Consider the following 72,089-nt stretch of genomic DNA (forward strand, 5'->3'; position numbering starts at 1 on the left):
ATCCCCACATTACGAAATCGACTTCACGATTCTTAAGTTGGCTCGCTTCTCTTCCACTCTTATTGAAACGACGTCACATGCAACCAACACATGGGTTATTTACTTAGCTAGAAAATACTTGCAACAATCCACCCCCCTTAAGCTTCATCGTCCGCGATGAAGCCTGGAAAACAACAACTTTGATTTCCTCGTTGAACTCCCACGTGGTGCCAGCTAACGAACTATGTACCCAATGAACAACCCATTGAGCCACAAGCTGATTTTGTATCCAAGCTGTTGCATACTCCAATTGAAGATTAAGATTGGCTTCACGATCTCGGAGAAGAATGTCTATTGCCCCAACATTTGAATTCCCTTGAAAATACAACATATATATGCACCGGGGTAATCTTTCTCTAATCTCATATTCACCCAAGGCTTAGAAAACCAAATGAGCAGCCACTCCAATGAAGGATAATGATTTTGCACAACTGACCCGAGATATACCCCATCTATAAAATACTCTAAAATAGATGGGAAAGGTTTCTTAAATAAATAAAATGAAATTTTATTTTCTCTTTTTTCTTTCATTTACAATACAAATAAATTGAATTTGATACCCTTCCATTTCTTGGTATTTTCGTTCCTATTCAATTTATTAATTCGGCTCATACGAAATCCAAATAAATCTAAGAATCCCAACACTTCCTCAAGCCTTTTGAATTGCAGTCCATAACCAATTTCATTGGATCAAACATTGAAAGAACTATTGCAGCTTGGCCATGACTACCAAGACACTTCGAAAAATAACCCAAGGCCCTTGTCGTCCAAAAACACAGGGACTTACTTAACGTGCCCGCAGCCAATGCAACCATGTCTATGGTATAATTTTCACACTTTCCTTGAAGCTTCCATCCAGCCATTGTTCCTTGTTGCTATCATCATGTGTCTGGGTTGAAGCAATGATAATAAGGTCCACCATCTTCAACTAAAGCTTACTTGGGGTGATTTTATCGGAATATGTAGCACTTCCAAGGCCATCAACAGTCGGTACCATAAGCTTCATCTTCACCATGGGCTTAGGAAAATGAATTAACTGCCCCCACACTACTCCACTTCCAGTCTTTTTATACACTCAAATCTGTTGTACTCCAAGGCACAACTGCAAACTTCAACATTGTGCAGCGAACTTGGAGAGATCGCTGAGCTCCTTCCTTCTTGTAAACGAACACTATCGCTGTTAGCCACTGAAAATAGACACTCTTGTTGACTGAACAGCAAGGCAAAGAGAAAGAAGTCCTCATTTTCTTTTATGTTTTCCCAATGGTCATAAACCATGAAACCTTCAACTAGATTCATCCTATTTCGTGAAGCACAACGAAAAGCATCACCAAATGAAAACCTCTTTAAACCCATCAACGCTCCAAACACATTACATGCGAAATCTGACATGGGAAACACTCCATCAAATAGATCATGTCGCTGCTCACCACTCCTCTGATCAGGTTGCATTTCCACCAATGTAGACTCATTTTCCACTAAATTCCCGAATGTCCTCTAGCATCGGAGATGCTAAATCCCCCACGCCCCAAAAAACCGTTACTATGATCATCAAACCCCTCATATAGCTCATCATCACGTTGAGCCACGAGCTTCATCTTCACATTGGGTTTAGGAAACTGGACTAATAGCTTTTTTAATGATAGAAAGATGAGGAAGCTTGAATTTACCTTTTGGGCATTTCCTCAAGCACGTGATTGAAGGAAGCTTCTCTGATTTTGCGATCCAAATTCCTCCGATTCTTTCCCAGACTTCTCCACTTTGGGATAGTCCTTTGATTCTAGCGATGAACTCAAAAAGTAAAGCTCTGAATCAATGCCATTTACTGTCATTCTTGTCCCATTCCACGATGTCATCTTATCGAACCCCCCCTCGGCAATTTTGGGAAGCTCCAACACTGTCACCAAATTTCTTATTGGATAATCCAAAATTTCCATCGCTTCTTTTTGATTCCCCAAGCTTCCGTCGGTCTGTACCACTTGAGATTCATGGCTGTCGGAGTCCAGATCCATCGTTGCTATTGCTTGGTGGACGTCCCAGCCTTCGTCTCGTGATTTAAGGTTGTCAGATCCGGGGCGATCGACTTGCGCCAGTTCGAGCTCCTATGTTTTCTGCACTGGAGACCAATTACACTCCAATTACTCAAAATCAGTGTTGCAATAGCTGCTGGAGTTCGCATCCGTTGTCTCCATCGATCGACCTTGGCTCGAGATGCTTAGATCTAGAATTGCTTTCTTCAGTGCGTCGAATTTAGCATCCATGCGACGCCAGTGAGCCTCACATTGAGCCTCCAATTTTTGCCATAGGATCCTTATTTGTTGATCATCCTCTTCTTCAACACGTGATGATTCCTTATCTGCGGCTGCAACTTCTCCCCCAGGCTTTGAGGAGATGATATTTCGAAGTAGTTGCATATTCTTCTCCCATCGAGCATCGGATTGTTGTGATTCCAGCTTCCATCGATTCTCTGTGATTCCGGCATCGAACTGCTGTGATTCAAGCCGTCTTTCCCCTCCGAGGATCGACGACTCTGATACCAATTGTTGCATCTTTTTTCTATTATCAGAGTAATAATCACAAGACGAACTCCAATCGATCACCACCTCCATGATTTGATGCAACTTAACCCAAAATCAAATATACAAATCGATAGAACAAATGAATAGGAACTGCATTGATGATGAGAGTTACACAAATGGAAACTTCAAATGTAAATGGAAACAAAAGATATAATGATAAGATGAACACGATACATTCAACGGAGAATCACCGGCTTACCGGATTCTCACGATGACCACAGCTCGCAAGCTTACACAATTTTCGTGAATGAAATGAACAAAGCTGCTACTTCTATTTATATTCTCAGCTCAACCGTTCCCTCTCTCTGTTCCTTCCCTTCTCTCTCTTAAGTTGTTGCAACAGCTACGCACAGCTGTCCCTATGACGTGGCCTCATATCCTTGCTATCCCCACATTACGAAATCGACTTCACGATTCTTAAGCTGGCCCGCTTCTCTTCCACTCTTATTGAAACGACGTCACATGCAACCAACACATGGGTTATTTACTTAGCTAGAAAATACTTGCGACACCTTCTTCTGGTTTCACAAAATCCCAAATCAAAAACCCTAAAACACAAGACAGCCCCAAATTGATAGAAAACCCTAAATTGATAATGGTGAAGCAGCGCCTCCATCTCTGCGAGACATCTCCGGGCATCAAATTCCCGGATTATCTCTCTCATCCTCGGCTTCTTTACAGTATCGCTGCCAGCGCGGGGACCCGGCGATTCCCGACGCCGTCTCTTGACTCAGCGACAACGTCGCTCCTCCATCCGGCTCCTTCTCGGCTATTTAACAGCGGTGCGGTATCGCCGTCTGCCGCCAGTCAGTTCCGCCGACGCCGCACGGCTAAGGCCCCGCCGCTTCCCGACTCGGAGGAACAGTCACTGCTGTCCCGTGACCTATGGCAACTTCCGGGCTCCGTCGATGCTCGCTCGTCGTCGGGCAGCCCTTCAGTTGTCGGCCTAAAGCTAAGTCCTCTGCCGTAGCCTATTCCTCTTTTATTTACTTCGATTCTTAATGATTGTGAGTTAGTTTCTGCTCTTACGTGAGTTTCATAGCTGAGGAAAAAAGTGAAAGTTTGTTGGGTGAGGAAAGGCTTAAGCTTCTTGTTCTTGTGCTTACTGTGGTGTGCATTAGAAGTAAAAGTAAGGCTTTAAATTTTCTTATCCTATGCATGATGTTCGACACGAGGCAGAGGTCGTGGAAGTGTTTTACTGTTTCTTCCATTTATTTTATCAAGATTTTGAAGTGGGGCTCTAACATGCTTGAGGTTTTAGTTACTACATGATGACATGAAACTAGTCGGGGAAGAGGATGGAGGTGTATTACCTCTTGAAGTAGCTACTGATTCTTTTCCTCTGCTCCTAGAACTCACCGCTTTCCCACTTGTTTTTCTGGTTCCTTGTTGATAAGTTAGGGAAAGGGTGAGCTTGGGTTTGAGCATAAAGAATTTGTGGAATGGAAGAAAAATAGCATTACCTATGGGTAGTAGGAACTGCCTGCAAGAACTCTGCAGAACTCTACTCCAAGCGATCTCACTCTCAACTTGCTTTTGTGGCTGAATTTTCAAAGTGTGTGGGGGGAAAGTTCATAGGTGGCGTGGAGGGGGTTTTTATAGGCAAAGAGTGTACTCGTGAGGCTTTAATTGGAGCTGTTGTATTGTTTTGTTCTCTTCCTGCAGCAAATCTCCCTTTTCTTTGATTTTGCAGCAACTTTAACTGGAATTTGGTGGCGATCTTTGAGATAAGGACTAATGCATTTATGTTATTTGTTGGTTTCTTTTCTTTTCTTCAGATGTACATGGTGGAGAGGGAAGAAGTGCTGGTGCTGTTTTGGGGAGGATATTGCAGGCATTGACTTGCCCCTTTTTTGGTAAGTCCTTGGTCTACATAACTGCCATCATTCCTTAAGTGTAGGCTGCTGGCTGTCATAGTACTTCTAGGTGTTTAAAGTCTCTCTCTTTTCCTTTGTTCTAACATAGCTGCTGTTGAGAGAGGGGGTATTAGGGAGCTGACTTGCCATTCTCTAACTCCCTCTTTAATAAAGTCTTGTTGTTTCATTCCTTCAAAAGGGATGTCCCTTAAATTCCTCTTGTTTTTTAGACATTTAATGTTTTGTTTGCATATTGCAGTGATGGGAAAACTGGGTTGTTAGTCAGGTGATAAGGCTCGTTTCATGCATTGGTTTAGGGTGATATTACATATTTTTTGGGGAGATAATGCACAAATTTGAGATTAAATGTGCAGGTATCTGCTGGGTCAAGTAGATGCTGCAAACTGACCGAGCAGATGCAGAATGAGTAGAAAAGGAGTAAAAATGTCGAAAATCCGCTAGGTCAAGGAGAATTATTAGGAGAGCAGGTAGTGCAAGGAAAAGGACAAAAGAGAGAGAATTCAAAGACACCCTTATTTTAAGGGTACAAACATCAAATCATGAAGAGCATAACCTAGGGATTTGAGCTTGAAGCCTCCTTGTATAAAGGGACTAACATGAATGAAGAAGGTAACGCTTAAGGCTATCCTAGTTTAGGTAGGAAGCTCTTATAGGCGCTTAATGCCATTGCTATCTTAGTTTAGTGTAGATAGTTAACTGCTTTCTTAACTTAGTTCAATGGTATCGACGGGGAATTCACGACTCCGGTGTTGGATCCTTGCTTTTTTTACCGCTTTTGAGACGCTGTAATTAGATCTCGAGTTTCATTGGAGGAATTGACAACTCCGCCGTTGGATCTCGACTTATTTCCAATTTTATAAAGCTTTTGTGTTTATTTTCATGTTGATGATGTTATTTACTCATGTTTCTTGGATGTTTTTCGCAATTGGTGACTTAGATGTTTAGATTCATGATGTTTACATGATTTCTAGTAGTTTAGATGTTGAGATTTAGTTATTCACGTGCTTGATTTCTGGGATCTGTTAGTTTAGGTGATGCATGCAAGGTAAATCTGTGTTCATTTCGCTTTCTGCTAGACTGAGGAGAGTAGATCTGATATCCTAGCTTGAATTTCGTGTTCACGTCTTGATTTCAAAGCATGCCCGGTTTCTCTTCGTCAATGGCGTCCAATGCTCTGTTTTAGCTTAGATACACGAAGAAGATGAAGTAAGAGGTTGTTAGACTTCAGATATGCTTTTTTGCTTTTGCTTTTGCTTTATGCTTTTCACAGCTTTTGCATCTTTGTCTGCTTATTTTGGGTAAGTTTCAGCATGTTCCTTTAGTTACAGGTGTTCTAGGTCCTAGTCTCTGTGGTTCGACCCCGCTCTTGCCGCTATACTTTGTAATATTAGTTGCATTAGTGGGAAAATTATAAATCTTGTTGAAAGGAGGGACACGTGCACACGACACACGTGCAAAACCCCTCTCTTCAGCAGACCTTTCGAGACATGGGCCTGTTGCCCTGGGCCAGACGGGCCGATCAGACACAGGTCGCGGTTTGGGCTTGAAAAAAAAAGAGAGGCCCGAAGTGTAGCAAAAGGGCTTTTAGTTTCTTAGCCTTCTTGGCTCATTCATAAATATTTTGTAATAGCATAGTATCTCATACTCTTTTCTTTCCATTCATAAATTCACCCGTGAGATGATCATGTAGATTAATGTATTATTTGGGATGATTTACATTCTTTCCCAAGGTTCCTTATATTTCATAAACATATATTAGATTGTTTTAATTTGATTATCACTTTAACTTTTGTTTTGCGAACTAACAACATTAAGTATCAACAAAAGGGTAACAAGTTCCATTTAATTCAACGAAGCATAAGAGTGACACCTCTCTAGTTCGACGTTAAACATAACGAAAGAGGGGGAAAAAGGGCGGGTATTACAATTTCTTAGTTTATGCAAATATTATTGATATTGTTTATTTAATCAGAAGCCACTTTGACTCATCAATATGTGAGAGTTTTTCGCAACTCAATCATGGTATCTTGGGTGGTAGTAATTGAATAACATGAAAATACCAGAATATTATTTCATAGAATTCGCGTGTCCATTATGGTATGATTTTATTCCTAACAGGTGTTTGAAAACTGAATTTATTATTCAAAAAACTGCGTAGTTGGAATTTTATTCCATAAATAATAAATAAAGTCACAAACTAGAAAACTCTTTGGAGAATTAATTTAATTCAAGTCACATAACAGACAAAGAATTAAATTAATGGATTAAGATAATCTTAAACGCGGGAAATATTATAAAATAAAATGGAACCCAAGTTCTTCACAATTTGGTAATTTAGATGGGAGTTCAATATTATCCTTCAGTGGAACAAAATAATATTCCATCGGATAATATATTAAATTATGGGTTAAATGATTTAATTAGAATTTTATCTCATGGGTGAACCCAACATCTAATTCATTCCATGGATTCCCATTCTAGCCCAAACCAAGTCCAACTTAAAAATTGTGAGAAGAGCTGAGAAAATCTAGAACACACAATTCACAACTCTCAAACCCTAACCCACAACTCTCAAAATCTAGAAAATCTAGAACACACAATTCACAACTCTCAAACCCTACCCTAGCCGCCGTTAACTCGGCCACTCTCTCTCCCTAAAGCTCGATTTTGGAGCCACACCTAAAGGGAGATCTAGGTTGGTTTTGTATTGTCTTGTTCATTCTAATCCATAGAATTGAATCGAGATAAATTGTTTTGTGTATTGTTCTTCCTAGATCTCATCACACTATTATTCATTCTTCAAGATCCGCCCACACAGATGAATAATCAAGGACGTGGGAATAGAATGGAAGATTTGTGGTCAAGAAATCAAGGATTACCGGGGGATGCAGCTAGCAACGTCAATCCTTCAATGGATAAAGAAGTAACAATCAAATCTACATCAAATAACATGTTTATGTGTGTTTGAATGTGTTTTTCTATTGATCTAGAATATTTGCATGAAATTGGAATTGAATACGTAGTCACCTAAATAGATCCGTAAGGATCTATTTGTTTTATGTGCCTTCCGTTGCGGTAACCCCAACACCTTAGTGGGACGGAAGTAATATATTTTATGGATGGAAGAATAAGAAAATAGTTCATACTTTTCAGGGACAGAGTCTGGTCCCTATTAGAAGTCTCATTTTTGACCGACATGAGTTTTAAAAAGAATGACTTTGTAAATGAAAGCGGCAGAGAAAGTCAGTAGAATATGCGCCCTACTTTTATATATTAATTTTATATTAAAATATGAGTGAATTAAGTTAGTGGAATGAGAGGTATATCAACTAAAAAAACGTAAAAGTGGAATGAGACTTCTAATGAGGACATAACGAGGACCACAAGGAGTAAATCGAAATATATATTCAAATAAAGTCAAACGGTGGGCCACCATACATACATCCATTTATGTCATTTGCATCATGTCATTGTTGTTTTTCTTTTCTCCCTCGACAAAGCGCTCCCACACGATAATAGCTGATGTCTAATTTTAGCACTCGTGTTTCAACAACTAAATAGCAAGCGAGTTCAATAATTAACTCCTAATGTTACCATTACTGCAAGATAACAACTTTGTTTGTAAGAATTAAGGTGCTAGTCTACAAAGATTTGTAGGTAAAGTTTGTTTAACTCAAGCTTATGATATTTAGATGAGTGTCTGAGCTAATTATTTATTTCCATAAACAAAGTTGATAGGTTTATTTGAATCACGTGTTTTTTTTAATCACTTTTGCACTGTAGTGGAATATATTTACATGTGTAGATGCGAGTTTTAGTGAGAAAATGATGGAAATCCGCGAAGAATACAAGTAGGAGCGTCCGGAGTAGAGAAGATGAAAAAAGGTTTCTGCAAACTGATGAGGATGATCAATTGGTTCTAGATGCCCATGCCACGAAGTTGGCTAATTTAAGAATATGAGCTAAATAAGTCGAGCTTTTTGGAGTTAATCTAGTTTAGTTTTAGCTTTTATTTTAATTCCTTAGTTAGTTTTAGTCTAGCATAACTTAATTCTCTCTCCTTACTTTGTTTTTACTTTCGAACTATATGTCTCCTAGTTCTAAAACTCTCATATTATGTTCTTAGTTAAATTTCTACTTTAGCTTATGAATGTGGTCGTCTTTCTACTTCGTTGTTATGAATTTATGATGTTTTTGCTTTTGAATTTGAAGCGCATTTAAGGTTAAGTTGTTAGGTATGTTGTTGGTGTAGCATTTATTCTTCTTAGTCCAAGTGTTCTCAAGTCTCGTTAGTTGTCCTTCATTTATATCTCGTTACCCTTCTTAAGAAACACAATTGTTCTTCATTTCTTATTCACCAAGTTCATCTTCATCTTTGTTTAATACTACATCCGTCTCACAATAAAAGTCACATTTTTTTCATTTGGGTTCATCCCAATAAGAGTTACATTTGACTTTTATCATAAATGATAAATAAGACATACATTCCACTAACTCACTTCACTTACATCTAATATAAAACCAATATAAAAAAGTGGACATCATATTTTACTAACCTTTTCAACCCACTATTCTTTACATTTCTTAAAACTCGTGCCCACACCAAATGTGACTTCTATTGTGGGACGGAGAGAGTATTAGTGTATTGTAATCGGCTTGTTTCGTGCACATTCTTACTTGTAAAAGAATTAATTTAATGGATACGTACTGACATCTTAGATCCGGGAAATATTATAAATCAAAATGGAACTAAGATTATTCGTTATTTTCGGATTAGACGGAAAGACAATATTATTTATACAGTGGTACAAAATAATATTCCATTGAATATATATTAAATTATGGATGTAATTAATTTAATTAAGACATATTCAATGGGTTAGCTCAAGTTCAACCTCCATGGAACTCTAACCTAGCCCATATTCAACTCTATAAATAGGGATGGAATGAAGATAGAAATATAACCTCCACATTAAAGAGAAACCCTAGAGTGTAGAGAGTAGAGAGGCAGCAACACTTTTGTGTGAGACAGAAATTTTCGGTTCTCTCCTAATTCATGGAAGAAATGGAATTCTTTTGTATTCTTCTTCACTAGATATAGGTTCTTGTCCTCATTACCATCAATTCACATACGTTTAATTTGAGATTTGCCTATGCAAATGGATGCACATAAGTTTGGCAATATGTAGAAGATTCAAAGTAGAGTTACGATACGTGGAGAAGGTGCAAATCAAAAGGCACATATTCTTATCTAATTTAATTTGCCTTCGTGTGTAAATATATGTGATATATTCATAGATCTATGTATTTTACACATAAAACGATTTTATGCTCATAATCACCTAAATAGATCCGTAGGGATCCGTTTGCTTTTTGCATATTTCTGTTGTGCAACATTAACACGATTCACATCACATTTTCCTTAAATACTCCTCCAATCCTAGAACGGTACCACATGCACGACACATATAAGTATGTAGCGCGCTCTTCAAGAAGTAACTTTTCCCTCTTCCGCAAGCTAGAAATCCCTTCATTTGTTTATTGTAGATCCACAGATTGGCAAACTTGGGCAATATGGAACAATTAGATCCGCCTTCACAACTGCACTACCCTTCTTCCACTTCTCTACTTCATGCGCTCTCACTCATCCTTACCAATATCACACCAAATCCATGCCACCAATGCATCTACACATACAAATAAACCCATTAAACACATAGAAAGTGATCGAAAATACGTACCAAAAATCAACCTATCGAAGCCTCAGAGAAGTTCAGTACATATATTTCATATTCAGAATCGATTCCATGCCAGAGTTACAATCTTCAGTCCTAATTTTGGCACTGACAACGATACTTCTGATTCGTACTCATGTTGCGATAGTATTAATTCCACCTCTCGTGGAACTAACAAAGAAATCAATACCATGTGTCATTCCAGAGTTCGAGCTATTAAGTAGAGAGATAGATCGAACCAAGAAGAAAGGTTCAATGATATGCCCTAGTCTTTCAAGTTGCGCACGAGATGTCTTAAGATTCAGTTACAAAAGTTATAGTATATACTTAACTTGCATGTTAGAGGGCCGAAACAAGACAATTTATTAAGTTGAATCGTGAAGAAGTATTTTGGTTGCGACAAGGAATACTATTCATGATTTGAGGACAGATCAATCTGAAGAAACGAGGAACGATGCATACATAGTTGGAATTAATTAGATTAATTTCTTTCCCTTCTATAAATTAGGGTTTCCTAAATTCCTTAATTATTTTGGTATTTGTTTGATTTCCTAGTTTGTAGAGATATTAGTGTTGGCAACAACATGAGGAGGGTCAAGAAGTCTTTGGTAGATCGAAAACCTACCTAAAGATTTTAGTGCTACCTGAAACCCATGGGCTGATCAGAATAGCCCGCTAAATTTAGAGGGTTTGGGTTAAAAATTTACAACCCGATAAAATCACAATTTGAATAGCTCACAACTGGAATAGGGTTGGCCTAGTGGGTTAGACCTAAGTTTAACTTTTAATTATTCTTCCAATATATTTGACAACTAATTCGATACTTTAGTGATGATTTGTACTCTCTCCGTTTTCTAAATATAGGAACTTTAGAAACGATATGAATTCTAATACAAAATTGATAAGGTAAGAGAGATGAAGAGAAAATGTAGTGAAATTAGTAATAGTGGATTGTGCCATTTTCTAAAATGAAAAGTTTCTATTTACTAGGAAACAAACCCAAAAAAAGAATTTATATATTTTAAAAATGGAGAGAGGGAGTAAAATATAACTAATTATAAAAAAAACAACCATCCATTTTGTATTTAATATACATATTTATTATATTTTTTAATATAATAATAGATTAATGAATTAGTATTCAAACTTATTATAAAAATATTTGAATTTTAAAATACTTATACTTTAAATTTCTTTAAATATATTTATGTTTTATTTTATTTGTACAAATCATAAATTAGTACTCTATGTGTCTCAAAGTATATGTCAAACTTTCCTTTTTAATTTATTTCACAAAAAATATTGAATTTCATTTTTTTTAAAGTTCTCTCTACATTAATATGAAAATATATTTTCTCTCTCCACTTAACTCACAAAACTTCTCTTTAAATCTCGTGCCTTCATCCAAATATGACATCTATTATGGGACAGATGAAGTATTTAGTCATGTTTGAATCCAATCATATACTCAAAACTATCATTATTAAATGTTTTACAATTTATAATGTGCCTAATTTTCATCATTACGTATCAGCCTGGTGAGCTAGCCCGGCACACGAACATATAAGATCAGGATTGAAATTTTCCAACTTGATTAGCCCGTACATGATTAACTCGCATTCCAAGTAGGGCTGACTCAAAACTGTTGGATTGCCCGATTTACATCCCTCTATCCTTGGATATATGCAATAAGTTCGGGTAAGTTGTAACTATTATCGGCTTAATTCTTACTCCCTCCATCCACCAATAAACGTTCCGTTTTGCCATTTCCTCTGTCCACCAATAAAAGTCTCATTTACTTTTTAACATTTTTGATAATGGATCTCACTTCCACTTACTTTTTGCCACTCATATTTTATTGTAAAATTAATATAGGATAACAGTAAGAATCACCTTCTACTAACCTTTTCCACCCAATTATTATTAATATTTTTTAAATCCGTGTCATGTAAAATGTTGACTTATTCGTGGACGGAGAGAGCAGGGGCGGATTTACATGGATGGTTGGTGGGGCATTTGTCCCTCAAAAGTTTATACCAATGGTAATTTTTTACAAATTTAAAATTTTATTTTATATTCTCCTTTAAATGCCCTTTTCAGTACTTATTTATAAATATATTTTTGCTCCTCCACGTCAAATCCTGGCTTCTGGGAGAGAGTATCTCTATAATCTTTAGTCTCTCATTTAAACTGTTTTCATCTTGAATCCAAACAGTATGAGGTTAGACTACGTGTAGCAATGACAGATACAAAGGAACGACATAATCAAGTTTAACCAATACATCTCTCATATCAATAGCTTCTTCATCTCTCTCCATCTCCAACAAGAAATTTCGATTACGTTAAAAACTCCATTCATCATTAACTCTCGCTTAAAAATCTAATCTTGGAAAAAGGGCTTCAACGTATATGGGCGGCGAAGGAGAAGGGCCGCCGCCGCTGAACCAACCGAAAGACGACCACTGGGCTCACTTCGACAACTCCGTGAATGCAGTTTCTTTCGGCTTCATCGCCACCGCCATTCTCGTCTCCATGTTTCTTCTCATAGCCATTTTCGAGAAATTCCTCCGAACCACCTCGCCGGAGCTCTCGCCGTCGCGCCGCCGCCGCCGGAGCTCCGTTGTTGAAGCCCAGAATCATGTTGCTGCTTTCAAAGCTAAGCTCGGCTACTACCCATCTCACAAAGTGAGTTAACTATTAATTAATTTTTCCTTCAAATTATTTACATAGTACTTTTATTGCTTGCACAGTTAATTACTCCTTCCATCCATAGTTTAAAGAGTCTATTAGAAATGGTCCACTCATTCCTTAAAAGGCTTTATAAGGGGAGAGTTTTCCATACTTATATAGATGAGCTAGGATCATCACCAAGTCGATGTAAGACAAGATTTAAGAGTTTTAACACGCCCCCTCACGTGTGGGCCGAAATGACACACCGAACTTCCATCATGTGGGTAGGCAAGAGAAGAGATAAAATTCATCATCAACTTGGGCCCGCTCTGATACCATATTAGAAATGAGCCACTCACCCCTTATAAGGCCTTTCAACGGGTGAGTGACCCATTTCTAATAGAGTGGCCCATTTCTAATAGAGTCATTTTGACTCGCACGAGTTTAAAGAAATTATTTGATTTTGTAAAGAAAAGTAAAAGAAGAAGTTAATGAAATGTGGGACCAATTTTTCATACTCTCTCTGTCTCAATGATGACCCTTTCATTGGGCGGCACGAGCATTTATGCAACTTTATTTTGCATGTTAAGCGAAGAAATAAAATAAGAGAGATGGAATATAATAGAGATAAAAAAATTTCCATTTGTAGTAATGAATCACCATGGTTAGGATAAATAAAAAATGAAAGTAGATCATCTTCAGAGGGACGGAGGGAGCATTAGTTTTGTAATGAATTGTGAGTGTAAAAAGTTTGTGAAATGTGGATCACAATATTAAAAGTGGAAAAAAGTAAATACTCCATCCGTCCTAACTTAAGAGTCCTAATTAGTTAGGGCATGAGTTTTAAGAAATGTAAGAAAAGTGAGTTGAATAAGTTAGTGAAATATGAGTCTCACTTATATATATTACTTTTAATAAAATGTGAGTGGAATAAGTTGATGGAATGTGGGGTTTACTTACCATTTATGGTAAAAGTGAAATATGACTCTTAAGTTGGGACGGACGGAAATGACAAAATAGAACTCTTAAGTTGGGACGGAGGGGGTAGTTCTTTAATTCGGGAACAACCCAAAATAACAAAATAATTTTTTAAATGGTGAACCGATGGGGATACTATTAAATAAAGTATTTAGGAACTTTTATTCTTTTAACTATAAACAACTTTAATGTTGTTGTTGAGAATTCATCTTAATCTGAACCTATAAATATCCCCAATCTTACTAAGAAGCTACACGAGTACCAACATTGTTGAAAGATTAAATCCTGCAGCATAAAGATGGGGCATATGCAGACAAGTAATTAAACAATGGAACTTTGTGTTTTAATTGTTGTTTTTCATGTCATAAAGCTCACATTTTCTTAGAATCAAAATTAATTTCATGTGCTTGACCATGTGATTCTAGTACAATGAGGAGTCCTCTTTGAATATGTTAGCTTATAAAATGGCCCCATCTGCAAGTTTGGTGGTTTATTGGTCCCTACCGCTTTTATAGTTCTTGAACGGGGATAAGCCTCGCGTTGTCGTATGTGACCTCTCTATTCTATTCCTCGATCACGTACTCATGATCGCCCCTTCCTTGTTCCGGGGACAGGCTACCATGGCTTTAAATTCAATTGTTTCTTTCTATGGAGACTTTGTTTAATCTTATTTGGACTTTGTTTGTAATTGGAGAATGATACAGACACTGAGACAGTCTTAGTTGTATGTGGTTGCTAATTGCTGGTTGTTGAGATTAGGATAACACTTTGCTTTTGTTTATGTTGTTGGCTTATCCTAAAATATCAAGGGCATCAGCAGTGGGGCGCCCTAAGGTGCGCCCTATGGTGCGCCACGTCATCAGTTTTATCCTCCTACCTCCCCACCTGCAGTGGGGCGCCCTAAGAGGCGCCCTATGGCGCGCCACATCATCATTTTTTTAATATTTACAAATTTCATACGAATTTAAAAAAACTAATAAATTAAAATACGAATTTCAAAAACTTCATTTCATTTAATAAAAATTAATACATTACAATGCGAATTAAAAAAACGCAAACTCAGCGACGGCGGTTACGAGCCCACACTTCTTCAATCATGTAGCTCATGAGCTGAACATGATCCTGTTGGTTGCGCATTGAGGCCTGTCTAGATAGAACATCATTGAAGCCTAACGGTAACCCTCTATCGGGTGTCTCGGTCGACGTGCCGGACGAGCTAGATGCACGGTCATCTTCATTCCAGTCGGTGATGCTTCCGCCTTCATTCTCGACTATCATGTTGTGCATGATTATGCACGCATATATGACATCGGCGATGACTTCCTTGTACCAGGAACGAGCCGGCCCTTTCACAATTGCCCACCGTGATTGGAGCACACCAGAAATGAGATTTAAATAGAAAATAAAAAACGCGTGCCATCGTCCGCGACCATCATCCGCGTAGCCCACAGTGGGGCGGACAATGGCGCGGCCGATGGCCTATCGTCCGCGGCCATCGTCCACGTAGGCCGCAATGGGGCAGACGATGGCGCGGACGATGGACATCGTCCGCGCTATACTCCGCGCCCTTAGTATAGGGCGCGACGATCGTCCGCGGCCTATGTCACGCACCCGCAATGGGGCGGACGATGGCGGGCGCGGACGATGCGCGCCATCGGGCGTGCCATCGTCCGCCCCATTGCGAATGGCCTTATAGTTGTCTTAGTATTATAGAACATCTTGGACTAATTGATTCTTCAATTTGTTGTGATTTTCTTCCTCACACATCATTTTGTACTTGTAATCTTGTTGTTAGGAATAAAGGTTGAATAATGATGCATGAATGCATGGCTGCGGCGGTTATTTCAGTAAGTTTGGTTAATGACCGTTGCTAAAGAGCTCAAGGCGTCAAGATTCAAGGTATGGAATCAGTTAGCTTGGGCAAGCAGTTGTGATGAACTCTATGAAGTATAAAGGAATCAGTTTCTCTCAAGGTGAATAATTCATTCATTCAACTACAACACTCATTTTGGAAGTCGAGTTTCTTCTTTGTAATCTGATAGTGATCAAGCGATTCTTGTGAGTAGGTCGTGTTGTATCTCAGTTCTGGGATTATGATAGAGTGTGAGTGTTGTATAATCCTTCATAAATAAACTCTATTCATTCCCCCCCGTGGACGTTGGCTTGCAAAGGCCGAACCACGTAATTCCCTTGTTCTTCTTTGCTTTCGTTTACATTCCAATTGCTCGTGTCATTCACATCGAGATCTTTGTTGAAGTGTCTCGGTTGGAAGTTGGAATTCGGATTATAGATTCACAAATTGGCGCCGTCTGTGGGAACGGGCAATCGGCGAAGAAGGAAAGCTTGGGAGGTTTTCTTGGGAAGATCACCGAATCTTGATAGCTGATTTGGGCTGCTGCGCATCTGATATTCAACAGAATGTCTACAGCCAAGTTTGATCTTGAGAAGTTCACGGGAACTAATGATTTTGGGCTATGGAGGCTCAAAATGAAAGTTGTGCTCATGCAGCAGGGTTTATGGGAGATATTGAAGAAGGAGACGATCACTGAGGTAGAAAAGGTTGATCCCAAATTTCAAGAACAGCAAGATAAGGCTTATTCAACCTTGATCTTGAGCCTAAACGATCGAGTGTTGAGAGAAATCTCAAGGGAAGAAACTGCATCTGGTGTTTGGAAGAAACTGGAGTCATTGTATATGATGAAATCCCTCTCCAACAGACTTCTCTTGAAGCAGCGGCTATTTACTTTCAAATTCACTGAGTCAAGAACCATCAGTGAGCAACTCGAGGAACTTGCTATGTATGTGGATGACTTGGAGAACATCGATGAGAATATCAAAGATGAGGACAAAGCACTCATGCTCCTCAACTCCCTGCCTAAAAGCTTCGAGCAATTTAAGGATGCTATCCTTCTTGGAAGAGAGTCCAAGGTGACATATGAGGAGGTGCACTCTGCCTTGAAAATGAAGGAATTTCAGAAGGTTTCATCAAGGCCCAATGATCCGGCATCAGAGGGTCTGAATATCAAGGAAGACTTCAAGAAATCTGGCAAGAAGAAGTTTGTGAAGAAGAACAAACCTTGGAAACAGAAGCCTATGGAGGAAAAGGAGACAAGGTCTTGCCATTACTGCAAAAAGCCAGGCCATATCAAGAAGAATTGTTTTGTCTTGCAGAGAAAACAACAAGGGCAACAAGCTGCACACAATACAACAGATATGGTAGAGGAAGTTCAAACCGCAGAAGCACTAAATATTGCAGATGAAGACATCAGAAACGTGTGGATCATGGATAGTGGGTGTAGCTTCCACATGAGTTCTCACATTGAGTGGTTTGAGGATCTGCAAGAATCTGAGGGAGTTGTGCTTCTAGGGAATGATCAGGAATGCAAGATAGCTGGTGTTGGAAGCATCAAACTGAGAATGGCAGATGGTTCGACAAGAATTCTATCAAAAGTAAGATTCATCCCACACATCAAGAGAAATTTGATATCTCTTGGAGTACTTGAGCAGAAGGGGTACTCGTTTGTATCCTCTGGTGGAGTAATGAAAGTCATCAAAGACTCAAAGGTTGCCATCACTGCTTTGAGGAAAAGAAATCTATACTATATGCAAGCTCAGGTGGTAAGTGGAGGTGCAAATGCAGTCACCAACACAGATCTTGATCTATGGCATCTTCGGCTTGGGCATGTCTCAGAGGCTGGTCTGAAAATTCTTGCAAAGAAGGGTGTAATAAGCACTGAAGTCTCTACTGGATTGAAGCATTGTGAGGAATGTGTTATGGGCAAGAGCAAGAAGCTGTCTTATGGTGTTGGGAAACACACATCAAAGCTGCCTCTGGATTACTCACATAGTGACATATGGGGTCCCTCCCCAGTTCCAACAATTGGAGGATGCAGGTATTTCTTGACCTTCATTGATGATTTTTCTAGAAAGATATGGATTTACTTCATGAAAGAAAAGTCAGAAACTTTTGATAAGTTCAGAGAGTGGTGCACTGAGGTAGAAGTGGAAAAGAAAACATCACTAAGATGCCTTAGGACAGATAATGGACTTGAGTTTCTATTGCATGAGTTTGATGATTTCTGTAAAATGAAGGGAGTTAAGAGGCATAGAACGGTGCCCAACAATCCTCAGCAAAATGGTGTGGCTGAGAGAGCTAACCGAACTATCCTAGAAAGAGTAAGATGCATGTTAGCAAGCTCTGGGATGCAGAAAAGGTTTTGGGGAGAGGCTACTGCAACTGCTGTAAATTTGCTCAATAAATGTCCATCTTCAGCCATCAACATGGACACTCCTGATTTTAGATGGTTTGGCTCTCATGGAGATTATGCAAGGCTAAAACCATTCGGGTGTAAACCCTACTCTCACATCAGGAGAAGCAAGCTTGAAGCTAGAGCAATAAAATGTGCTATGCTAGGCTATCAAAGGGGAGTGAAAGGATATAGGCTGTGGTCGATGGAGCCTGGGAATAACAGAGTTATAATCAGCAGAGATGTGACTTTTAGAGAAAGAGAGATGCCCTATATTGAGTTGAGTTCACAAAATGAGTCTGCTAAAGATAGCACATCAGTGGAGGTGGAGCTTCTTGATAAGAATGGATCAGATTCTGATGTAGAGTCTGATGGAAATGAAGAGTCTCAAATGGGACCAGATACTCAACCAAATCAACAAGGAGATGACCTCAGAAACTACCAACTTGCTAGAGACAGACAGAGAAGAGTAGTTGCTCCACCAGTCAGATACAGCAACTCCAGCTTGGTCTAATATGCTCTCTGTGTGGCTGAGGGAATTGATTGCTCAGAGCCACAAAATTACAAAGAGGCATTGAAGAGTAGTGAGAGAACTAAATGGGTGAAGGCAATGAAAGAAGGGATCGATTCACTCATTAAGAATAGCACATGGATTCTGGTTGAGAGAACTAAGCTCCAGAAATTGATTGGTTGCAAGTGGATTTTCAAGAGAAAGATTGAAGTTGCTCTTGGGAATAAAGTGAGGCATAAGGCTTGGCTTGTTGCTAAGGGATATACTCAGAAAGAGGGCATAGACTACAACGAAGTATTCTCCCCTGTGGTGAAGCACAGCTCCATTAGGATTTTGATGGCCATTGTATGTCAAAATGATTGGGAACTACAGCAAATGGATGTAAAAACGGCATTTCTTCATGGTGAGTTGGAGGAAAGTATTTACATGGAACAGCCAGAGGGTTTTATAGAGCCGAGAAATGAGAATAAAGTTTGTCTTTTGAAAAGGAGCCTCTACGGATTGAAGCAAAGCAGCCGGCAATGGAATAAGAAATTTGATGAGCACATGCTGCTTATTGGCTTCAGTAGATCAAATTATGACAGCTGCGTTTACATGAAGAAGAAGGATGGAAGAGCAGTAGCATATCTCCTTCTCTATGTGGATGACATGCTCATTGCATGTTCAGATATGCATGAGATTGACAATATAAAGTCAGACTTAAGCGCATGTTTTGAGATGAAGGATTTGGGCAATGCAAGTAGGATATTGGGAATGGATATCATCAGGGATAGGAGGAAGGGAACATTGTGGCTAACACAACAAGAGTATATCAATAAAGTCTTGAAGAAGTTCCAAATGGATGACTCAAGAACAGTCATGACTCCTCTTGGCCCACATTTCAAGCTAAGCTAGGAGCAGAAGCCTAAAACTGAAGAAGAGGTGAAAGAAATGAGTAACCTGCCTTTTGCCAACATAGTGGGGAGCGCGATGTACACTATGGTGTGCACAAGACCTGATATAGCTCATGCCATAAGCTGTGTGAGCAGATATATGGCAGATCCGGGTAAGATCCATTGGCAAGCTCTAAAGTGGATCTTGAGATATCTTAAAGGATCTGGGAGTGTTGGGATTTTATACAGGAAGAGGTATGACTTAACAAAGGATGCTGCTATGGGATTTTGTGACTCTGATTTCGCCACAAACTATGACAAAAGGAAGTCACAGACATGTTATGTATTCACCTTGTATGGCTCTGCAGTTTCATGGAAATCTGGATTGCAATCTGTGGTAGCTTTGTCAACAACGGAGGCTGAATATATTGCACTTGCGGAGGCAGTCAAGGAAAGCTTCTGGATGAAAGGAATCTTAAATGATTTTGGACTGCAGCAGAAAGCTATCAAGATACATTGTGATAGCAGCAGTGCAATTAGCTTTTCGAAGCATCAAGTGTTTCATGAACGGAGTAAACACATAGATGTGAGATTGCACTTTGTCAGAGATGAAGTGAGAAAAGGAGAGGTGAAGATTCAGAAGATAGGGACAGAGGATAACCCCGCGGACATGTTGACTAAGGTTCTGCCGGTGTCCAAATTTTCTCATTGCTTGGATTTGATGTCTGTGGTTCAGAGATAAATGGGATAGAGGATTGGTAATCATTGTTCAACCTAGGTGGAGATTTGTTAGGAATAAAGGTTGAATAATGATGCATGAATGCATGGCTGCGGCAGTTATTTCAGTAAGTTTGGTTATTGACCGTAGCTAAAGAGCTCAAGGCTTCAAGATTCAAGGTATGGAATCAGTTAGCTTGGGCAAGCAGTTGTGATGAGCTCTATGAAGTATAAAGGAGTCAGTTTCTCTCAAGCTGAATAATTCATTCATTCAACTACAACACTCATTTTGGAAGTCGAGTTTCTTCTTTGTAATCTGATTGTGATCAAGCGATTCTTGTAAGTAGGTCGTGTTGTATCTCAGTTCTGGGATTGTGATAGAGTGTGAGTGTTATATAATCCTTCATAAATAAACTCTATTCATTCCCTCCCGTGGACGTAGGCTTGCAAAGGCCGAACCACGTAATTCCCTTGTTCTTCTTTGCTTTCGTTTACATTCCAGTTGCTCGTGTCATTCACATCGAGATCTTTGTTGAAGTGTCTAGGTTGGAAGTTGGAATTCGGATCATAGATTCACACTTGTTATATATTTGCGTGTATTGATATAATTTCTTGGGAATTTCGAACTAAATGGCAATATTGATCATGTAAATGCATAGATAGTTTGAACCTTGAGGTCTATTTGATTGTGTTGGTGACAACCTTAATGTTTTAGTAAATGGTGTACAATTATTTCCTTAGGCCACGGAGGTTTCGGTGGTGATGCCGGGTGAGAAAGTGCCGACCTTCATCGCTCATCCAACTCCGGCTCCTTGCCCTCCGGAGCGTGGCCCGTGGCCTCTGCATAATCCCGATGTGCCCTTCCCGGATTAGGTAAAATGTCAAGACTTGTTGAGAGGCCTAATTTCTTTAATTTTTTTTTGCCTATGGTGTCACTGAGGGAAAGGACTTTTGTTTGTGTCTGTTTTTTTTAGATGTTTTTGCATGCATATGGTAAATAAATAGAAGCATTTAGAAATTAAAAGATGTAATATATGAACTTTTATGAACCATATTATTATTCGTCTTTGTAGATCATTTTTGGCACTTCTTTTCAACTGTTTTTCATGCCAAACAACTTACTTAGCAGTATAAGATACTTTTCTTTCGTTAGTCATATAAATGAATATTTGGAGTCGAACTTCATTCCTTTAGATCTATTTTCACTGTAAAAGTAGATGATGTTTGGTACTACCTCCGTCCCTGCCGTCTTAAAAATACATTCGTCCTTTAAAAATAAAAACTATTTTCATTTTGATTTCTCCCTTAAAAATAAAAATTTTCTAAATTTTCTATTTTAGGAAGTAGACCCCATAATTAATTAATACTACTAATTTCAATACTTTTTCTCTTCCTCTTTCTTATTTTATCTATTTTTTCTCGTCTCTCTTACTTTATTAGTTATGCATTAAAATCCATGTTGTTTCAAAAATTTCTTTTTTAAGGACGGAATTAGTATTTTGTTTTAAGAGGATCACATTTCATTAGCCGTGTTTAGATTTCAGTTCTGATATTTGCTAAAATTGAACCAAATTGAATTTATATTTTTGATGTGATGACCTGGTCTTCTGAAAGCTTTTATAATTATAGAAAAGGGATCACGATGTGGAGTGTGACGAACTTTTTGGATAAGCAAAATAGTTATAACAAAATAATACTACATCGGTTTCATGTTTTTTTCATTTTTTTTCGATTCGTTTCAAACTACTTAACTATTTCCATTTGAAATATGAATAAGAGTATTTAATGGAGTAGGTTATAGTCAATTAAGTGATCCAGTATTAAGTGATTTCTTATTAAACTTAAAATACTAATTTATTTACACTAAAAATCAATCTCAAATTTAATACCTAAAATGAAAAGTGCTAGTAACTTGGGACGAAAAGAGTAATTTCAACTAGGAACATATGATGTCCTGATAAATACGTTTGAAAGTTCAATATAATTTGATAATCAAGAAAAATAAATATCTAATCTATTAGTACAAACCAATAGTAGTCGTGCGGGTCTCAACCGATGTGATCCAGGAGAACTCTGTCAAGTCTTCAAGTACCATCAAGTTCATCGTCACTATAACCATTAAAAACAAAAAACTAATACTTTCTTGCACCCGTAAAATATTATTTCATATTACTATTTTGAGATGTCCATAGTTTAAAATTCTACTCCCTCCGTCCCTCAAGAATATACATTTATTTCCTTTTTAGTCCGTCCCACAAGAATATGCACTTTCTAATTTTGAAAAGTTTTTTCTCTCTAATGAGGTAGGACTCATTCTCCACTAACAATACTTTATTTACTTTTTCTTTATACCGCTCTCTTACTTCACCAATTTTACATTAAAACCCGTGTCAACCCCAAAGTGCATATTCTTTGGGGACGGAGGGAGTATTTGATTTTTTTTTTCATTTTAGGTAAGGGGCATCATTCACCTAATTCATTACACTCATATTGTATTATAAAACCAATATATAAAACTGGAGTCTCCTTTCTACTAACTTATTCCCAATTTTCTTTACAAAGTTAAGCAATTTTTTAAAATCGTGCCGAGTTAAAATGAGACTATGAATGACAGACATACAATTTTTTAAAATCGTACCGAGTCAAAATGAGACTATGAATGACAGACGTAAGAAGTATATGTAACCGAGACGCACATCTAATCCTTGAAAAACAAATAAAACAAAAAATATGTTATGATGAGATTCTCAAAAGACAAAACTCCACCATAGCGTTTTCTTAAACTAGTGTTAACACTCGCGCTATGCACGGGACAAACGATTTTCAAATAATGAAGAAAAATTATAAGATAAATAGATTAAAAAACAGGATAATAAGAATATAATGACGTTTATAATTAAGAATATGTGTTAATTATAATAAATATAAACAATAACAAAAAGAAAAATGCATTCCTCCCAACTCACTCTAAATCAAACATTTCATATTCGGTAAACGATACCTATGATCTAATCGGAGAAAAATAAAATAAATGAACTATATATTAAATGAGAAGAATAGCATTGCAACATTAATATATACTAATAGATAACCAAAAAAACAGTAAATTATAAGTTCATAAAATGGGAAATGTTAGGGCCGGCAAATCATGCGGATTGGGTCGTTATCGGGTCAACCTGATAATGACCCAACCCAATAAGGCCTAACCTGAACCCGACATGTTAAGGAAACTGTAAATCCGAACACGAACCCGACCTGCTACCTTCAAATCCGAACACGACCTGCACCCGACACGAACCCGTTATCGACACGATATAATATGGCTTGACACGACACGATAACAACCCGGACCTGATATTACACGATTAAAACCTAATATTACACGATTAAACCTTAATTTTTAACCTAATTTACACAATTAAAATTCGTTTTATACTATTTAAACCTAATTTATAAGAAATTAAAAAATTAAAGTAATATATATTTTTAAATAATAATAAAAATAATAATATTACTTCTTAATGGGTTACCCGTATCCGACCCGCATCCGACCCGAACCCAACCCGAAATTATCGGATTCTTAATGGGTCAACCCGATAAGGACACGGATCCAATAAGACTTGACCCCAACCCAATAATTTCGTGCGGATTCGTGTCAGATTATCATGGCGTGTCAAAAATTGTCAGCCCTGGGAAATGTGGGAAATGTGTGAGATCTGAGAGCAAAGTATCTGTATTAATACTGAATCAAATATATACATATAAAAACATGTTTCAAGTAACTATAAATAAATAAAAATACAAATGCTAATTAAAAAGATATTTTTTTAAAGTTTTAAAATGAAAAGAAAACAAAAAATATTTTTTAATAATGAATAGCTCATGTATAAAAAAAATAGTTCGTTAAAACAAAATAAAGAGTTCAAAAATTTGGAACACCAAAAAATTGTTTTCATAAATGAAAATATAATAAATAAAAGTAACAACAAACTAAATAGTACTTGTTCATAAGTTCTGAAAAACTGCTTTGTAAATGCCATTTACAGTGGAATCACCACTTATCTCATATTCATCTTTACAGACTAAAAACTTCAAACCTTCACGACCTGTGGCTCTATATACAACAACGTTGAGTTGTCCATGACAAAAGAGAGGTTTTCGAATCAGAGTTCGATATGCTATCAATTATAATTTTGAAGAATAACTCAGAGTTGTCCAAGTAAGATGGTTATATTTTGAATAATAACACTATCAATATAATTATGGGACGCTTAACGGATCCGCCAACATCAATTGCACAAAGAAAAGTTAAAATTAGAAGAGTCAAACTAAAATACTGATGCATCCAAGCCCCCTAGCTCAAGTGGTTGGGGAGGGTGGCAAGGATACCGCACCATCCAGGAGGTCTTGAGTTCGAATCCTGGATGGCGCAACTTGGGATTAATTTCCCCTGTGGGCATTTACAAGGCTGGTTGTCTTGGGGCTTGGCAAGCTGATGGGCCTGGAACCCGTCTCGGGTGGCGGCTGTTCACGGGGGTAGACCTGTCTCGGTGGCGCCGTCCTAGATGGCGGTTGTTCACGGGCGTAGACCCGCCGGAGGTGCCCGGCTGGTTGGCGGCCTGTCTACGAACCACAAGGGGCTGGTTGGTGGCCTGTCTACGAACCACTTGCTATCATATACTAAGTGTTATATACTATTTAAAGACACAGATGTTTTTTTTTGTTTGATTTTATTAAACTAGACTGAAAAATAAATAAACAAATAAAAAGAAAGCATATAAACAATAATACAAAGCAGGCATATGAATGTAGAATATTAGGATCCAAAACACAATCTACTTTCTTGAATTACGGTCTCTAGAGTTATTAAGTCGGTCACTTAACTGGATTAAACCCTCTCCCGAGGTGAGAAATCCGTAGATTAGGTGTTGAAATCAAAGTCCCCTTTAAATCTCTAACATCTAACTCCTAAAAGATCGTTAAGACCAATGACCTCACGTGAAACCTCAACTCTCCCAAGTTCTATTGAATTAAAGTGTGAATTATCCATTTTCCAAGTCAACTATTTCGTCTCCCGAGTACTCTAATCAACTCTAACATGTATTCAAGAGGTAGCTAATCAATTGAATATAGAAAGCGCAAGGATAAATCAAATAACTACAAGAGCTAACAAGGAAAATCAATCGAATATCTTCACCAAAAATTCCACAATTGATGTTTAACTCATAGACAACTAAAAACCACAAATAAAGTACGAGACATGAAAGAAATTGATAAAACCCAAGGTTGAATCTTCAGTCTTCTCTTGCTTGGATCTGCAGAACTCCGCTCCAATGGAAGATGGATGAATTTAAGGATAGAATATGGAATGGAAGAAGTGTAAAGAGGGAGAAGGATTGGAGGCTCTGAGATCAAGATTATGAATTAGGTTCAGAGGTATTTATAGGCTGGAAAAATGTTTATTTTTGATAAATTTCGTGCCCTACAAGAAATAGGAGAGATTTGGCTTCACAATATAATAATTTCTTTTCTTCCGTGAATTTCCGCATAAATTCCCGTCAGCTTTGACTGCACTGCGCAACGTTCGTAGAATTATCATAACTTTCTCCACAGAACTACGATTGAGACATGCAAGATATCCACGCGAAGCTCTTTCGAAGACGAAGAGAATTGCATGTAGTAAGCACTGACTGGACTTCATAATCGCTGGCAGAATGGGCTCGAACAGAGGCTGCTGCACTTTGGCCTTTTTTTCACCTTTTTCTATCTTTTTCTATCATTTATCAACATACACGTCAAAAATACCAAATGTATAACATATGCAATTTAAGAACATAATTTGCATGATTGACATTTAAAACAAGTCAAATCTAGTCCTTAAAAACATGCAAAATCTGTGTTTGTCAAATACATACAAAAAATATTAAAAAAATAATATTTTAAATTTTTTTAGACTTGGGAAGAAATTAAAAAATTTGCACAACTATTATATAAATGAGGAAATACATTAGAAAAGACTATCATTTATCATTTATAATTATAATGGCCAACGAAAATTTATAATAATAATGAGTTACGGAAAACTGAACATATAGCCCAAATATTTAAAAGATAAATGAAACAGTCCAATTAAATTATTAAGAAAAGCCCACAAAGAAAAGAAAAAAAAAGAAGTTCAATAATTTAAATTCTCTGAAATGACCTAATTAAAGTAGCCTACTAAGATTTGAAAAGCTCCAAATACCACAACATTTGAGGCCCAAGAAAAGTCCAAAACAAAACAATGCACAAACCGATTTTATTTTAAAACTGAATCACCTAACATTAGACTAATTACAATTAATCAGCATAATTAATAAACATTATAATAACCTCATATAATTAATCAGCATAAACCAAATATTTCAGTCTCTATTTCCCATTTCATCTGCCGCCTCAGCTGAAAGAACTCTAGCGTGAATCGGGCCGCCTCAACCATCTCCCGCTGCCAAAAAGTCGCCGTCGACGGCAACTATGACTCCGCTGCACCACAAATCAGCGAAGACTTCATCTACTCATCGGTCCCTTTTATTCCATGTCAAATTCGTGGCTATTCAAACACCGCAACATCAATGAAAACCTAAATCGCTATCCATCTCGCCGCAACAACGACAAACACGGAGAAAATGAAGTAGTCGACGAAGTATTAATTGTCAATGCAATCCAAATCGGGTGTGACTTCACCTATTTCACGAAATCAGTACAGAACCACTGACCCAGAGACGAAACCTGAGATCCCTCTCCATCTCACCGCCTCCACCGACGAAAATGGAGAAAAAGCCACCATCTACGACGGAGGAAATTATCTCCATCACCAAAGAAAAGGTAAAAGTTGTTACCTAAACCCTAAATTTATTTTCCACATTGCATGTTTAAATCTTCAACTAATTGGATTCTAATTAATTTTACAAAGGAACATATCTTAAAAAATTGGGGACGGAATAAGTGTTTGCCTAATATATTTGGGACAGTTACTTTCATTTGCCATTATACTTTGCTAAACTGCTTCAAAGTCTTGGCATTAATTGTGAAAGCTTCCAAATTCGTAGTAACCCAATCCAGGAAGGTAATAAACTCTCCTATATTAGCATGTTCATAAGCTTATTACGTTTTACAGTTTAAAGAAATGTCACTCTAAGGCAGATAATCATATTGCATATAACGATTTAAAAGGCAATATTTGTCAAAAATTGTTGAACTCAATTCTCTGCAAAAAAAAATGCATACATACATGGAGTATTTTAGAAAGATGAACTAACAAAATAAGTCTGGGTGGTGGCAGGAAAAAAAATCGAAGAAGCATTCTAAAGTAAAGAACTTGTACTCCACAAATGAAGCTGGATAATACAGCTAAATTAAAAAACTCTTAACATGTAAAGCATACTCAGTGAGATATATACCTCATTTGCATCAACAATATCAACAATTGTCCTTCCTAATAGCTGAAAAGCCTCTCAAGTCTTGATATTTCCTCAAAAGCATATACAGTATTTAAATGCTAAGTTTATGAATGTCGTTTCAATTTTTTTGTAGGTAATCATCGTAATGGATTTAAAGTAAAAGTGAAAGAAAGAGGAGAAAGAATGCATAGAGATTGAAAAATCAGGTCAGTGAATAATTAAATTATGAAAAATAAATTCATATAGAATAGAGATGCCGGAAATACAGTCACTAACAATTTTTTAGATTATTCACGTGTCGTTGAACACTTAATCCAAACATTCAAAATCTTATCGACTAGCTAGCTATTAACTAGCATAGATGAATGAAATACTAAAATCAAAGAGGATCATGCAAGAGCACATACTACAAATCAACAAGAATTTATTGTGAATAGACCAACAAGCTGGAAAAATAACTTTAGACCACCACATATCCCTAAATCGCTTAAAGGACTAAAAAGGTGAAAAGCATGCATGGTAACCACTAAAAACAAGGAATGTGAGCGCCATGGATGAACATAAAAAAAAAAGATAATTAAACCCATAATACTAAAAAATGGAACACCCTTTAACAGATCTACTCAAACTAACCAACTAGCATGGAGAATGGAACAAGAATGAACTCTAACATCCATTTAACGTGAAATAACTCTAGATCTAACGATTCAAACAACAAACAATTACGAAAAGCATCTAACAAAACGACATATCTTGAAACAAACATAAACTTCCCACCAAATAGCAACAAAATAACGGAAATTCAAAGCACCAGAAACATCTAACACTTACACTACTTGGGAAATGCAAATAACCATACGAAACTGAAACTGAAACTGAAACTGAAAGATTGTATCTTTGCTCCTAAGAGTAGTGGAACATGCTAACAAAGATGGAACACTGATGGTGAACCGGCAATGGAAAGAACTCTCCCTCAGAGCTAGGAGGCAGAGAGCATTTTGAGAGTGAAATGAGAACCAAGAGTGTTGACCGTGTATCTTCAATGTTGATTCCCCTTTTATAGGACGGCTCTAAGAAGAAGAGGCCCAAATTCATCCCGACGGAAAAGGTGCAATTCCCAATCAAGATTCTATCCTTTATTATCGAGCTGAAAATACTGCATTTTGCCTCCCTTTCTACAAATACACTACTTCCTCCGTTCCGTAGAAGTAGGCTAATCGGGGATGACATATGTTTTAATGCGTAATTGATAATGTAAGAGAAAGAAAATGAGAAAAATGGTTGAAATAATGTCCCATATATGATAAAGTTAAAAAGGAGAAAAAGCTTTCCATCAATGAATATGGGAGCACTTCTTTGGAACGGACTAAAAAAAATTCGATCTATGATACGGTGTGAGTATTTTTTACTAATACGTAACACAAAAACAATGAAGTGGGCTAGTGGAAAAGTATTAATACTCTAATGCATGAAGTTCAATTCCCACTTTTGTCATTTTATTTTTTTATGTTGATTCATAATATATCTCCTTTATATACTAAAATAGATACTTAATATTCTCTTCATTTCTAAAAAATATAAACATTTAATTCGGCATGAGTTTTAATGTATAATAGGTAAAGTGAGAAAGAGATAAAAGGTATTGTAAGTAGTTTTAGTGGAGAGTGAGTCTCACATCATTAATAGTGTAATGGTATAAGTTGTAAATTAAATACTAAGAGTAATGTGTTGTTTAACTATTCCAAAATTACAAAGTCCATACCCCTCCGTCCTACAATAAGAGTCATATTTCACTTTTACCATAAATGATAAGTAGATCTCACATTTCACTTAACTCACTTCACTTACATTCTATTATAAAACCAATATAAAAAAGGGAACCTCATATTCCACTAACTTTCCATCTCACTATTATTTACATTTCTTAAAACTCGTGCCCACCCCAAATGAGACTCTTATTGTGGGACAGAGTGAGTACTTTTCAGGCATGGGATAATAAGAAAATAAGTAGTAAAAAATACACAGACTAATATTTTATTTAAATTTAAATATTTTAATATTATTAATTTAAAATTTTAGTATCAGGTTATATAGATTTCTAAATCCGTCACCGATCAGTACTATTTTATTTATATCTCTCTAATTTCTAATCTTTGATCAATCCTTATTAATAGTTGTCAAGGGTCCGTCACTGATCAATCACTATTATATTTACATCTCCGATCTCCCTAATTTCCAATCTTTGATCAATCCTTATTAATAGTTGAGAAGTCATCTTCTGGCTTATCTCTATCCTCATTCGGTAGGCACAACATTATCGGATAGTAATTGATTATTTTTTATTCCGCTAGAACTTATTATTTAATTTCGAAGTAACTTTTGGTGGTCGCATTTCTTGAATAAATAAAAAATCACATTAATGAAATAATGTCAATCTCCTATCGTAATTTCGTATGTTCTTTTTGTTTTGTACAATATATTCGCTCGACGAAAATACGTTGCTAAAGCTAGTAAATGGGAGCTGGACCCTTATCTATAAAATGATAGTGTCATATCAAGAATTACACTTTATTTAATTTAAGCACCACAACTATTTTATTTCCATATAGTATCCAGTGGCCACATCGTATTAGATCTACTTACGGAATCTTCATGCAAGTAGAATTTTATAAATTAATATTTTCAACAGATATAGTAAATAAAACCGTGATGAACTGGCTTATTATGAGTAGTATCTACTATCTAGTGAGACTCTTACTATGGTGTGCATACTTTCAAAGTTTATTATATTAGATTGATGAACATTAATGGGTCGATGAATCAAATAACATGGATGCAATTAATTACACATCAATGACATTAATATACCTAAGGTCCCAGCCTACATAATTTTGTAGCACTAAATTATAATCCTATATGTAAGTATGTATGGAACCATCTTAATGTTTGAAGCCGTAAAACTAACTTATTGCATAATAATTGAGGTTGTGAAATCTATAACGTGGTAAACCCAAAAATCATTACTTACTCATTCCACATCATACTACAAAAAAAAACCCTCGTTTCCGAGCACCGAGAGTGCTTGTGAATTTTTTACAACATTTCGAGCAACAATAAAAAACAACGAGCATTTTCCGAGCACAACTATAAATAGGTTTCTGAAAACCACTAAGAAACAGTTTCAGCGTAATTATTTATTGATGAATAGATAATCAATTACATAATCCTTACTTTAATGAGTCAACAAATCAAGCAAATGCAACATCAATTTTCACTCATCATTGCACTTATCAATGTAGCCACGTAGAGGTGTGTTAGGGTTACATCACTAGTGACATCACGACAACAAGTAACATGCAACCTTGAATACATATGCATGCAATTCGGCATATTGTTTCAAGCCATATGAGATACGAAATCAAAGCACTATCATGATACCATAGTTAAAATGACAACCTAGTCAAGCAATCTGCGATACGTAGGGAAACAATCTGAAATACATAGACAAGCAACTCGGCATATGGTTCCAAGAAATATGTGATACGAAATCAAAGATAATCAACCAATTTACGATACATAGGCAAACAAATCTACCATATGACAGACTAAGATTGAATCAAGCTCATAAATCTAAGGGTTCTCGTTAGTGGTACATTGTCATTTTAAAAAAGTGATTGTCATCTTAATACAATATAAGTATCTACTTATATATATTGCAACAATGTTACATATTTTATTCAGACAAGTATCTACTTCTATAATATTGCAACAATGTTACATATTTTATTCATTAATTTTGCATAAAATAGAAATTGAATTAAACCAATTACAAATAATATTGGTTACATGATCGGATCGTGGAATAAAAAAAGGGGAGGGTAAAATAGTAAATACGAGGAAATGAAATATAGGAATCTAAATATTTCCCTCCAAAGTTTTATCTGGATTCTTACCGCCAGAATCGGAAAGTAAAATGTCCGCCGACAGTATTTATTATGCCAAAGATACCCCTGATCTGGTGCCGAAATTACACCAGAAATGCTATAGAAAAATGAAACACTCGAAGGACACAAGCGAACTTTCCAGCAACTCAATATTCGTCGGTGGCATTCTCTCCTCTTCCTTCCCCTTCCGGATCCTATCGCCCGACCCGTATTCCACCCTACCCGGTTGAAAACCCGTTTTCACAGGCGATTTGGATGACCCGGAACCCGACTGAGTAACCGGCAACCTCGACCTCCCCCGACCCGGTTTGGCGCGACCCGGAGACGCCGCATCGGACTTCCGCGCTGGAGATACCTCCGCCGCCTTCTCTCTCTTCAATCCGGCGCCGTTGAAAGCGTTCTTGTTTTGGTGGGGCATTGTTTCTCTGTAATGAAATGTTGGAATGGGGTGTTTGGGAGCGGCGGCGGGGGTCTCGGAGAGGACTTGTTTGACTGTTTCTTCGTAAACGGGCGGAGGGGATTTGCTGGCGCCTGAGGTTGGGGTTTTGGGCGGCGGCGCAGCGGAGTTTGTGCCGAGGCAGCTGCCCATGGCGGAGTGGTTGAAAAGAAGAGGGTAGCTTGGTGGCTTTGGCAGTTGGAAGGAGAGACAAATTCATGAAGTTAAAATAAAGACATTGCATCCTCTTCGTTTTGTAACGTTTAGCGTGACACTATCCCTTAACCTTAATCACTATCCACCTCAAATGATTAACTATCCTATCTAATACTCACTCCGTCCCGAGCTACTCGCCCCTTTCCTTTTCGACACGGAGATTAAGGAATGAGTGTATAGGAAAGTCAAAAATTACGGTTGTAGGTGAAAATTTTTACTAAAAATGGAAAGAGTGCAAGTAACTTGGGACGCCCAAAAAGGAAATAAGTGCAAATAGCCCGGGACGGAGGGAGTATTCCTTCGATCCCATCTACAATGATATAGTATGTCGAAAACACACTCCAATTAATATATTTAACCATTTGTTCTCTTTTTAATTGAAATATTCAAATATTCTACTCCATCGATTTCATGGTAGTAGAGTTATTTTACCATTTTCTAATTTTAATACATTCTATAGTAATGAAGTTAGTTCTCTTTTAGTAAAAGTCAACACATTTCTTGTCACTTACTTTACTCTCTCTCTTACTCCATTCTCTCTTCATCTCTTTACACTTTTTCGTTTCCTACTTTATTTTTCATTTACTTAACTCACTTAATATAATTTTTTTTAAAATTGAGTGCCGAAAAGAAATGCATCCACTATTATGGAATGGAAGGAGTAATTTTTTTTATCTCTTCATTAACTAATTCCTCCTAAAAATCTCGCATCAATTAAGAAATGTGTCATTTTAGCTAGGATGTAATGGAGTACTTACTATCTTGACTATAAGATGATGTCATATTTTTGAATTCAATTATTTTTCTTTCTATCTTTCTCTTAATAAATTTCAAATTTAGTTCTAGGAAAATGCTCTTTTGCACATTTTAGACCATGAATTAGGAATAACATTTCTAAAAGCCTTTAAATTAGAAAGGATATCATTTATGGTCATTTAGTTTAATGAATGATACCATGTGTAGTGATAAAATGCAAACTTTAAATATTATACAAATTTCAAACTATAATCTGGAACGTTAGAAAATGTCAACCGATGATAAAATAACAGGAACAAAAAATGTCAGCACAGTTTCAACACAATGTCTAAACGACATCAACCGTTGACACTGTATTAATATTTTTTATTGCTATTATTTTGTCATCTGTAGACATTTTCTAATAGTCCAGATTATAGTTTAGAGTTCGTACAAAATTTAGAGTTTGCATTTGATTACATCCCACGATAGTATTATACAAAATGTTATACATACGTCAAATTATACTTGCACAATATTGAATTATTAAATATTTAAACTCAATAAAAAGATATTTATCAAGGAATAAATTATACAATTTTCATATTTCAAAATTATGAAAAGTTACATGTTTTATGCCTCAAGGATAAAAATGGAAATGGAGGACCTAAGTTTTTGTGTTTTAAGGAGAGGCTTCCTAGAGAGAAGGGGTAAAGTAAAAAAGGAAACTCTTCTATGCCTCAAGGGTAAAAACGAAAATGGATGACCTCAAATGACATTTTTTCAGATTTAGAGACTTTTGGCAATATTTTTTCCTATTTCAAAAACATAAAAGATGTAAAGTGCATTTTGCAGAAACTAAAATTGGAGTTTACGTTTTACCAACTTTGCATTAAAATTTATGTATTTGTAATTAAAATTATTTTTGTGGACCAATGTAATGCATAATGTAGATGAACTCTCCTGTGTATGCAGTAGCAGAGCCGAGCTCTGAGCAATTACCACGGATTGTCTGACCATTTATTATTATTATTATTATTATTATTATTATTATTATTATTATTATTATTATTATTATTATTATTATTATTATTATTATTATTATTATTATTATTATTATTATTAGCATAGTCTGCATAGATATAAATTTGTCTCCAAAATTGTTCATAAGTATAAAAGTGTAAAATCGTGTATCTATTTACATAATACTACTACTACTTCTAAATTGATGAAGGGTAGCTAAACTTAATTTGGATTGATATATTTTGAATTCAAACGCGTGCATTCAATTTTATACATTTATATTAGCATCTACTTTAGTATCGGTATGATTTTGCTTTTTCTTCATCATATTAATAACAAGAGTGAACTACGCAAATGATCCATGAATTATGTGTTTTGCATGCACGCAAATGGTACCTAAACTTTAAAAATATTGTGGGTAGTCCCTGAACTAAGGTGTAATCACATTTATGGTACTTTTTCACTATTCATCACAATTTTACACCCAAAATGCCCCCATGCAAGAAAGACATTTTTGGACTTTCATATCCTGGATTTGAGGGACGTGATCTATTGCTAACCAATTAACAATCCAAAACTAAGACCAATTTTTAACCATTAAATTAGGAGATCCAATGGTTGATATAATGCTAAGTGAATTATATTTTTAATTTAAATAATTATTAAATAAAATTAAAGGGTATTAATGTAAATTCTCTCTTATTTAAATTATCCTAAAACTTTAAATTTACGTAACTCTCTCGATTTAAATTATATTTCGCAAAAAATATATCAAATTAAAGGTAATTTTATAAGGATTCTAACGAGATTTCAATTGCATATGTTCGGACGACGTTCAGATGATGAAATTTGATGATTTTTATTCCAGTTTTTCGTATATGTTGATAAGCAGATATTTTATCAACAAATACATCAAAAAATCTCAATATAATGCATGTAAAATCTCAATAAAATTGTGTTGATATTTTCATGTACTTGTTTTGAAATACTCATGTCATTGTGTTGATATTTGTAAATACACAATGTTGATATAAAAAAAACACGAAAATTATGATATGATAACAAAATGACGATCTTACCCTTTTGTTGATATTTTGTCTACTATTTCCTGAAATTCGTAAGATTTAATCTCATCCACTCATTTTAAAATCTAAGGGTGAAGATTTGGTCTTGATTTTGGATTATGATGCTACAAGCAATATAAGAGGACCCCTGGATTTGATATTTTCTTTATCTCTCTCTAGTACTGAATATGATACTTTATTATAGTTTGAGTACCTAAAATGATATTATTCACTTCACTTTTTTAATCACTTTATGTAGGATCTTCTCTCTCTTTTGTTAAAACTTTTAGAAAGTAAAAAATAAAAATAAAAATACCACTATGAAATTCTTAAATATATTAATTATAAAAATTAAAATTATAAATTTAACTATTAAAGTAATTTGTAGCAAAAAATAATCGAATCAGAATCAAAATTAAATTTAGCTACAAGTTATTTTGATAATTAAATTTATAATTTTAAATTTTATTCTATATTTAAGAATTTCATAGTAGTATTTTTTATTTTAATTTTTTACTTTCTAAAAGTTTTAGAGAAAGAGAGAGAAAGAAGATCCGACATAAAGTGATCGAAAAAGTGAAGTGAATAATATCATTTTTGGTACTCAAACTATAAGAAAATATTATATTCAGTATTAGAGAGAGATAAAGAAAACATCAAATCCAGTACCTGGATATGAAAGTCCAAAAATGTCTTTCATGCATTGAGGTCATTTTTTGTGTAAAGTTATGATGAATAGTGAAAAAGTACCATAAATGTGATTACACCTTAGTTCAGGGACTACCCACGATAATTTTAAAGTTTATGTACCATTTGCGTGCAAAACTCATAGTTCAGAGACCATTTGCGTAGTTCACTCTAATAACAATACCGACTGAAATTATCAATTTTAACAAACAAATCATTACTTGCAAATACAAAAATCATACTCCCTCCGTTCCATAAAAATATGTGCACTTTTCATTTTTGTGTCCCATAAAAATGCGGCGGTTTCCATTTATAAAAAGTTGTCTCCAACTCATTACCTACACACATCAATTTATTTACAACTTTTACCGTTTTGGCCTACCACTACAACTCATTAAACACTAATAATAAAACACTACTTTAACTACATTTCTCATCATTTCTCCTACTTTACCAATTGCGATTTAAGTTATTCATAAAAACTACTCTATTAATATGGAAAGACATTATATGACTGGATTTAAGGGGTCGGTCATTCTACTATTAGGATTCATTTCTTGTCGCAAACATTCACTTGTGGCATACCATATTTCAATGGATAAGTTATTCACCATTTTGTGGTCCAGAAGGCTCTCTCTTGAGGGCCTTTTGCACTCCCCTTATAGCTGCGTCGGGCTTTGAGACAGAGCTTCTTGCTCGTCTTCACGGTCTGACGATGGCTATGGAGTTCTCAGCACAGGTTTGGGTCAACATGGATCCAGCAACAGTGGTCGCAGTGTTCACTTCGGGCCGGAGGGGAGCAGCAGACGTGAGACACCACATGGCTCGCATCCGTCCCTTGCTCTCACAGTTGCAGACACTCTTCTCTCACATTCATTGAGAGGGCAATCGAACAACAGATTTTTTGGCAGGTAGGGGGTCCAAACTCCTACCGTCGCATTCTATGATGCGGGTACAACACCTCGATACATGAAGGCACTTGTGAGGATGGACCAGTTGGGCTATCCAAACTTCAGATTCAGGTATCGGGACAGATGATCTACTCGTTTTTGTTAGGGCTGACAATTTTCGACACGACACGATAATCTGACACGAATCTGCACGAAATTATTGGGTTGGGGTCAAGTCTTATTGGATCCGTGTCCTTATCGGGTTGACCCATTAAGAACCCGATAATTTCAGGTTGGGTTCGGGTCGGATGCGGGTCAGATACGGGTAACCCATTAAGAAATAATATTATTATTTTTATTATTATTTAAAAAATATATATTACTTTAATTTTTTAATTTCTTATAAATTAGGTTTAAATAGTATAAAACGAATTTTAATTGTGTAAATTAGGTTAAAAATTAAGGTTTAATCGTGTAATATTAGGTTTTAATCGTGTAATATCAGGTTCGGGTTGTTATCGTGTTGTGTCAACCCATATTATATCGTGTCGATAACAGGTTCGTGTCAGGTGCGGGTCCTGTTCGGATTTGAAGGTAGCGGGTCGGGTTCGTGTTCGGATTTACAGTTTCCTTAACAGGTCGGGTTCAGGTTAGGCCTTATTGGGTTGGGTCATTATCAGGTTGACCCGATAACGACCCAATTCACACGATTTGCCAACCCTAGTTTTTGTCATATGATTTGTACATTGTGTTTTTCCTTTGGGCTTGGTCATTTTTGGGCCGGTCACATGTATGTATTGTTCACTTGTTTCGTAGCTTTGGCTAGATGGATAGATAGATAGCACCTGATTTGTGGGGGTCGTCTTAGCTTGTTCTTCAGTCTTGTTCATTTCTAGTTCAAGTCACTTTTGGGATTGGACTTTGTATGTATGAGACTTTGATCTATTTGGTTGATTTGGACAAGTTGGCGGTCCGCCTAATCCCCACCGCTAAGGTGTTTGAGGAAAAAAAAAATTATTCAACATATTGTTGGTTTGCACTTTATTTATTTACGATGCTAAATTAGTTGGTCTAAGTTATTTTAAACTTATTCATTCTCGGAATGGTGCTATTTCATGGGAAAATGACTTGTAGAATTAATTTTGTGGATCACTCTATCTTCGAGAACTTGGCATTCATCCATAGAAGGTTGTACGGTATTAACTTCTAAGTTCTACACCCACGGAATTTGGACAATAGATGATAAAACATTTCCTAAAAGAGATACGTCATACGATGAATATCATAGACGTTATCAGATGTAACTACTCACAAAAGTAAGTCATAGAATATATAAATTTTTTTATATACACTCCCTCCATCTACATAAAAATATATGCACTTTCCATTTTTGTCCGTCTCATAAAAACATATGGTTTCCATTTAAGAAAAGTTGTCTCCAACTCACATAAAACAATTTATTTACAACATATACCGTTATGGGCCACCATTATAACTCATTAAACACTAATAATAATGTTGGTGTCACTATCAACTAACCCTACTCTAACTACCCTTCTCCTCTTTTCTCTTACCTTATCAATTGTGTTTTAATTCACGAGTCATTTCAAATTCACATTTTTTTTGGGGACGGATAGAGTAGTAACATGTTTGTATTGGTTTCATGTCCCAAGGATAGTAAGTATTAAGATAATAGAACAATATTTCGTCACTCTCTGCAAATTAAGCCTGAAACTTCAATGCCCCAAATCAAATTCCGAATTTGAACGAGAGTTTTATTTATTTTCTCATAGAAGAAAGCTTTATCAAAATCGGTCTACGCAATAATTGAAAATTGTACTGCATTTAAAAATTACATTGAACATTCTCGTGATCTTGTTTTTTGAATGGCAAACCCCCTTTTTAAAAAATATTTAATAATAATAAATAATTATTTATATATGGATTGGTTAATATAAAAATATGTAATAACATTTCAATAATATTTTTTAATGTATTAGAACCGAACTAAATATATAAGTCGAAGCGAACAACCTTAAACGTGCATCAAACGAGAATGATGCTCACGTAAGTAGCTCACATAAGGAATGTAGCACATAATTCCTCAATAACTAAAATTATCTTATAGCTTTGGTTCTTATGAAGAATGAGGGAAATGAAAAGATTATATAAATTGGGAAGCCAAAATATTGTTTTGGGAGGGAAAATGTCTTGGAAGAAAATATAATACTCCCTCCTCTTAAGGTAGTTGAGTCGTATTCCTTTCTAATTGTTTCAAGATAGTTGAGTTATTTATTTTTTAGGAAAAAAATTTATCTCTCTTATACTTTATTTTTCTCTCTTACTTTACACTCTCCAATTTAACCTTTAACACATCAATTTCTTAAATCTCGTGCCAAAAGAAATGCCTTAACGTAGATATATTTTCTTGCGTTTAGTGTATGAATTCAGATTTAGAAATAGAAGATGGAGACCCTTTGTTCTAATAAAGTAATGAAAAGATCCCCAAAAGAGGGGAAATGAGACTTTTATGTGGAAGATGAGGGGCATATAGTAACTCCGCCCCATTTCTTGGTGTGATAAATTCTGCCCTTTTGTTGAATCAACGGTGCGGCCATCTCGAAATTCAAGGGCTCTGCAGAATTATCTCTAAAACACCGAACGTCCATAATTCTCAAGAATTGAACCCATTTTAGGGTATTTCATGGAAGGCGAATGGGTCTTAAATATATAGCATCTGAGGCTATTTATATGCCTACATACCTTATGTGAATATCACTCTCATTTGACGCACGTTTAATGATGTTTGTTTCGATTGATATATTTAGTTTGATTTTAACTGGGTTCTAATAAAGTAATGAAAAGATCCCCCAAAGAGGGGAAATGGGACTTTTATGTGGAAGATGAGGGGCATATAGTAACCGCGCCCCCATTTCTTAGTGTGATAAATTCTGCCCTTTTGTTGAATCAACGGTGCGGGCCATCTCGAAATTCAAGGGCTCTGCAGAATTATCTCTAAAACACCTAACGTCCATAATTCTCAAGAATTGAACCCATTTTAGGGTATTTCATGGAAGACGAATGGGTCTTAAATATATAGCATCTGAGGCTATTTATATGCCTACATACCTTATGTGAATATCACTCTCATTTGACGCACGTTTAATGATGTTTGTTTCGATTGATATACTTAGTTTGATTTTAATACATTAAAAAATATTATTGAAATTTAGTTTCAAAAAATTCATAAAAAAAATCAAAGCTTGATGTTATGTTCGATAAGTTCAATATACTAGATTTGTTAATATTTAACTTTAAATTTTTTAATGAATATTTTATTTATCTTCCAAATCCCTTTTCACTTCCAACTTCCACTTCCCCCAATTATTAATAAAAATGAAATTTTATTTTCATTCCCCCCAATTTTATTAAAATATGTATAATGAATTTTATTTTATTTTTTCAAAATTCACCTTTTATATAGGTATATAGATAAGTAAATTATGACAAATTCGAAGTTGAGATGTTACAATTGTTTTATTTTTGAAGTTTCATCATGTCTTTTTATTTGCTTTTCTAGTTAACTAGAATAAGTATATGAAAAGTTATTAGATCAATATTAATTGATTTTGATATTCTTTCATTCTACCGGTTTATTTTCTTTAAGTTTTATTTTTATTTATATTTAGGATTTCTTTGTCTAAATAAATGCCTTATTGTTGAACCAAAAAGATACACATTTGAAAATCAATATTATTATGAATTTTTATCTCACTCGAGTTCTCTCTTGAATTTTCAATCATCGAGGCTTTTGTCCGACTTATCAAACGAATTTTCACACTCGTTTGTAGCGTCAATCATTCTATATCACGACTAATTAGACGATTCCTCCACCCCCGTTTGTGCAGTCATTTATCTACTCGTTCAAAACTTTCCGCACCGTTCTTCATAGATTCCTCATCATTCTTTAAACAAGTGATGAAGAATCAAATCAGTTTTTTTGCTTGAATCTTCATTTAATGGAAGATGGGTAAATTTTATAGAAGTTGAAAAGATAATAATTTTAAGGGACGATCTAAAATGGAAATAGTTTATATTTTTATGGGACAAAGGTAGTATAAAATTACATAAATGTTTCATAGTTACCTATGAAAAATAAGTTATTGCCAAAAATATCATACTATTTGAGTTGAGTTGGGAAATAAGAAACAATGTGTAAAGCTGTGATGTTTTATATCTAATTTAAAAATAGTGAAAAATACCAAAAATTATAATTTTATGGACAAATGTCCATATTAATTTTAGTTTCTAACTAAACAATTGATTTAAGATTCTTAATTATCCTGTTTTGCACCTCCTACGACGTCGTTCCGTATGTCCTCCCCCGCCTCTGCAAAATTTCTCTTCTCCACTTTCAGCTTGCTTCTATTGCAATTACTGGAATTTCGGCGAGAGAGAGAAGAGTGAGAGAGGAAGAGGGAGAAGATTGTCTATGCTCAGCGTGAAATTTTCTCACTCCTCAGGTACGCTATGTATGTCCCTCGCAAATCACACCTATGGGAAGCATTGCACGTTTATAACATTTGAACGAGCTCATGTATGTAATTGCTGATTTTTTCTATTCCATTCCGCTTATAAATACGATTGATAAAAGGCGGTGGCTCACGTGTTATGATACTTATGCCATGTTCCCTCTGAAACTTCGCGGTTATTGTTAATTCAAATGACTTTAGTTTAATTAGGGTTTATCTTTCACGGATTAGAATCGTTGTTGTAATTCTGATGCAATTTTCTCATGAATTACAATTGTAAGTATCTTGGTTAGGGTATTTTACTTTATCAAAATCACACCTCCTTTATTGTCTATTTTGATGCTGCTGATTTGAAATATAAGAATTCGTGTGTTGGTGATTTTGTAGAATAATTGTCGATGGATCATTCACGTTCCATCTCTGGGGGAGGGGAGGACAATGTTGCAATTCCCGATGATTTGCGTTGTAAGAGGTCCGATGGGAAACAGTGGAGATGCACTGCCATGTCCATGCCTGACAAGACAGTTTGCGAAAAGCATTACATCCAGGCGAAGAAGAGGGCAGCTAATTCCGCAATGCGTGCAAGTATAAAGAAAGCTAAGAGGAAATCTGTAGATGAAAATGATGTATACTTGGAAAGCAAGAGTGATGATATGGATCTACCACTCAGTTCTCAATTCGGGGATTATTCTGGGTTGTCTGGGAAGAAGAAGAAGGATAAATCATCAAAAGCCCAGGCCAGTTACTCACCTGAGATGCCTGCTGGTAGGAGTCTTTCAGGTCGAAGCTCTCTCAGGTCAACTGATGATCTCGATGGAGATGGGTCTGACTATGAGGACAGTAGAAGATCGTATAGAACACCCCCTACATCTGCTGCAGTGGATTCAGACAGAAGCAGATCACAGAAGATGTTTGAGAATAGTCCTATGGTGAGTACGAAATAAGCTGACAGTGACAGCATTAACTCCAATTTTCTTTCTGTTATTAGTCTTTCTTGGTTTTGAGGCCAAGTATTTGCTTTTGTGAAGTGCTATGTTAAAATCTGAAGTCAAAATAGAAGATGACATATTTTGGAGACGCTCGAACACATTACCTCAAATATTACTAGTCCTCCCAATTATGAAAATAGACAAGGAAATGATGCTTACCTGCATATTATTTTTCATCTTCTTTTGGGTAGGGTGTGGTGAGGTGGGGATGGAGGTCTTCTGTTGTGACTTAGATAAAGAGACGATTCTAGTTTGGCGGTTGCCAGTTTCTGATGATGGAGATCGAAACCTAGTTATTCGGCTGTGAAATACCTGTTACCTTCTGACTTGAAGTTATTGATCTTTTAACAAGTTGTGTGATTTTTGTAGGAGACTTCTGATGGAATTTCAGAATCATCTGATGATACTGAGGGACAGCCTTGTCATCAATGTCGGAGCAATAACAAGGATAAAGTGGTTTGGTGCCTTAAATGTGATCAAAGAGGGTACTGTGAGAACTGTATTTCGACATGGTGAGAGAAAATATCATCTGATAGGTTTATCTTTTTAATTTTGTTTTATTCTTAAAAAAATAGGTCCTGAGATGGTAATGTGATACATTATCTCTCAGGTATGCGGGCATCTCCATAGAGGAAATTCAGAGGGGTTGTCCTGCATGTCGTGGTACATGTAGTTGCAGGGTGTGCATGCGAGGGGATAATCTTATTAAAGTATACATCTTTTCCCTTTTTGTTTGACTGTCAGTAGATTTCCTTTCCACCTAGTTGTAATTCTTTCTGTGAAAGCATACTCTTATGCGAATAGATTTTATATTTTCCTCTTAAAGGCAAGGATTCGAGAGATATCCGCACAAGACAAATTGCAGTACCTTTACTGTCTTTTGTCAGCAGTGCTCCCAATTGTGAAACGAATCCATGCAATGCAGTGCTCTGAGGTTGAGCTGGAGAAAAGGCTTCGAGGTATGCTATTATGCTTGTCCAGTATGTTGGAATTAGAATTTTCATGAATTTTTTGCTTACATTATTGACTTCTTTGTTGTCTTTCAGGAAATGAAATAGATCTTGTCAGAACTAAATTAAATGCTGATGAGCAGATGTGCTGGTGAGCTATGTTTTTGTTGATTTCCATAAGTTCAGTTATTTTACGTATCAATGTCCATCTTGATTCTTGACATCCTTATGAAAATGGGAGTGGTCTGCAACCATAAGTCATTCTCACTCTTGTGTCTTTTTTGTAACATAATTGACAAATTATGATGACTTGTGCTCTTCTCCTCTCATTGCAGTGATTTCTGCAGGGTACCTATTATTGATTATCACCTGCACTGCACAACATGCTCGTACGATTTGTGCCTTAGCTGCTGCAAAGATATCAGGGGAGCATCCACACCTTCTGTCAATGAAGAGTTAGATGATATTTCTCTTGCAACGAATAATAGTGACAAAGAGCCTAAGTCAGCAAGACCAACACAGCTGAATTTCATTGAAAAATTTTCCAGTTGGAAAGCTGATCATGATGGAAGTATCCAATGCCCCCCAAAGGAAAATGGAGGCTGTGGATCCTGCATTTTAACTCTAAAGCGTATCTTCAAGATGAACTGGGTTGCCAAATTGGTGAAAAATGTTGAAGAAATGGTCAATGGCTGTAAAATAAATAATCGTGGTGATTCAGAGGAAATTGGAGGTAGTCTCAGGCTTCTCCAGGCCGCAAACAGAGAAAATGATAGCGATAACTTCTTGTATAATCTATCTTCAGAAGATCTGAAAAGTGAAGGGATTAAAGATTTCAGAAAGCAGTGGAGCAAACGGAAGCCTGTTATTGTTAAGGAGGTTTTTGATGACTCTGCAATGACAATGTGGGATCCTATGACTATATGGAAAGGAATTAAAGAGACAGCAGAAGAGAAATCGAAGGATGATAAAAGAGTATTGAAGGCTGTTGACTACACTGATGGGACTGAGGTGTGCCGTTTAATGTTGTAAGCTGGCATTGGTTTAGTTTTTCTTACCTTTTTGCGAAGTGCATGATGTGCATCTAATGCAGTATCATGTTTAGTTTGGTACTTATGATGTTTCCTCCAATATGTACCACTACGTATTTCGTTTGACATAATGCAATTTCAGGTTAATGTAGAACTTGAAGAGTTCATAAAAGGTTACTTCGATGGTAGAGTTGATGAAAATGGGAGACGTCAGTTGTTAACGTTAAAGGATTGGCCTTCACCCAGTGCTTCAGAGGAGTTTCTGTTATATCAAAGACCTGACTTCATCAGTAAACTTCCCTTGCTTGAGTTTATCCATTCCAAGTGGGGTCTTCTAAATGTTGCGGCAAAATTGCCTCATTATTCCTTGCAAACTGATGTTGGTCCTAAGATATTTATTTCTTATGGCAATGTAGAAGAAATTGGCAGGGGTGATTCTAGGAATAATCTTCATCTCAACATCCGCGATATGGTATGGACCAATGCCTATTTTGAGCAGTATTATAGTTTTTGCATTAGTGTGTGAGTATGCTGTGCGCTTTATTGGGAATTTTGTTGTAATTGTGATTGAGGTCATTCACAAACATACATTCTGATAATCGTGTCAATCTGGATATGTAGAATGACACTATCTCTTTTAATCAGGTATTCCTTTTGGTGCATTCATTTGATGCAAAGTTAAAAGGTCTGCAGAGTACACAAATTGATGTACAAAATACTGTGATTCAATCTGATGCAAAGGAATTGCACAGTGATTCTGAAATTCACCTGAACAGCGGTGGATTGCCCAACTCGTCACCTGATGGAATGGATTTCTCTGTGGCCGATGCACAATCAGAAAACTCTGAGAAAAATGATGATAAAGGAAATGAAGAAAGCAGCATAGTTGAAGAGAAAGGTGTCAATGATTCTAAGATTGGGTCCAGCGAGAATGTTCTGGTAAATGTCCAAGCAGGAGCTTACTGGGATATATTCCGCCACAAGGATATACCCAAACTAATGGAGTATGTAAGCTTGCACAGGGAAGATTTCGGGAAGGCTGATGATGTTAATGATAATTCTGTAAGTTACTCTATTGTTTTAGATATATAATTAGATCCCTAGTGTTACATTTTTCTCTTTGTAGCTGAAACTGGACTTCATTATCAGGCATATCGGCCTCTATATGATGGGGTAGTATACTTGAATAGGCATCATAAAAGCAGGTTGAAAGATGAATTCGGTAAGTGCAAGTTTTAGTTGTTCTTTATGATGTTCTTCGAATTAGACTTTGTAGAGCAGATAGCAAACTTGTTTCAATTGTTTCTCGAGTATAATTAGCTCTGTATTATGATTCCTTGATAGTACATCAGTTGCACTACTGAAATTATGATATATTAAAATTATTCAATGATCGTATCTTTTTGTTGTTTCCCCCAGGAGTTGAACCTTGGTCGTTTGAACAGCATTTAGGAGAAGCAGTATTCATCCCTGCCGGAGTCCCCTTCCAAGTACGGCATCTTCAGGTGAGTTACAGATAAACACCCCTTCATGATTCGCTTGTTTACATGGTGAAAAATTATTTGTAATTCTTATCGTCTCTGTTTCTTTTACATGGTGAAAAATTATTTGCTTGTTTACATGGTGAAAAATTATTTGTAATTCTTATCATCTCTGTTTCTTTTACCTCTTCAATTTCCAGTCCTCAGTTCAGTTGGGGCTTGATTTTCTCTCTCCTGAAAGTCTGGCCGAATCTATGAGACTGTCTGAGGAAATCCGTGGACTTCCACATGATCACGATTTGAAGCTTCAAAAACTGGAGGTCAGCCATTATTCTAGTTTATTTTGCTCTCAGTCCCCGGTTTGTTACATTGTTACCCAATGAAGTAGTCTGTGGTTGATTCAGGTTGGAAAAATATCATTATATGCAGCAAGCTCAGCCATCAAAGAAGTTCAGAAGCTGGTTCTTGACCCAAAGTATGTGACTTATTTCATCATCTTCGCACATAATCTACATTGGCCTGTGATCATGTGTAAATTACGAACATGCATTATCCTAGCTATCTATGTGCTAGTGTTGCTTAATTATCTCGATAATAATGCAGATTCAGTCCAGAACTCAAATATGAAGATCCGAATCTGACTACGTTGGTGTCGAAGAACTTGGAGAACATGATGAAGCGCAGACAGATTGCCTGTAGCTAAAGAAGAAATTCTTGCTAGTCGCTTCAAGAAATGCCTCGTTCGTGTATAATGAGAAACATGATCTGACTCTATTTGTGTTATACTGTAGATCATTTTTAAGTCTTCAAATATTGGCCAAGAATTTGTTCATGTATCCGTTCAACCAAGTCTTATATAATACCGCCGTTTCACTTTATGTTTGGCTCCTGATTTTGTAAATTTCGTACATGTCATTTTTCAATATTGTTTGTGTATATAAGTTTGTGTTTTGTATAGGCAAAACACATCCATAAGCCATTATATTAATACTCCCTCCATTCTACTAAAATGAAATATTAATTGATATGAAAATGAATTTAAAGAATTCGTGAACATACATAGGGCACATTTGTTTGTCATGTTTATCTAACATATGTTAGCATATATTCAACACTATTTTTATATTTTCATTTTTGCATAGTAATCACCTTCATCTGTTTGTCTGTCAATATACGTATCATATGTTTGCCATACATCTGTTTGGCATGACACATTGAAACGGTAGATACAAAAATCTATTGGCAATTATAGCCTCATAAAATTTCATAATTCCGGAATTGTCCTCATAAACCCTATTTGGCGCTGAAACCCTATTTCATTGGCGCCCCCATTTCAACTTCTCCTCAAATACATACTTCATCCCCAAAATTACCCCCTTGTGTGAAAGCTGCAACCTAGGACGACGGACAATAGCAAATCAAAGGAAGATCTTTGCCTGAAGTTAAATCCGACTGATAATTGAAACGTGTATGTTGTGGTATAGGTGGCTATCTTATATTTGTGAATATTTATGTCGATGCGAATATTATTTACGACAATCGAGACTCTCTTCTCTGAATTGTATGCAATTGGTCTTCAATTGAAATACATCATAAAGTTTGTGTGTATGAATTTCTATATTTGCAATCCATGAACCGGCTTGAATCTCATTTTTAGTTGCAGTGTGACAATTAGTTTGTCAGTTCTTTCGTCTTCGCTTCGTGGGAAATCTTTTGGAGAAAATCGGGTTTATAGGGTACTTTACGTTTAAAATAACGTAAATGTACCCATTTTGTTATCTCTTCCATATATGGGAAAAATGCAACCCACATTGGCGTGTTTTTAAGTAAAAACGCTACCCGAATTGGCGTGTTTTTAAGTGAAAACGCCACCCGTACTGGCGTTTTACAATTTTGAACCGTATGTCGTTGTATTTTATGGAAATACAAGCAAGTTAAAAACGCCGACGTGGTTGGCGTGTTACAAAAAAAACGCCACAGCCATCTGCGTGTTTTATGCCTAAAAACACCACACATGTAGGCGTGTTTATACCCAAAGACGCCTATGGAGTTGGAGTCTCAACCATAAACACGCCTACCCCGTCGGCGTATTTGGCTGGAACCAGTTATCAGTGGAAACTCTCCCTTAAGCGCGAACCCTAATCACTTTCTATATATCGTTCATGATATATAGAAATCTGACTTAAAAAATTAACTCAGATTTTATACGTTCCAAAAGGAAATTGAAATGTGTAAATAATTTAAAATTGGTACCCCATATGAGTAAATGGATATTTATATTAATTAAAAAACATCACTATTTTGTTATACTCGTAAAATCTTTCACTATTTCCGGATTGATTAGGAAATATATTATGGATACTTTATTCGATGATTGCATCCAGTATATGAGCTCTAAGAATTCAATGTACTTAGTCCCCTGATGGGGTACGTACTAAACAAGCCCAATAGCAGTGACAGCTCGGCCAGCCCAATAGCAGTGACAGCTCGGCCAGCCCAATAGCAGTGACAGCTCGGCCAGCCCAAAGCCCAAGAGTTCAGTTCGGCATTACCAAAGAGTTCGGCCTCAGCCTGCAGCTCGGTAAAAGCCAACCAATCAAGCTCTGCTCTCAGGTCGGCATCAAGCTCTACTCTCAGATCGGCAACCAAAGCAGTTCGGTCTCGGTATTCGGCCGAACAAGGAGTTAGTGGACCCATACAGGATGTCCAACACACCCACTACCACGTGATGTCAGTTCAGGCCACGATCGTAGGCCATGACCTACGCTTCACCCACGATCTTAGGCCATAACCTACACGACATCCACGACTTAGGGTGGTGATGCAAGCCATGATCTGAATTCATTATATAAATAGAACTTAGATCTGATAGAAGGGGTTAGAATCTCTCTAGAGAAATAATCATATAGCAAGTCTGTGTTGTAAGCTGTAATTCGCAGATCAAGCAATACAAACCTGCCCCCTTTTCTCCCCGTGGACGTAGATTTACCTCAGTAAATCGAACCACGTAAAATTCTCTGTGTCGTAATTTATTTTTACGAGCATTCATCATCATCAATAATTCGCGGAATCATCACTGGCGCCGTCTGTGGCTTCAAGGAAAATTTTTTACACTAGGGCTTCAAGGCCATTTTACAAGGAAGAAACTAGACTAAGAGAAGGGAGACGAAATCATACTCCGCCTGCTTCGTCTCCGGCTCCTCGGTCTGGTACAGCTTCCTTCTCCTGGGCTACCTCAGCCTCGGCCTCGCCTCCTGCCGGCCTCGCCTCCGCCTCCTGATCGGCCTCCTTCTCCGGATGCCCGGCCTGATCGACTTCGGCCTCCCGCTCCAGCGGCTCGGCCTCACCCTCTCCGTTGTAAGTCGAAGCGGGTGAAACGGGTCCCACGGAGGCAAAGATAGCCTCCAGGTTCTCGTCCCGATCAGCTCGACAACTCCGGACTCGGTCTGCAGAAAGCAGGACCGAGGATGAAGCGAGCTCCTCAAGGAGCGGCAGATTCTGAAGCCGAGCAGCTATCTCTCGGCTGTACAGAGGCAGCACGACGTCGGGCCCCTGCTCGCCCTTATCGGCAATTAGCCTTACCAGACTACCGACAAAGGCCGAGAACTGGCTGCTCAAAAAGAGTCTCTCCGTGTAGGCACGGAGACCCTCTCCTTGGGCAACCACGGCGGCAGCATCCCTCCGTTTCGTCTGCTCTCGCTGGATGACGAGCTGGTTTTTGGCAAACTGAGCTTCATCCTGGGCCGAAATCCTAGCAGCCCTGGCTTTCTCAAAGTTTGCCTCGGCCTGCTCGGCCCGGTGACAAGCAGCCGCCAATTTCCTCTGCATCTCAGCATAGTCGTTGGACGCTTTGGAGAGTTCGACGGCGACGAGCTTGGAGAGCATATCATTCCTCTGAAAATGGATAAGGAAAAAAGTTAACAGAGGGCACCAAAAATACAAGACAGAAGCCAAGCCAAGGAATCAAGAAGACAATTCACCTCGGCGAAGTCCGTGGGCCATAAAAATGGCTCACAGATATGCTCCGAAGGAGGCGCCAAGACCACGTCTTTCTCTGGCGCCCTTGGGGGCTTCTGGGTCTTCCCCTTCTTGCTTGCCGAAGTCGACTCCGGCTTCTTTGGACCCGAAGAGGTCTTTTGCCTCTTCGGATTCTTCTCGGCATCAGGCGCCGAGCTGGTAGCCTTCTCTTTCTCCGGCTCCTCAAGCTCGGAGGACTTTCGGATAGCCTTATTCAGCATGAACACTGCCAAAAAGCAAGAAAACAAGGTTAGTTTTCTTCGTTAAAGCAGTAGAGCATAAAGATAAAGAGAAATCCTCACCCTCGGCCTCTTCGTCCGAAGACGAGATATTGAACACGAGGTCGCCCTTGACGAGCTCAGTTTCCGAATACTGTTTCCTAATCATAGGAATCTTATTGAGCTCGCCCTCGAGCTCGGCCAACGGTTCTAACCGAGGATGGGGAATCACGGACTTCGGCCTTCTCCAAGGAAAGCCCGGAGCCGAAGTCCTATTATAAAAAAAGAAACGGTTTTGCCATTTCGGCCACTTGGTTTTGCAGAAGGCCCTAAAAGGCTGTAAGGGGATCAAGTAAAACCAAGATCCCTTCCTTTTAAACTGGAAAAAATTAAGGATTGCCCTCAGAGACAGATCCTTATCTAGCCTACGCAGTTCGGCAGCAAAAGCCGATAAGTGCCTCCAAGAGTTCGGAGTCACCTGACCTAAAGGGAGTTGAAAAAAATCAAGAAGCTCTACAAAAGGTGGGGGAAGAGGAAAACGAAGCCCGCATTCTAAGCAGGCTTCGTAAACGGTGGCATAACCCTCCGGCGGGTCGTTAGCCCTATGATCATCGTCGGGAACCACCGCCTTCCCCCCAGGTAAAAAATATTTCTCGTGAAGGGATATCACAGTATCCTTACTCAAGATACTGTGAAAATACTCTACGGTCTTCTCCCCGGATTCTTTCCGGCTAGAAGACCCCTTCCTACCGCTACCCGACACCGAAGAAGAAGAAGAAGACATTTTTCTTACTTTTTGAAGGTGAAGGTAGTCTGAAGAAATTTTTGAAAGCGGAAGGAAATTTTTCACGCAGAAGATAGAGAGTGCAGAAGAAGCCAATAGCAAAGGTGTTCAAATGATGAAGAAAGACGGTATTTATCAGATTTGGAAAAGATTTCAAATCATCGCACCGTTTCATATCCCACCTTTTCAGGATTCAACGGCCGGATTTTACTGTCGCATTTAATGCCGCATTTAATGCAGTCACGCGCAGGGCACGTCCCCTGACTTCAGCCTCCCCCGTACCCTTTTCCAGAAGGCCGAAGTGACTCGCTTCGCCGAAGTGAATCACTTCGCTTTTCGGGGGGGGTAGTGATGGGGTACGTACTAAACAAGCCCAATAGCAGTGACAGCTCGGCCAGCCCAATAGCAGTGACAGCTCGGCCAGCCCAATAGCAGTGACAGCTCGGCCAGCCCAAAGCCCAAGAGTTCAGTTCGGCATTACCAAAGAGTTCGGCCTCAGCCTGCAGCTCGGTAAAAGCCAACCAATCAAGCTCTGCTCTCAGGTCGGCATCAAGCTCTACTCTCAGATCGGCAACCAAAGCAGTTCGGTCTCGGTATTCGGCCGAACAAGGAGTTAGTGGACCCATACAGGATGTCCAACACACCCACTACCACGTGATGTCAGTTCAGGCCACGATCGTAGGCCATGACCTACGCTTCACCCACGATCTTAGGCCATAACCTACACGACATCCACGACTTAGGGTGGTGATGCAAGCCATGATCTGAATTCATTATATAAATAGAACTTAGATCTGATAGAAGGGGTTAGAATCTCTCTAGAGAAATAATCATATAGCAAGTCTGTGTTGTAAGCTGTAATTCGCAGATCAAGCAATACAAACCTGCCCCCTTTTCTCCCCGTGGACGTAGATTTACCTCAGTAAATCGAACCACGTAAAATTCTCTGTGTCGTAATTTATTTTTACGAGCATTCATCATCATCAATAATTCGCGGAATCATCATCCCCTTAAGTTTGATATTTCTACATTAAAATAGCTATAACACATCTATTTATTTAGCCACATTAAATTATCTATTTCTCCAATGTATTCAATACTCAACTACCAGAGCGGGATTTGCGAGGAGCAAAGTATGCAGAAGTTCACACGCCATTTTAATTGCACACCCACCCTTCAGATTTCATAAATTCCTCCCACCTTCTCCCCCACTTCTTTTTGCTAATCTTGTCATCTGCAGTGTTGTATAAGTGCCTCCTTATGTGACACAATATGCAACCCTCATTCAACCGATATCCATAACTACATCACAGTAAGGTTCACATAGGAGGGGAAGGTTCAAACTCCTTCCCGAACCAAAGACTCCCTTCATTCGTGAAGGTGTTCCACCAAGAACGACACATGGATGAGCTGGTATTATGTATTCTATTTCTATTTAAAAAACTAGCAACATACGAAATTGTTATGCTCATTTTACTTCAACTTATATCTTGTAGCGTCTTCCTCCCTAATTCGTTGGGATTCATGGACAGGACCTACTGTTCGACTGTAGGCTTGTTTGGCCAAATGGAAGACTATATATGGTGCGACTTCTGAGGCTTGCTAACGGCTACTACTTCTCCACCGGATGGCCAGAGTTTATACGTTCTAATGGCATCGTACATGGTGACTACCTTACCTTCACCTTGGTAGATGTTGGAACGTTCAATGTTAAGCGGTATGATATGGGCACCCACTGCCCCCGCAGGGAGACATCGATCGTAAGTTTTTTTGTTCGAATTATTCTATCATGTACCTTGGTCCTGCATGCCTAATAGATACATTCACGTTAATTGTAGTTGTTGAAGACGATGACAAAGAAGGCAGCTACTCCCCCGACATCGATACTTCTGATGATTATGAGCCATCGGAGACGGAATCTGATTCATCTAACAGAGATGAGTACGAGGACGACACCGGTGCACTAAATGTCAACGGCTATCCCACTTTCGTGATATCACTCACCCAGAAAAACATCAATCGCACTCTTGAGATTCCCCATGGCTTTTGCAAATGCCATATCCGAATGGGACCGACTTTAAGCCCCCGTATATTTGTTGGCAGAAGGGGGGACATGGGGGGTTACATTCAACCACAACGCGTCGAAGATATGGGTGAAGCACGGGTGGGCTCGATTCAAACACGATCACAATATGATGGAAGGAGTGCGATGCCATTTCAAGATTGTTGATGTAGACGATGTCTAATTTTATGTGTGGTTTGAACATGCTTAAGAGTGGTGCAAGTATATATGTAGTTTTAGGCAGTAGTAAGCTTTTGAATGAATCTCCTAATGTAAGCATGGGTGCTACGTGGTGTGTGTATTCCTAGTCGATCATGGCAAATTTTCAATTTCCCTTGTAATGCTTGGTCATTGGGTTGGTATGACATGTGTGTAATGTTGCATGACGTTTTGTAAGTGGTTTGTTATGTGCACCAAAATATATATGATATTTGAAATATGTTATTTACTGCCAGAAAATTACTTCTTTTATGTAAAGCTATTTGAACACTTATTAAATCAAAGTTCATAACTCATCAAAATGTCAACATAAAAGTTTGACAACTAATTTCAATTATTATACAAACAAATGCACGAATTGACCCAACACAAAATTGAAGCGGCCCCAAACCTGAATATTATTAATAAGGATATAAAAATTAAGTAACAAAGCATAATGCATGTATCATACAAGAACAATTAATCATTTAATACAAACAATTTATTTAATACAAACCATCTGTCGTTCGTTTAGACAAGTGCACACACATAAAATAAAATGTTTTAACACCTAAACTCAAGCACAATGTTCACCCGTTCATTCTTTCACCCCACATTGCAACCGCTAGATCATCCATCTTCTTCGTCCACAAAGCTGTTGGTGAGACAACATTGATACTAGGCATTCCCATACCCGTCTTCCGATTGACTGCTTACGAATTCCTCATACGGATCTACTTCCATTGGAGTACGAATGAAATTGTGAAGCAGGAAGCAAGAAATAATCAAGCCTGTTTGCACGTCGATAGGATAGAAGCTCGGGCTGCAAAGGATTCCCATCACATCTTAAGCACGGCAAAAGAACGCTCGATCACATTCCTCGCTTTAGTATGCTTCAAATTGAACAGTTCTTTGGGAGTTTGCGGGGTTTGGGTTCCAAGACTCCACTCTTGCAAATGATAGGGAACCCCTTTATATGGTGTGATGAATCCCTCGTTGTTGGCATACGCATTGTCGCAATGCACAAGTGTACAAGGTCAAACATATTACCTAAGTAAAATATCAAACTGAATTACCTTTGGGAACTTTAAGTCCGAGAGGGATGCTTATAGTATCACGTAATATCCTCGAATCACCAGCTGAACCCTCCCATCCCGGCAGTACATACACGAAGCGAAGCCGTCGATCACATACCGCAAGTGTGTTTGTCGTTACATGTCCCTTCCTATTTCGGTACCTTGGTGTGTCAACAATGGGCACCCTCACGTTGATATACGTCCCATCCAAAGCTCCGAGGCATCCCTAAATCATTGTGTATGAGAATAGTATAGGACTCAAGACAGTTTTAACCAACATAAAGAACATGGCACATGACAAATTTGACAGACCTTGAACCACTTCCATCGTGGATCAGTGCATTCATCATCAACCGGATCAGGTTTAACTAAAAACAACTCGTGCAAAGTAAGCACCCCACGGAGCACAATAAACATGTATTTAGACACACTTTGTGAAGAACGCATGAAATCATAACCAACCATCCGTGTCTTTTTGTGTCGTGATAGAATGCATAAAAACATAGCAACTTGTTCTTCAACTGTAACAAATTTCTAGTCTATTAATCCAGCTCGGTCACGCAGAAGTCGACATAATCTACCAAATGTGTTTCTATTCATCTGTAAATTGTCTACGCATGATCGATCAGTTACACGGACAAGCCTGTCTAACTACTTTATATGTTCTGGAATGGACTCAATCAGTTCTTCTCATGTATCTCTACCACCCCGTTTCCTTTTAGGTCCAATCATTGTGATTAGCATGCTTACCAGGAGGAGATTTATCCGATGGTTTCTTAGTATTTCCTCAAGCATAATCAATATTGTGGTCAGTTCCTCACACCTCCGGATATCCTATATGGAGAAGTAATGTCAATTTTACTAAAATTACACCTAAGAATGTAGCAGCATTACAATTCCAAACAAGAACCACTACACAACCATAAAAACAAATATACAACATTCCAAAGTCGAGTACATCAAAGAGCATGTGTGCACAAGCTCTAAAGGATTGACAAATATTTTGAGTACTCTGAATTAGTTGTATTGCCTACACAGTCTTAAACCATAGGTGAAATCAAGCTTCCAAATATGAACTCCACCAATCAAGACAAACTTAAATCAAAATTCCCAACAATGATGATAATAGAACAGAGCATACCAACTTGAATATCTTGGATTACAAAACAATAGCTTATCAATTGAATTAGGAAAAAATAAATACAAATAATGTCAACCCACATACGTATTATACCCTGCATTCTACCACAACGAACAAATCTAGCAGGCAAAATTCCATGTATTATGTACATAATATAGCGGTCGGTCACATATCGAAGACGGAATTTTTCTCGGAGTTATCCAATACATTACCTTCTGAATTTCATCTTGATCAGCCATGGGTAGGGCTGGGGAAAAATACCGAAATGCCGAAATACCGGCCTTATCGTACCAAAAAAATACCGAAAATACCGAATTTTAGGTATACCGTGATTTTCGGTACGGTATGATACCTTACTGAAATATTTCGGTAAGGTAAAGGTATGAATTTTTATATACCGCGGCATACCGAAATTCGGTATATACCGTAATTTAAGGTATATACCGTAAAGTATGAATATAATAATATATAAAGTATTTTATATATTTTTAAATTATAAAATTTATTGTGAAATATAATATAATATGAATAAAATATACTAGTATTTAATACCCCGTATATTATTTAAATTACTATAAAATATAAATAGTATTCTAAAAACTCAAATATTTAATTTTCATTGATATTGAAAGTAAGGTATACCGCAAAAGTATGGTATATCGAATTTTGGTACGGCATACCGAAAATGAGGTACGATATCGGTATGAAAATTCTCCATACTGAAAATAAGGTATACCGAAGTTCGGTATACCGAAAATTTTGGTAAGATAAAGGTATGATTTTTTCGCATACCGAATTTACGGTAAGGTATACGGTATGGTGGTTTCGGAAAGGTATACCGTACCTACCCACCTCTAGCCATGGGTCCTATGCGGTTGACGGTGCAGGTGCAATTGGATTCAACCTCCACACAACGACAAATGCAACATGATCTTCGCTTCGATTTTACCTCCACAATTAAACGCAGAAGGTGTATGCCCACCAAGATTTTCGAATGAGAGTATGTACGAACCAAGATTATCGATTCGTCCACAGATGCGAAATCTCACCGCAAATTTTGTCTGCTTGTTTTTGTGCTTCTGGATGCTTGGGGATTGAAGGGAGTTGGTGTAGTGGACGGAGGTGGAATAAATGATGGGTGTATTAGTGTCATTTGTTGGTGAGAGACCCTATCATTATTATGAGGATATTACACAATCGCAACTTTCGGCGGGTATTGTCACGACCACAGTTCCTAAGGATAGGAAGCATGAGAAATCGTGACTAGTGGGGGGATTAAGAAGCGGGGAAGAACGGGGAAAACACTCAAGACAATGCAACTTAACGATCAAAAGATGAAATTCCATTTATTCAAACCAAAGGTTCGAACCCGAGATTTACATAACGAAAATGACAGAGTTCAACAATTCAAAAAAAAAATAACAGAAATTCTTAAAACATTGAGTAGCGGAAGCAATTGAGAGTTTGACTACTACTATGTATGAGGACACAGTAGTAACCGGAACATTTATTGAATAAAAATCTTGGCTCATTTCTCAACATCCTCCGCCTCCCGTCCTCGCTCAACCTGCACATAGGGAAAACATATGCAGGGGATGAGTACTTGATGCTCCCAGTGAACTCATGCCCGAAATACATTTATCGTTAAAATATGTCAAGCCATCATCGAGTGAATCTCGGGTTTTACTTTAAAAGGCCGAGAAATACTAAAAAAAATCATTTCCATAAAAAGGTGCATGCGCATGCAAACATCATCGTCATCATCCATCATATACCATATCTGAACCATCATGTGAAAGGAGACTGTGGCCACAATCTCGATCACTGGACCAGCCGACCTAGGGGACGGCTCACGATCCCCATCAGTGCACTAGCCTAAGTAGGGCGTAGACCCTAGTTAGACCCGAATTCGTTAACCATCAAAGTCTAGTAGAGTTTTATTCTAGTAGACAATCAGATAGGCAGTTTCAAAACATAAACACGTCATGACATACTTATAAAAACATCCTTATAACACCGTAAACATATTGATTTAAGATGAAAGGTTAAAGAATAAAGCCCACCTCAAAAGCTTAGGATTCCCATAAAAAGTTCCTCGTTCCGACTTTTAGCGTGCGTGCGAACCACCTTTTCGAAAAACACACAACATTCATATAAACTCTCGGTAACGAAGGTATTTAGAATGCAAACATTCTAATTATAATCTTTTAATTCTCTTCCTCGGTTTTCGTGCATTTTCGGTTATTCGGCGGCCGCCCAAGGCGTCGCATGCGATGCCTGTCGGCCGCTTACGCTCGTTCTTTCCTCCATTGGCTCCTCGTATTTTCCATGTCGTCGAAAATAATTTCTAAAAATTATTCAAGCGTATAGTTAAACTATCGCAATTATTTCTCTTCGCAACTATATTATTTCGGACTTAGGATAGAATTTATTCATACTTCAAAATTAAATCGGGATTTAATTAAATAATTCATCACGATTAATTATCGGCTCAACAATTTAAATAGAGCCCATCTAACAACTAATCCAATTTAAATTAGAGGCCCAATTCTTTTAAAGAAACAAAAGGCCCAAACTTTATCTCCCTCTCTCTTCCCCCTCTCTCTCTCCCCGTCTCTCTCGGCCGACCGAACACAGCGGCCAGCCGCCGCCACTCACCGCCGGATGTACCGCTGCTCGTCGGAAGCGGTTGTCGCCGCCGGAGAGAGGAACGTCGCGACGTAGTGCTGCCTCCCCCTTCGTTCGCCGCCGTCGCAGACCGCAGGGAAAAGAGTCGCGGCCGTCCCTCTGCGCCCGCCGTCGCCGCCAGTTCCAGCGCCGCTGCTGTCTCGCCGGGGAGAGGAGCGTCGCGGTCGTCGCCGTGGGAGGTCCAGCCTCTGAACGTCGTCAGCACCGGCGAGCACGGCAAGTCCGCCGCTGCCAGTCGCCGGCGGTGACCTCTTCTCATTCGAAATTTCCCCGAACGACCCCGAATCAACCCGCAACACGCGTTTTCATTAAAAAGTTAAGTTCTTTCATAGTTTCGGTTACGTACGGCGATCGTTTGGTTGTTTCTTAGTGGATTGTTATATGTTTTGGTTATGGAACAAGAAGGTATAAAAACTTATATGCAAAGCTAAAATAAACTCATGCTTTGATAGGAATGGATTATACCTCCAAAAATGGTTGAAAATGGTAGAAGAAACACAAAAGATGGTGGCCAAATCTTCCTCCTTTCCTCTCGGCAATTTCCTCTCGGCCCTCTCACTTTCCTTCTCTTTGATTTCTTTGTGGTGTAATGTGAAGTGGTTAGGGAATGGATTAAAGAGGAGTGGTGAGGCTCTTGGATGGTAGCATTGATGGGGAAGATGGGGAGGTGGAGAAAATGGAGAGTCCCCTCCATGAGGAAGGAAACCGTCGACCATATGTGTGAGGAAGAAGAAGACAAAAACTTTTGGGTTTGTTCTCAATTGTTTGGAAAGAAGAATTGGCTACTAAATTATTTTAAATGGTCTTGGGCTCAATTTAATTGGAAGCCCAAGATTGAAAATAATACTATTATTTGGTGGATTAAAAAGAATAATTAGGATCCAAATTATTTTGTAGTTAATTAGACTCTAATTTATTTTGAAAAGCCCAAAATAAATTCATACTTTATTTTTCGTATTTTCCTTTGTTAATTAAAAATTCACGGGTCTTTATTTTATTTTGTTATCTTGTTCTTCATAACCAAAAATTAAAGTACGGGAAATCGTACATAATTTATATTTGGTGTTGTTCCAAATATAATATTCCTTCAACCGTTCCTCGATTTACGTGCATCACTATCCATAGAAACATATATTCCTTTCCACGTATTTCATTAGTTTTGCTAAACAAATAGCAATTTCATCGTCATTCTTTCTACGGGACCTTCCACATGTCTCCCATCGTTCACAATAAAAAAAAAATAAAACAAGCATGCTCCTTTTCACATTAAACACATAAACCATAATTTTTCCAAATCTCATTTATCGAGAAGCATAGCATTCCGAAATAATTTTATCAATTATTTCGCTACATAAAATTCAAATTCGTACTTTAAAAAGTACGGGCGTTACATTCTACCCACCTTAACAGAAATTTCGTCCCGAAATTTACTCATTTCTAACGAACAAGTCTGGGTATTTCTCTTTCATTTTATCCTCGAGTTCCCAAGTAGCCTCCTCGTGACCATGATGTTTCCAAAGCACTTTCACGGAAACGATTGACTTATTCCTCAACTCCTGCACTTTCCTGTCCAGAATAGCTTCGGGCTTTTCCTCATAACTCAAGTCGGGATTCAAAACCATTTCCTCTTGATGAACCACGTGTTTGGGATCGAACACGTACTTTCGTAATTGTGACACATGGAAAACGTTAAGCACAGTCCCAAAACTCGGTGGTAGTGCCAACCTATACGCTACGGGTCCCACCTTCTCAAGAATTTCATAAGGCCCTACGTATCGTGGCTTCAACTTCCCCTTTACACCAAACCTCGTTATTCCCTTCGACGGAGATACTTTCAAGAACACCTTATCTCCAGTATTGAACTGTAAATCCGTACGCCGAACATCAGCATACGACTTCTGTCGGTCTTGAGCTTCTTTTATCCTTTGTCGAATTTGCCGCACAATCTCAATCATCTCTTCGACCGAATCTGGCCCGAGTATTCTTCTTTCACCAACCTCATCCTAGTAGAGTGGTGATCTACACTTCCTCCCGTACAATGCTTCATATGGGGCCATATTTATTGTCGCCTGGAAACTGTTGTTGTACGCAAATTCGATCAACGGTAGTACAACTTCCCAATTTTCTCCTCTGTCGAGAACCACGGCTCTCAACATGTCCTCGAGAGTTTGAATCGTTCTCTCGGACTGTCCATCGGTTTGTGGATGGAAAGCAGTACTAAAATTCAGTCGTGTACCAAGCTCTCATTGCAGACTTATCCAAAACCTTGAAGTGAACCTTGTATCTCGGTCTGACGTGATTGTTACTGGCACCCCATGTAGCCGAATGATTTCTTTCACATAAATCCTGGCCAGTTTGTCGGATCCATGAGTTATAGGGATAGGTATAAAATGCGCACTCTTGGTGAGGCGGTCTATGATTACCCAAATGGCCGTATTCCCTTGCCGGGTCTTTGGTAAACCTGTCACAAAATCCATAGCGATATGTTCCCATTTCCACTCCGGAATCTCCAACGGTTGCAACTTCCCATAGGGTCGTTGATGCAAAGCTTTTACTTGTTGGCACGCCAAACATTTCTCTACAAACGAAGCTATGTCCCTCTTCATTCCATCCCACCAGAATGATCCTTTCAAATCCTGGTACATCTTTGTACTTCCAGGATGAGCGGTGTATGGAGTCTCGTGTGCCTCGGTTAGAATTTCATTTCGAAGTCCTTCATCGCTTGGCACACATAGTCTCCCCTCGTAGGTGAGAGCATTATCAGCCTCCTCTCGAAATTTCTCTTGTTCGCCCTTCTTGACCTTCAGTCGAACTTTCTCCAAATTTTCATCATTTCGTTGTCCTTCTATTATCCTTGTTCGCAGATCGGATGCAATTACCAAGGTGGCGATCTTTCCCTTCACGGTCTCCGGAGCTCTCACTACTTCCAATCGCATCTTGCTAAATTCGCGAATCAACTCCGCTTCCTGAGTGAGAAATGTCGCCAACTGTGGTTGGGCTTTCCGGCTCAATGCATCTGCCACTACGTTTGCTTTGCCGGGATGATAGTTAATGTCACAGTCATAATCCTTGACTAATTTGAGCCATCTGCGTTGCCTCATGTTCAAGTCTTTCTGTTCGAAGAAGTATTTCAGGCTCTTGTGGTCGGTAAAAATCTCACACCGAACTCCATAGAGATGGTGCCTCCAAATCTTCAACGCGTGTACAACGGCCGCTAGTTCTAAGTCATGAGTAGGGTATTTTAACTCGTGTGGCCTCAACTGCCGTTAAGCATAGGCAATCACCTTACCGTTTTGCATCAAAACACATCCCAGTCCAACTTTCGATGCATCAGTGTAAACCACATAGTCTACCCCTGGTTCCGGCACGGCTAAAATAGGTGCGGTGGTCAACTTCTCCCTCAACAATTGGAAGCTAGTCTCACACTCCAGTGTCCAATTGACCTTGGTCCCCTTCTTCAGTTGTTGAGTCATTGGCCTTGCGATTTTAGAAAATCCTTCAATAAATCTCCGGTAGTATCCTGCCAGTCCAAGAAAACTCCGAATCTCGTTTGGGGTCTTTGGCGCCTTCCACTGTTGTACGGCCTCCACCTTTGCAGGGTCGACTCAAATCCCTTCGGCCGTCACAATATGCCCCAGAAAATTCACTTCCTTTAGCCAGAAGTCACACTTACTGAACTTGGCGTACAACTTCTCCGTTCGTACTGTTTCCAACGTGATCCTTAGGTGCTCCTCATGTTCCTTTTCATCCTTCGAGTAAACCAGCACATCATCTATGAATACCAGGACGAACTTGTCCAAGTATGGATGGAATACTCGATTCATTAAATCCATAAATATTGCCGGTGCATTTGTTAGTCCAAACGGCATTACTACAAACTCATAATGCCCATACCTTGTTCGGAATGCCGTCTTGGGTATGTCTTCCCTTCGTACCCTCAGCTGGTGATATCCTGACCTTAAATCCATTTTCGAAAATACTCCTGCTCCCCTGAGTTGGTCGAACAGGTCATCTATTCTCGGCAGAGGATATTTGTTCTTGAGAGTCAATTTGTTCAATTCCCGATAATCTATGCACATTCTCAGTGTCCCGTCTTTCTTCTTCACAAACAGCACAGGTGCTCCCCATGGCGATACACTGGGTCGGATAAAACCCAAGTCCAGTAGTTCTTGTAGCTGGATTTTGAGTTCTTTCAACTTCTTCGGTGCCATCCTATATGGTGCTTTCGATACTGGTGCGGCTCCTGGTTCCAGATCGATAGTAAATTCCAACTGTTGGTCAGGCGGAGGGCCTGACAAAGCATCGGGAAATACGTCGGGAAACTCACGTACTACAACCACATCTTCCACTTTCCTTTCTTTCTTGTCATGTCCTTGTAGATACACGAGATAGGCCGGACGCCCCTTTCTAATCATCGTAGTTGCTTGAAGTGCCGATATTACACAAGTCCGCTGATTCATCGAAATCCCGTGGAAGGTAGAGGGCTCCTTCCCCGGGGTTTGTAATGAGATTTGTCTTTCTTGGCATCGGATGGTGGCATAGTTCTCAGCTAGCCAGTCCATCCCCAGAATAATGTCCACGTTATCCATCGGCATAATGTGTAAGTTGTGAGCCACTAAGCTAAGTTCTCCCACCACAAGTTCTATGTTCGAGCAAGATTGTGAAATTTCTACAAGGCCTCCTACCGGTGAGTTCACGTTCATCTTATGTTCAAGTTCATCAACAGGTAGTCTTAAAGCATTCACGCCGGAGTGCGATAGGCATGTCAAGTAGTGTTCCCATACCTGCCAGATTATCTTGTTTTGGATCTCCCTGTGTGGCTTTAGCTTGCTTGCGTCCCAAGGCATAAGCCCTAGCTTGAGTTGGGTATGGTTGGCGACGCTGCTGCGGTTGCTGAGGTGGTGTAGGATTCCCTCGAGGCCCATTCGGTGTTCCCCCAACTCCAGTGTTGTTGCTCGGGCACTCCTTGGCGAAGTGTCCAACTCCACCACACTTGTAGCACACGTTGGTCCCGACTCTGCACTCTCCTATGTGGTTCTTCTGACATTTGGCACAAGGCGGTGCTCTCTGACGGAAATCTCTACTTTGGAATGGAGTAGCTTGTTTTCCTTTTCCCCGGGAAGAGTTTGGGGTACCCTGGAACCTCTTGTTGTCAAAGGGTTCGCGGTTCCCGTCCCATTTCCTCTTATCTCGAAAATTCTGCTGTGGGGTCGGCGGTGTTGGAGTAGTGGGTGTAACTGTCTTTTCCCGTGGAATCGCTTCCTCCACGTCCAATGCACGAGACAACGACTCGGCATACGAGAGTCTTCCACGGCATGCCAAAGCCATCCTGATTTCGTGCCTCAGACCGGCACAAAACTTTTCCGCCATCCTCTCGTCAGTGTTTACCTGTTCCGGTTCATATCGAGACATGTCACATAGGGCATGGTCATATTCTGTCACGGTCATCTGCCCCTGTTTTAAGTTGTAGAACTCGGCCTCCTTTGCCTTGCGGTAGCTCCTTGGAATGTATTTGTCATACAGTTCCTCCTTAAAGTCTTCCCACGTCAGGGTGTCTAATTGCTCTTGCGTCATTGTCCGCTGCTTAGTCTCCCACCAAAATTTGGCGAACCCGATGAGCTGGTAGGTCACGCACGATAGGCGCTCCTGGTCGGTGCACCTTAAGAACTTAAAGATGCGTTCTATGGCGCGAATCCAGGTCTCGGCCTTGGTTGGATCTCCCATTCCATCGAACACGGGAGGACGTTCGTTTCGAAACTCCTTCTCGATGTTCAGTTTCGGCTGTGGCGGTGGTGGAGGTGGTGGTGGTGGTTGTGATTGTCCTTCAGGACCCACACTGCTTTAGGTCTCGTTGCTTGCCTCATTCTCGTGGTGAACGGCTGAACGTCGGGGAGACATTCTGTTCAACACATGCATTAGTACTAAAGTCCAATTTTACCATCACCACACCACACCACACAACCTTTCCAAAAGTGATATCACAAACTTTCCCATTCGAACACAACAAGGCAAAACGAACACAACGGTAAAACAACGGAACTTTATTTAACTTCAAACAAAAGAGGTACGTGATTCCACAAGGTCTTTGCAACAAGAGAACAAAACAAAACTTCGAAAGAAACATTACATAGTTCGTCAAAACAAAACATTCAAAAGCTAACAAACAGCAAAAGAAACACTACTCCTCGGGAGCTCTCTCATAATTCACCCCTTCCTCGCTGTCAACCTCAACCTCCCTTTCAAGGGGCTCTTCTTCGGGGTCTTCCTCATCCTCCATGGGATCCTCCTCGTCTTCAAGGGGTTCTTCCTTATCTTCGAGAGGATCTTCCTCTTCTTCCTCATCATTCTCCTGCACATAAGTAGCGACGTCGATATGCTTATCGACCACAAGAACTTCCGTCGCGGGAGGTGCGGAGGTGCGCATCCCAAGCCTCCTCCTCTTGGGGAAGTTCAGTTGCGGAGTCTCACTCTCATACCGACCCCCGCTGTAGGGGCTGAGACTCGATGAGGAAGCCTCCTTCCTAGGAGGGGCATAGGGTGGCGGTCCGTCACGAGCATCGACCAGGGCTTCCAAGAGGACCTTCACCAAACCATGCATGTCTCCTTGCATACTATAGTCGGGGAGCTTATGCCAAATGTATGACCGTGAAGCCTCGTCGTCCCACCTATTCCAAGGCGTCGATAGTCCATCAATCAACCTCTTAATCCCCTCATAGTGCCTCACTCCACAGCCATGAGCGTCCCGCCATAGTGTCAAGTAGTCGGCGACATAAGATATCAAAGGGGCCATCTCGTCCCTCTCGAACCAGCGATACATTTCCACCGCCCGCAGTCCATTCTTGACGTACCTTCCCCTTAGCGGTGTGTGGATCATGATCGCCATCTACATGAAAGTAAGTTCCCTTAGCAACCAGTCGCAGAAAAAGAATAAAGCAAGGTAGAGAAAGATAAAACGCGTAGAGAAAGTCATACGTGCTACCGTGCATATACCTGTCGATTTCCATAAGGAAAAGTCATAACAATTCTTTCTCTTTAAGTTATCATCTAAGGATAGATGTTTCGTATTTTAAAAACGTGGTACTTTTGCAGTTTCGTCAATCCTTCGTTCTAAAAACGTGGTATTTTAAAATTCACGGGTCTTTATTTTATTTTGTTATCTTGTTCTTCATAACCAAAAATTAAAGTACGGGAAATCGTACATAATTTATATTTGGTGTTGTTCCAAATATAATATTCCTTCAACCGTTCCTCGATTTACGTGCATCACTATCCATAGAAACATATATTCCTTTCCACGTATTTCATTCGTTTTGCTAAACAAATAGCAATTTCATCGTCATTCTTTCTACGAGACCTTCCACATGTCTCCCATCGTTCACAATTAAAAAAAAATAAAACAAGCATGCTCCTTTTCACATTAAACACATAAACCATAATTTATCCAAATCTCATTTATCGAGAAGCATAGCATTCCGAAATAATTTTATCAATTATTTCGCTACATAAAATTCAAATTCGTACTTTAAAAAGTACGGGCGTTACAGGTATAGAGATATCTATATTTTTTAAATACCAAACACCTATAGTGTCGGGTCTTGAAATTGAATGTCAAGTCGTGTGGAGTCATAACATGTCAAACAAACTGGAAATTATGGTAGACAATGTTTTAAAAACCGGACCGGACCGGCCGGTTCAACCGGTTCAACCGCGAACCGGTAGGTGGTCCGGTCCGGTTAGCACTATAAAACCAGTGACATGTTCAACCGCCATGAACCGCCGAAACCGGCCGGTCGGACCGGTCTGGCCGGGAACCGGAAACCGGTTCAAATGCTTTTCAAAATTTTATTCTAAAATTTTGGCCTTGATATGGGTCGAACTCAAGACCTCCCGGTGAACTTACCAACAATTCTACCACTACACCACAAAGACTTCTTGGTAGTAATATGAACATAAATTATTTTCATATATTAAACACGAAATATTTATCAATATAAACTAATAATTCGTGTTTAATATGTATATATGTATATTAAGAATATGTGATTAATTATATTAAAAGTTTACTACTATTTGATTATATACTAGGAGTATTTACTAAATATATGTTTTTAATTTATGTTTATTCATATATCTTTGTGTATAATATTATTTTGCCGCATTACTTTTTGAAAATAATACTATGAACTTATTTATTTTAATACATAAATATTAAATTTTTTATTTACAATAACTTACTACTTGTATAATTTATATATTTAATTATATTTGTTGATAAAAAATTAATAAAATTCTATCATTCACTAAAAATATATTCTTTTTAATTTTATATTCTTTTAAGATAATTCATTTTAATTTTATATATTCTTTTAAGAAATTGTTAATTTTAATATATTTCTTATATTTTAATTATACTTTTACAATCACTAATGTTTTATAATATAGGAGTTTATAATTATACATAGAGTTTAATACTAATTTTTAATATTGTGTATTATAATTTATTATTGTATTTAAACTTAACGTCATTAAATATTCTAATATAGTAGTACAAGACTTGTTTTCTATAATAATACTATTAAATGTATAATACTATAATATCTATTGATAAAACATTTGATTAAATTTTATTATTTACTACTAAATAAATAAATATATATATAAACAGTATTCCGGTTCAACCAATGGTTCGACCAGTGAACCGGTTGAACCAGTGAACCAGTAATGACGCCGGTTCGCTTGCCGGTCCGGTTTTTAAAACATTGATGGTAGATAAGGGAGGCTATCTACCCCTAACATGCCAGACAAACGGACCCATAGTGCACACTATACAAACACATAAGATATGTTTATATGTGTGTGTGCAGTGTGTCTATTTTATGTATAGTACGTATAGTATGTACAATATTTGTAGTGTGTTTATGTGAGTGTGTATTCTATGGATATTATATATGAAATGAATGTATCTAATTTATAACTAGCTAGAATTCTAATTATATACTTTAAATATTAAATTTAAATTGTGGAATTGAGATATTTGGAATGTAATTCAATTCCAAATCCAAATATTTTGTGTAATCAAATATTGATGTTTTCAATTTCATATCCAATTTTACACACCCACTTCCACGTTCCCAAATTTGTTCTATTCATTGTTTTACTGTAAAATTGATATACAAGACATATATAATGCATAATTACTTCATTAAAAACATTAAAATTTAAAATATTTAAAAATAAAAATTAGTAATACTTTAAAATTAAAAATACTTAAAAATATCTCACTCTTATTTTATTACTCTCTCCGTCTCCATATTTTCGTCCACTTTTGTCATTTTCATCAATCCTCCATTTATTGTCCACTTAACTTTTCACCATAAAAATTCACCAAAAAAATATTAAGTAGGCTCCATGTTTAATTAACTCATTTCACTCATATTTTATTATATAATTATTATATAAAAATAAACTCACATTCCACTAACTATCCTTTATTTTTTAAAAATCCGTGCTCAACACAAGATAGACTAAAAATAGGGACAAAGAGAGTAGTATAAAATTAATACAATATAAAGAAGTATCAATTTATATTTAACTAGTATTTACACCCGTGCTATGCACGGAGCATATAATTTTTAAATAATGAATATAAATTTTAATGAAATATAGAAACTAAGAATTAAAAACAATATAAAGATTTACAAAAATATAAACGTGATTATAAATAAAACATTTATAATAAATGAAGAATTTACTCATCAACTCTAAATGAAATATTTCATATTCGGCAATCAATTTTATACAATTTTAATTTATAATATAAGTGGAGTAAAATAAATGACAAATAAGAGATGTATGACTAATGATCAAAGAGTATGAATTACTTAGAATAAGATACACAAATAAAGAACCTGTTATTTGAGTAGAGATTAAAGAGAAAAATTAGAAAACAACAACAAACCAACCAATAGTTCATAAGTTTTGAAAAACTTCTTTGTAAACAACATTAACAGTAGCGTCGCTTCTATTATCATCTTCATATCCACAAACTAAAATCTTGAGACCTCCACGACACGTAACTCTAGATATAGCAACATACAACTGTCCATGACTGAACACTGGTTTTCGTAAAAATAATCGAACATGAGACAGAGATTGACCTTGACTTTTGTTAATGGTCATTGCATACGACACAACCAAAGGAAATTGTCGTCGTTGGAATTTGAATGGCAACCTTGGATCAGATGGTATTAAAGACATTCGGGGAATCAAAACTTTATGACCAACATTATGGCCACCCAATACTTGTCCCTCCAAAACATAATCACCCAAACGCGTAATTACCAGTCTGGTGCCATTACACAATCCATTCGAGTGATCTATATTCCTTAACAACATCACAGGAGTACCAACTTTCAACAACAATTCATGATTAGGTGTACCTGAACACTTCAACTTATTCAAAAATTCATTAGAATGTATCTCAGCTAAGCCATTTGAGGTCAAATCTGAGTTTGAGATACTATCATAACTCAATTAAACTCGACACTGAGACTGATCCAACGACATCATGAATTGGTTAACCTCATCAACAACCTCTAAAGTATGAGCAAGTATGGCACGATCATGCAAACAATTACTCAACTCTTCATGATTCATATAGGACGGATATATCGTTGAAACAATTGTTCTAAGAGGATCCCCAGAATTAGACAAAACAATGTCAGAAGGAAGATCAATAGTTACTTCACCATCATTTGGACCACCAACAACTCCATCTCCAATAGAAGCAACCCAAGAAGAAAATTCCTTCAATTGTGAAACTTCATCAGAAGATGCAACACTCAAAAGTCGCATGTTTTTTGTCAACCTCAGAACTGTGCAATTCCTCCAAGGAGCAATTAAAAACATTATAAGCAATAACAAAAGGAGCAATGTATTTCTCTCAACCCACTTTAAAATGAAACATTTCATATTCAACAAACGATTTTATACAGTTTTAATTTCTGATATGAGTGGAGTAAAAAAAAATAACAAAGAAAAAGATGTGAGACAAAAGATTAAAGAGTATGCGTTAATTAGAATAAGATAATTAAGTAGAAATAAGATATAATATCAGTATGTACACTTAAAAAAACCATAATGTAAGGTCCCAATCTAAATAGAGCGTTTCCTATTCAATATGAAATTTTATTTTTTATTTTGTGAGTTGAGTTTTAGTTATAAGTTCTTCCATTCCCTACCTCTTTCACAAAGCAACCTTAAAGTAAAAGAGAATGAGAAAAACAGTTATTATAAATATGAAAAGTATTTTTATGAAACAGACATAAAAGAAATAGAACTCAGTAAGTGTACAAAATTTTATGATGCATGATAATATTCATAATTTTATGATGCATGATAATATTCATAATAATATTCATTTTAGTATTGTAATAGTGGAGTCATTTTATCATTTTGGTACATTAGTCATTTCTCATTTTAGTAAAAGTCAACACATTTATTCTCATTTTAGTAAAAGTCAACACATTTATTCCCACTTACTTTTCCCCCATTCTTACTTTCTTTTCTCTACTTTTTCCTCTCTCATACTTTATTATCTTTTTATTTAATACATTACACATATTTTTCTTAATCTCCGTGTTCGGAAAAAAATACTTCCACTACTATGGAACGGAGGGAGCATTTACTAAACTTCTAAGATGAAAATTGTCAAAAATGGAATAAATAAGTAAAGGAAAATAGAAAAGGGATCGTCTCTAAATCAATATCAACATAAAGAAAATGTACGAAAAATATTTTAGAGTATACATAAATAATACGAAAAATATTTTAGAGTATACATAAATAATTCCAGATTTAATTAAATAAAATGGCCAAATAATACTGATTATTAACCGAAAACACGTTTAAAGCAAAAAAATTTGATAACTAAACTAAAATGGTTTTACATGAAAAAACACGCCAATACACCAAACACCGGCACACCATCTCCTTCTCCAACACATACCTCCTTCAGCCCCGACCCACGCCGTCAATCCCTCCCTCTGCTTCTACAGAAATTAAAATAAAGAAATCACCATAGTCGACTAAAAAAGGGATAAACCATTACAACCTCATTATTGACATATTATCTTGAAATCTCAGCGCCACCTCATCACCATTACAATCCATTTTCGACTCCTTAGATATGTTGGGCTGAATGGAATGTCTCTAGAAGAATGCTGGCATTCGGGAAAGTTTATAAACAAAAATGAATGCAACAAATATCTCACTCCCTCGCCTACTTGCCTCTCTCTCTGTACGACCCCCCACTTCCAGTGGCCAATTGAGAAACTTGAAATGGATCGGAAGGGACGGATTTAAAGAGCGAGGCGCTGAAAAACCTTGCTTCAAAACATCATTTTGTAGAGAGCAAATTGATCAACATCTTCTTCTCTGGGGCAGCGCCAGATACCAAGGAAGAGGCGCCACGGCGATTTTCGGGCAAGGTATGGGAAAATCAGACGGGGGAGGGGCCGACCTCACCCTCCTTGGATCGCCACTACCCACTTCTCTGCACAACAACTCCCATCCATCGCCTTCCTTGTTTCGCCGTCAGTCGACCGCCGGTAGTCACCGCATCGACGGCGTCGTTGCCCTAAAGCTGTCACTGACTCGCCAGATTTCACCCAGTTCATGCCGCCCGATTTCTTCCTTGATCTCCCTCCAATCTCCCCCACCATTTGCTGCTGTGTAGCCGTCCAATTCGCCGTATAAACCTAATAACAATCAAATTCGTAGATTTTCAGCCCGTTGCAGCTTCCTTGTTCTCCTTTGCTTCTTTATTTATTAGCATAGATATCTTTCACATATTCACTCTCTAGTATTTATAGAAGGATGTTATCATGTTAAGATGGAGTACTTGATACTCTAAATGAATCTGCTATTTCCAATTCTCCAGAATACCTTTTGCATTGCTCAAGATGACAGCTATTATTGTTGGAGGGATAGACTATGTTGCTCAAGAGTGATAGCTATTATTGCTGCAGATAGCTGCAGATTAGCTGCCCCCTCTATCTCTCTCTCCCCCTCTAATAACTCCAAATTGAGCCAGCTGGATTTACCAAAAGAACCCTCTTACATTCTGTATTTTTTCCCGCCAAAAAGGGCAATACTGACTTTTCATCACACTGTCACTTTAGATTAGTATAGATTAATTTTCTCTTTACTTTCTAGTTCCAATATATTTTTAAATTCGAGCCAAATCAAATAGTGTCAATTAATGGAAGACGAATGGAGTAAAATATTCCTTTGTCCCATTAAATATGAAATATTTGGTTTTTAGCATGAAATTTTATATAGTGTTGTTTTGTGAATTAATAAAGATAGAGTAATATAAGAAAGGAAAAAATAGCGGGAGTGTTTTTCCACTTTTAGAAACGTTTCACCTTAATCAGACCCATATTCTGAAATTTCTCCATTTTATTTTAAAGGTATATTGAAAATTCATTTTTAATAGGATATAGTCTGAAATATAAACCGTGAGCATAGCCGCTGTCGCTGACCACAGACCAATCCTCTTTCTCTATTGATTCTTTTCAACCGTTTGAATCCCGTACACATTAGTATTCTTCCATCATAAGCTTCAACCAAATTTTCATTTCTCTATTGTTATTGGATCGCACTATTTGGATCTACAAAATCTGCTATTTAGTGTTTGTGAGCGGATTTAGTTGAAGGAAACAGTCGATTAGGATATGGCAGGCCATTACGATCGGAATCCATTTGACGAGGAAGAAGAAGTGAATCCATTTGCTGTAAGTGTTTCGCCTTCAATTTCCATGAATCGTTGAATGTTTTGTGGTTTTGTTTTTGCTTTTAATTGTTTGGGAATGTAATTTCGTGTGCTCGCGAGTTGAACAATTTGAATTTGAAGTTGAAGATAGGGGTTTCGATGATGATTTGACTTTGGTTGACTGTGTGGCCTGATCTTTTAGTGATTTGTTTTAGGGTTTTGTATGTGTATTACTATCACATGATTTCGCAGTCATTGATTGGATCTAATAAAAATGCAATTAAGAGATGTAGCTGATTCAGTTAACTTGTAAAATATCTCTCGAGTTGAACAATTTGAATTTGAAGTTGAAGTTGAAGGTAGGGGTTTCGATGATGATCTGACTTAATTGATTGGATCTAATAAAATTGGAACTAAGAGAGTAAGAGATGTAGCTGATGCAGTTAACTTGTAGAATATCTGAATCCAAACAATTCGTGAATGCTGAAC

At 37.7% G+C, this 72,089-nt stretch overlaps 4 protein-coding genes and 1 long non-coding RNA gene across 7 annotated transcripts in view; all 5 read left to right on the top strand.

Moving 5' to 3' along the window:
* Positions 1-2,947: 2,947 nt before the first annotated feature.
* On the top strand, positions 2,948-5,375 carry LOC121787570. The gene is made up of 2 exons (XR_006047511.1): positions 2,948-4,474; positions 4,734-5,375. It is a non-coding gene; the product is annotated as an uncharacterized LOC121787570 (long non-coding RNA).
* A 7,108-nt stretch (positions 5,376-12,483) lies between these two features.
* Positions 12,484-21,161, top strand: LOC121787053. The gene is made up of 2 exons (XM_042185662.1): positions 12,484-12,915; positions 20,967-21,161. Exons 1-2 carry the CDS (start codon positions 12,640-12,642, stop codon positions 21,096-21,098), a joined length of 408 nt encoding a protein of 135 aa, XP_042041596.1. The 5' UTR covers positions 12,484-12,639; the 3' UTR covers positions 21,099-21,161.
* Positions 21,162-41,032: 19,871 nt separating this feature from the next.
* LOC121787820 (lysine-specific demethylase JMJ25-like) lies at positions 41,033-46,520 on the top strand. Of its 2 annotated transcripts, none has more exons than XM_042186662.1 (14): positions 41,033-41,191; positions 41,579-42,120; positions 42,550-42,692; positions 42,791-42,890; positions 43,007-43,139; positions 43,227-43,281; positions 43,466-44,141; positions 44,304-44,633; positions 44,807-45,223; positions 45,311-45,383; positions 45,581-45,666; positions 45,843-45,962; positions 46,047-46,117; positions 46,246-46,520. In XM_042186662.1, the coding sequence occupies exons 2-14, from the start codon at positions 41,590-41,592 to the stop codon at positions 46,343-46,345; spliced, it is 2,835 nt and encodes a 944-aa protein (XP_042042596.1). In that variant the 5' UTR covers positions 41,033-41,191; positions 41,579-41,589; the 3' UTR covers positions 46,346-46,520. The 2 variants fall into 2 exon arrangements, with proteins under 2 accessions (XP_042042596.1, XP_042042595.1); XM_042186661.1 differs by having other exon boundaries at positions 41,033-41,182.
* Positions 46,521-51,935: 5,415 nt separating this feature from the next.
* On the top strand, positions 51,936-53,168 carry LOC121786536. Of its 2 annotated transcripts, none has more exons than XR_006047212.1 (3): positions 51,936-52,074; positions 52,158-52,421; positions 52,500-53,168. XR_006047212.1 is itself a non-coding variant. In XM_042185175.1 (3 exons), exons 1-3 carry the CDS (start codon positions 52,063-52,065, stop codon positions 52,626-52,628), a joined length of 369 nt encoding a protein of 122 aa, XP_042041109.1. In that variant the 5' UTR covers positions 51,936-52,062; the 3' UTR covers positions 52,629-53,168. The 2 variants fall into 2 exon arrangements, 1 of the variants encoding a protein (XP_042041109.1); XM_042185175.1 differs by having other exon boundaries at positions 52,194-52,421.
* An 18,181-nt stretch (positions 53,169-71,349) lies between these two features.
* The window catches only part of LOC121787502 (secretory carrier-associated membrane protein 3-like), a 4,730-nt gene continuing 3,990 nt past the window's right edge, over positions 71,350-72,089 (top strand). The window contains exon 1 of the mRNA XM_042186238.1: positions 71,350-71,622. Coding sequence (XP_042042172.1) covers positions 71,563-71,622 — 60 coding nt within the window. The 5' untranslated portion in view covers positions 71,350-71,562. The remainder of the gene's footprint in view (positions 71,623-72,089) is intronic.

The sequence above is a fragment of the Salvia splendens genome, chromosome 22, assembly GCF_004379255.2.
Source record: "Salvia splendens isolate huo1 chromosome 22, SspV2, whole genome shotgun sequence".
In the NCBI taxonomy this organism is placed as follows: domain Eukaryota; kingdom Viridiplantae; phylum Streptophyta; class Magnoliopsida; order Lamiales; family Lamiaceae; genus Salvia; species Salvia splendens.

Excerpts from the sequence above, each read along its gene's own strand:
- LOC121787820 (XM_042186662.1), top strand. The coding sequence starts at position 41,590 with ATGGATCATTCACGTTCCATCTCTGGGGGAGGGGAGGACAATGTTGCA. Across the intron at positions 43,282-43,465 it reads GCTGATGAGCAGATGTGCTG|TGATTTCTGCAGGGTACCTA; the intron begins GTGAGCTATGTT and ends CTCTCATTGCAG. Across the intron at positions 46,118-46,245 it reads AAGCTGGTTCTTGACCCAAA|ATTCAGTCCAGAACTCAAAT; the intron begins GTATGTGACTTA and ends ATAATAATGCAG.
- LOC121787053 (XM_042185662.1), top strand. The coding sequence starts at position 12,640 with ATGGGCGGCGAAGGAGAAGGGCCGCCGCCGCTGAACCAACCGAAAGAC. Across the intron at positions 12,916-20,966 it reads GCTACTACCCATCTCACAAA|GCCACGGAGGTTTCGGTGGT; the intron begins GTGAGTTAACTA and ends TTATTTCCTTAG.
- LOC121786536 (XM_042185175.1), top strand. Across the intron at positions 52,422-52,499 it reads CCCGCAGGGAGACATCGATC|TTGTTGAAGACGATGACAAA; the intron begins GTAAGTTTTTTT and ends CGTTAATTGTAG.